We start from the raw sequence: 55286 nt of genomic DNA, 5'->3' as shown, positions 1-55286 counted from the left end.
AGAGACCCTGTCTTAAAAATTCAACAACAACCAACCCCAACTACACATCAGGGAAGGATTGCAAGCAGCTGGGGCAGGGGACAGGGCTCCATGAGACAATGTGGGTTGAGTTTACACAGAGCCCCAGGCTCAACCCCAGCAAGGCCATAAATAATATATTCATCAGCGTGGGAGGGGCAGGTGGATGGGGTCAAACTTAAGTCTCAAAGTTCATGGGGCTGGTACCTTAGGTCAACAGACCTGGCTGGGGATGGGCGAGCATTAGGGTGTCCAAGGCAAAAAGTAAAAGGCATTGGCTATAATCCAGGGGAGAGGTAATGGTGATTCAGGTTCAGTCCATGTGGGTAGGCACGTACGGGAGAGGGGGGAAGGCAAGGCTAGATGATTAACAAGTTCCGAAGGCTTTTCTTCTCTGCCTGCCTGTCTGTCTGTCTTTTCCCTCTTCTTATTATGCTGGAGATAAAACCCAAAGTCTTGTGCTCTCAAAGGTGCAGTATAACTACACTTACTGCCCAGCCATATCCCCAATCCCTTACTATGAGGTTCCACTACTGAGCCACGCCTCCAGCTCCTCACTGCGGGGAGGGGGGGGTCCACTACTGAGCCACACCTCCAGCTCCTCACTGCGGGGAGGGGGGGGTCCACTACTGAGCCACGCCTCCAGCTCCTCACTGCGGGGAGGGGGGAGTCCACTACTGAGCCATGCCTCTAGCTCCTCACTGGGGGGTTTTACCACAGGGGGTGATAGCTTCACTTCTAAGACATCACTTCAATTTCTATTATTATTATTATTATTATTATTAATTATTATTGGTTTTCTGAGACAGCCTGGACTGTCCTGGACTTGCTTTGTAGACCAGGCTGGCTTCAAACTCACAAGGTCTGCTGGGATTACAGGAGTAGGCCACTGTGCCTGCTTCCAAGTTATTTCTTCCCCCCAGCACCCCCCCCCCCCCGAGACTGGGTTTCTCTGTGTACCCTTGGCTGTCCTGGAGTCACTTTGTGGACTAGGCTGGCCTCAAACTCACAGTGATCCGCCTGTCTCTGCCTCCTAAGTGCTGGGATTAAAAGCATGTGCCACCATGCCCTGCTTTTTTTCTTTTTCTTTTTTTCTTTTTTTTGAGACAAGGTCTCAAGAACGTGCTACATAGAATCTCTCTCTCTCTCTCTCTCTCTCTCTCTCTCTCTCTCTCTCTCTCTCTTTTGGAGACATGGTTTCTCTGTGTAGCCTTGGCTGTCCTAGACTCGCTTTGTAGACCAGGCTGGCCTCGAACTCACAGCGATCCGCCTGCCTCTGCCTCCCAAATGCTGGGATTAAAGGTGTGCGCTACCATGACCACCATCTCATTGATGATTTTAAGGATGATGTGCCACTGGGGTCTACTCAGCAAAAGCTCATTCAATAAAAAGCAGCAAATTCAGGTATTGGTGGTCACTTGCCAATGCCACACTGTCTATGAAGCAAGTTTACAATCACATACTGGGGAGACACCAGCCATTAAGAGAGCACACTGCGGGTTAGAGAGATGGCTCAGTGGTTAAGAGTAGTGACTGTGCATTCAGAGGTCTTGAGTTCAATTCCCAGAAACCACATAGTGGCTCACAACCATCTATAATATGATCTGATGCTTTCTTCTGGCATGTAGGTGTACATGCCAGCAGAACACTGTATATATAATAATAAATTAATTAAAAAGGAGAGAGAGAGAGAGAGAGAGAGAGAGAGAGAGAGAGAACATTGCAGCCGGGCGTGGTGGTGCACACCTGTAATCCCAGCACTCCGGAGGCAGAGGCAGGCAGATCCCTGTGAGTTCGAGGCCAGCCTGGTCTACAAAGCGAGTCCAGGACAGCCAAGGCTACATAAAGAAACCCTGTCTCGAAAAACCAACAAAACAAAACCAAAAAAAAAAATCAATCAATCAATCAAAAATAATATATGCACACATATGTCTTTATGAATCACAACAAAAACGGGGTCAAAGAGATGGCTCAGTGGTAAAGGGGTTTGTCTCCAAGCCTCATGGCTTCAATTTAATGCATAGGGACCATAGAGTTAAAAGCAGGACTCCTGAAGGTTGTTCTCTGACCTCCACACACTGATGTGTTTCCTGACCTAATAAATGATAAAATATTATAAAATAATTAAGAGACTGGCTGGGGAGGCGGTTCAGCAGTTGGAAGCATGCGCTGCTCTTGAGGAGGACCTTAGCAGGGCTCCCAGCACCCCCAGCTTCAGGGGGAGTCACCAGGGGCACATGCGTCCATAGAGCTATAGACATACAAAGATTTAAAAACAAACTGCCGGGCATGGTGGTGGCACACACCTTTAATGCCAGCACTTGGGAGGCAGAGGCAGGTGGATTGATGTGAGTTCAAGGACAGCCTGGACTACAAATCGAGTCCAGGACAGCCAAGGCTACACAGAGAAACCCTGTCTCAAAAAAAAAAAAAAAAAAAGCAATCTCACCCACTTACACCCTTGGATACCCACCCCCCAACTAATCAACCAAAAAACAAATACATGGAACTGAATGGAACTGCTAGGTTTTCTAGTTGATTATTACAGCGTGTGGCCCTTTGGAGAACAGCTATTCTGTGTGTGGGAATCTCATCATTACATCAGGACAAGATCTTTTTAGGTCCTTCTGGTGTCACCAGGTGCCTTGGGACTCAGAACAGATCGCATGTCTTCAGGGTGGCATCTTTGCAAGTGTGCTTCCTGCTGGCATGACATACTTCAGGATCACAGCCCCCCCCACCCACCCCCCACCCACCCAAAATACCCCTAGAATGCAAAGACCGCGTTCTGCGCTGAGAACACCAGCACCAACACCAGCACAGTCTGGGGGTTGCTTACCAGCACCTATGTGGCAGCTCGCAAACGTTTGTAGCTCTAGTTCTTGGGGATCCATCGCTCTCTTCTGACCACCTCTGGTACTGTCTCGTGTATCCCAAGCTGGCCCCCAGCTCACTATGCATACAAGAGGGGGAGACTGAAACCCTAACCATCTGCTTCCCTTGCCAGAGTGCTGAGGGGACGTGACAGTTCCCCACAGTGCTGCAGACAGAGCTCAGGGCTTTGTGTCTGATAAGCGAGCACTCTGCCAATTGAACACTCCCCCTCTTAATTTTGTTTTTCGAGACAGGGTCTCTCTGTGTAGCCTTGGCTGTCCTGGACTCGCTTTGTACACCAGGCTGGCCTCAAACTCACAGCGATCCACCTGCCTCTGCCTCCTGAGGGCTGGGATTAAAGGGGTGTGCCACCACGCCTGGCTTTCCCCCTCAATTTTAAGGGGTGATCTGAGTCTTGTTTTTTCCTTCTAATTTAGGGGCAGGAAAAGGAGCTTTGGGCTTTCTTTTGTTCACGATGTCACCAAAAAGCTCCCTTCAATTGAAAGCTGTCAGAGAAAACAAGACAAATTAAAACAAAAACAAGCAAACACACACACACACACACACACACACACACACACACACACACACACACACACACACACACACACACACACACACACACACACACACACACACACACACACACACACACACACACACACACACACACACACACACACACACACACACACACACACACACACCCTTTAGTCCCAGCACTCAGGAGCCAGAGACAGGTGGATTCCTGAGGCCATCCTGGTCTACAGAGTGAGAACCCAGACAGCAGGGTGAAACCCTACCTGGGGTGCCGGGGGGGGGGGGGCGGCGGGAGTACATAGGGGATATTTTGAGGAGTGTGGGAAGGTGATATGGGGGAATCCTGAGAAAATGGGAACAAGACAGGATCTCCGATGTGGGAAGTAGAGAACAGTGTGAGGAGCTTTGGGGTGAGGTGACTGATTCTAGGGTTCTCTGAGGAAGGACATCGAAGCTCCTCTGAAGAGATGGTTTTCTGAAGAACCCCGTCAAGCTTTCCCTAAGGGAGCGGAAAGCACGGTGAGATCACCCGAGCTGGTCACAGTGTTAGGTGAACGGGGTGGGTGGTGGTGCGTGCCTCTCATCCCAGGAGGTGGAAGTGAGAGATCAGGAGTTTAAGGCCAGGCAAAACAATATGAGAGTTGGTGGCCAACCTGTGCTACATGAAACTCTCTGCCGGGGCGTGGTGGCGCACGCCTTTAATCCCAGCACTCGGGAGGCAGAAGCAGGTGGATCTGAGTTTGAGGCGAGCCTGGTCTACAAAGCGAGTCCAGGTCAGCCAGAACTACAAGAGAAACCCTGCCTCGAAAAACAAAAACAAAGAAAGAAAAAAAAAAAAAACCAAAAGGATAAACTAGGTGTTCTCTAAATTAGGACTGACGCCAGGGTACTCTCAAGGAAAACCACGCTAGGGTCCTGTTTAAGATCCAACTGAAAGCAAGCAAGGTCATTAGGAGGACTCCAGACCACAGAGCCCAGAAGTTGAGCGGCCAGAACTCTGAATGGTTATTTTCTCAACTGACAGCGACCTCAGCCAATAACAGCTCGGAACGGTCTCCCAAATCCTGGCTCTGCCTCTCAGATGGTCTGCACCTGCGCCACTTCCTGACCTTCGTGTGGTTTTGCAGGTACCCACTAGGGGGCGCGCGAGGGCCACTGCGCCCAGTTCGGGCTCCTTGTCTGTTCTGGGACCGGGAATAATACTGTTAATAACGTAAATAAATTAACTGGTTCAGATTCAAGCTTTGTTTAAGCCTGTGTGATGGCATAAGCATTTAGGAAGTGGAAACAGGCTCATGTGTTCGAGGGCATCCTTGGCTACATATAGAGTTCCAGGATGGCCTGGGCTGTGAGAGACCCTATGTATGCATGGTCATTTTAGTTTTTTGAGGCAGAGTCTACGGTGACAATGCTGACTTCGAACTCACAACGATCTGCCTGCCTTTGTCTTCCTAGTGCTGGGTGTAAGGGTATGCACCAGCATGCCTGGTGAGGCCTTCTTAATCAACCCCAAACAGGACACTCAATATGGCTTAACAGATGAAGGCCCTTGTCCACAACCTAATGACCTTAATTTTATCCCAGGAACCCACACATGGTGAAAGGAGAGAACTTACTCCTACAAGTTGTCTTTTGACACCCAAGCGCGTTCTCTCTCCTCTCTCTCTCTCTCTCTCTCTCTCTCTCTCTCTCTCTCTCTCTTTCTCTCTCTGTCTCTCTCTCTCTCTCTTACACACACACACACACACAGGCCAGAGCCATAGTGACACTGTTAAGAGCACTGGCTACTCTTACAGAGGATCCAGCACCCTCATGGTGACTTTAAATCATCTGTAACCCCAGTTTCAGAGTCTGAAGCTCCCTTCTGGGCTTGGTGGACACTGAAGTGCAATTCAGCTCAGCGACACAGGGAACTGTCATTTGGCTTGTGCTCTAACGTCCAATGTGTTAACAGCCCACCGACCCTTTTGCACTTGGGGAAACAGTCTGGGAGCAGGTTCACCCTCTAGGTCCCCCTACAGCCTAGAATTACTTGTGGCCTCTTGACCTCCAGCCTAGTGACTTTCCTCAGCCCTGCCAGATCCCCTGGGACAATGTCTGGTCTTCTCTTTGCTTCTGGCATAAAGTTCAAGATAGTCTGGAAACTTCTATATTTTTTTTTTTCAGTTTTGCTTTTCCACCTGGGTTCCAAGCTCATCCTCTGGGTTCTCTCATCCTCTGGGACAGCTGTCTCCTGTGAACTGCTCTTGGCACAATCAATCAGGTGGTCTGTCCTAACACCTGTCCTGAATGTGTCATTTGATTCCCGAACCATCCAGTGTAGTCCAGGAGTCAGTGGTCACAGAGTAACCTCACAGAAAGGAAATGTACAAAGAGGGGAGTAGGGTAGAATGCCCGCCACCCCATCGCTGAGGAGGCAGGAGGATCAAGAGTTCAAGTTCAAGGTCACCAGGTGTGTTGGCATGGACCTTTATCCCAGCACTGCAGAGGCAGAGACAGGTGGATTTCTGTGAGTTCGAGGCCAGCCTGGTCTACAAAGTGAGTCCGGGACAGCCAGGGCTACACAGAGAAACCCTGTCTCAACAAACATAAAAAGAGCCTAGCTGGGCCGTGGGGGTGAACTTCTGGAATCCCAGCACTCGGGAGTCAGAGTCAGCCTGGTCTATAAAGCGAGTCCAGGACAGCCAAGATAACATAGAGAAACCCTGTCTTGAAAAACCAAAGGGTGAGCCGGGCGTGGTGGCGCACGCCTTTAATCCCAGCACTCGGGAGGCAGAGGCAGGTGGATCGCTGTGAGTTCGAGGCCAGCCTGGTCTACAAAGTGAGTCCAGGATGGCCAAGGCTACACAGAGAAACCCTGTCTCGAAAAACAAAAACAAAAACAAACAAACAAACAAACAAAAAACAAAAAACAAAAAACAAAGGGAGAGAAGTCCCAGGCACGGCAAATAACATCTCAACCCAGCACTGGAGAGAGCGTCATTGGCTTTCTACAACTTTCAGGGCAACCTACTCTATGCTAAGCTCTAGGCTGGCCAGGGATTCACAGTTCCACTGAGGTGTGTGTGGGGGGCACAACAATTCTACAGGGTCCTAGGGCACCCCTAAATCTTGATGATGTCTTTATATATATTTGGTATGCTGTTAGGTCTCAATCCGGGAAAAGCATACTCTACCTCGCAGCTATGGTCTCACCTTCCTGTTTCATAGATGGGACAACTGAAAGTCAGAGACGTCACAGAGTGTCTCTGTGTAACCCTGGCTGTTCTGGAACTCACTCTGTAGCCCAGGCTGGCCTCAAACTCAGAGATCCGCCTGCCTGTGCCTCCTGAGTGTTGGGATTAAAGGAGTGTGCCATCAGCACCCAGCTGTATAACCCTTCCCTTAAGCCTAGGCCAGACACCTTCTTTTTTTTTTTTTTTTTTTTTTTTTTTTTTTTAATGGTTTTTTGAGACAGGGTTTCTCTGTGTAGCCTTGGCTGTCCTGGACTCACTTTGTAGACCAGGCTGGCCTCGAACTCACAGCGATCCGCCTGCCTCTGCCTCCCGAGTGCTGGGATTAAAGGCGTGCGCCACCACGCCCGGCCAGACACCTTCTTAAAGCCAGAAGTTTGCTGTGATTAATGTACTATGCAGCTTACAGTGGAGCTCTGTGGTTGACCACTTTCATGACTACTGGATGTCCAGTCAAGGAATTCTGTATATTCTTTTTTTTTTTTTAATTAGTGTTTATCTATTTTTTTTTTTTTTTGAGACAGGGTTTGTCTGTGTAGCCTTGGCTGTCCTAAACTCACTTTGTAAACCAGGCTGGCCTCAAACTCACAGAGCTCTGCCTGCCTCTGTCTCCCTGGGATTAAAGGTGTGCCACCATGCCTGGCTAGGGTTTCTTATTTTATGGACATTGGTATTTTGTCTGCATATATGTCTGTGGGTGTGTCAGATCCTAGGAACCAGAGTCATAAGACAGATGTGAGCTGCCATGAGGATGCTGGGAATTGAACCTAGGTCCCCTGGAAGAACAGCCAGTGCTCTCAATTGCTGAGCCAGCTCTTTAGTCTTTGTAATAACTATTTTTATTTATTTATTTATTGGGTTTTTTTTTGAGACAGGGTTTTCTCTGTGTAGCCTTGGCCATCCTGGACTCACTTTGTAGACCAGGCTGGCCTCGAACTCACAGCGATCTGCCTGCCTCTGCCTCCCGAGTGCTGGGATTAAAGGCGTGCGCCACCATGCCCGGCTTGTAATAACTATTTTTTAAAAAGATTTATTTTTATGTGTCATGTGAGTGTATATTTGTGCATCATGTGTGTGCAGCGCCCAGGGAAGACAGAAGAGGGAGTCTAATGCTCTGAAGTTCCAGGCTGGAGGACAATGTAACTGTTGTAATCTGGAGTTACATACACTTGGGAGCCACCGTGTGGGTGCTGGGAACCTGGGTCCTTGGCAAAAGCAACAAGTGTTCTTAACCCCTTCTGGAGACTTCTCTCCAGACTTAGACAATTTATACTATAAGCCTTTTCTTTTTTTGTTTTTTGTTTTGGTTTTTGAGACAGGGTTTCTATGTGTAGTGTTGGCTGTCCTGGATTCCCTTTGTAGACCAGGCTGGCCTCGAAGTCACAGAGCCTGCCTCTGTCTCCCAAGTGCTGGGATTAAAGGCATGTGCTACCATGCCCAGCAAGCCTTTTCTTTTTTATTTTAGGAAAAAAAAAAAAAAAAAAAAAAGCTAGGGGTGCAGTGGCAAATGCCAGTAATGCCAGCATTTGAGGAAACAGAGGCAGGTGGATCCATCTCTGAGTTCAAGGCCAGCCTGGTCTACAAATTGAGTTCAGGAAATCCAAGGCCACACAGAGAAATCCTGTTTCAAGAAAAAGAAAAAAAAATCCAGCCAGGCATGGTGGCCCACTTTAATCCCAGCACTGGAGATCTCTGTGAGCTCCAGACCAGCCAGGGATACATACTGAGACTGTCTCAAAAATAACAAAAAATACTCACTACAATTATTTACTTTGTTTGCATGTGGCACATTTGTGCCAGAAAACAAAAGTGGAGGTCAGCAGACAATGTGTGGGAGTCATCTCCCTCCTCCATAAGGCCTGGGCACGGAACTCAGACTGTCAGACTTGGCAGCAAGCCCCTCTATCCCCTTAGCCATCGCCAGGCCCCTCCAAGATGCCCTACATCTTTAGTCAGACTTGGAAATTTGCTTTAGAATGTAATATGTCGGTGGGGGAGGGGTCTCTGGACACCCACAGAACCTAATATCCAGGAGTCAGCAAAATGGCTCAGCAGGTTCTGAAGGCCTTTGCTGCCAAGTCTGATGGCCTGGATTCTATTCCAGGGTTCACATGGAGGAAGGAGAAAACCAAATCCTGAAAGGTGTTTTCTGACCTCTTTGTGTGCCATGGCATGTACACATCCTTAGTCACCTCACACCCCCACACTAAATAAATGTAATGTGAAAACCTTTGGGGTTTTGTTTGTTTTTCGAGACAGGATTTCTCTGTGCGTAGCCTTGGCTGTCTTGGACGCACTCTGTAGACCAGGCTGGCCTCAAACTCACAGAGATCCACCTGCCTCTGCCTTCCGAGTGCTGGGATTAAAGGCTTGAGCCACCACACCTGGTGTGGAAAAAAAGAACCAAAATCAAGGCAAGGGATCTCTGTGAGTTCAAAACCAGCCTGGTTTACAAAGAGAGTTCCAGGACAGCCAGGGCTATTACACAGAGAAACTCTGTCTTGAAAAGACAAACAAACAAACAGACAGAACCAAATCAAGCTAGGCGCAGTGGCACACACTTGTAATTCCAGCACTTAGGGAGGCAGACAGGTAGACCTCTGAGTTCAAGGCCAGCCTGGTTTACAAAGTGAGTCTAGGATAGCCAGGGCGTTTCCACAGAAAAACTCTGTCTTAAAAACCTAAAAAAAAGGTCGGGCAGTGGTAGTGCAAACCTTTAATCCCAGCACTCAGGAGACAGAGGCAGGTGGACAGCCAAGGCTACACAGAGAAACCCTGTATCGAAAAACCAAAAAAAAAAGCAAGTCCACGACAGCCAAGGCTGCTGTTACCCAGAGGAACCCTGTCTCGAAAAACCAACAATCAACAACTACAACAACAAAAATTTACAGTTACTGCAGAGGAACTGGGTTCAGTTCTCAGCACCCACATGTGGCTCAAACTGTTACTCTAATTCCAGAGGGCTCGACGCCCTCTTCTGGGCTTCCTTGGCACTGCATTGTCTTTTTTTTTTCTTTCTTTTTTCTTTTTTTAAGATATGTATTCAATGTCCTGCTTGCATGTGTGCCTGCCGCCAAAAGAGGGCACCAGATCTCATTATAGATGGTTATGAGCCACCATGTGGTTGCTGGGAATTGAACTCAGGACCTTTGGAAGAACAGCCAGGGCCTTTAACCTCTGAGCCATATCTCCAGCCTGGCACTGCATTCTCATGGTACACAGACATTCATGCAAGTAACCAGCCAAGCACATACAAATAAAAATAATAAACCTAGCAAGCACAGTGGTGCATGCCTTTAATCCCAGCACTCAGGAGGCAGAGGCAGGCCGACCTCTATCGGTTATGTCAAGGACAGCCTGGTCTACAAAGTGAGTACAGGATAGCCAGGGCTGTTACACAGAGAAGCCTGGTGTCAAAAAACCAAAAACAACCAAATAAACAAACAACAACAAAAGGAAATAAAATAACTAAATACACCTTTAGAAAACAATTACACACATAAAAATTATTTTTAAAAAGATTAAGGGCTGTGCTGTGCTGGTGCATGCCTGTAATCCCAGCACTCAGGAGGCAGAGGCAGGCAGATCTCTGTGAGTTTGAGGTCAGCCTGGTCTACAAAGTTGGTTCAGGACAGCCAAGGCTATACAGAGAAACCCTGTCTCAAACAACAAAAAACAAAAACAAACAAACAAACAAACAACCCCCCCCCCAAAAAAAAAAAACAAGAGAGAGAGAGATAAAGGATAAAGAGTTGTAGAGATTGGGCTGGAGAGATGGCTCAGAGGTTAAGAGCACTGGCTGCTCTTCCACAGAACCCGGGTTCAATTCCCAGCACCCACATAGCAGCTCATAACTGACTGTAACTCCAGTTCCAAGGGATCTAACATCTTCACACTAATGTAAATTATAAAATAAATAAATATATTTAAAAAGAGAGAGAGCGAGATTAAGCTGGGTCTTTTGAGTTTGAGGGGAGCCTGGTCTACAGTTTCCCAAGTGAGCCAGAGAGATGTAGAAAGATCCTATCTCAAAACAAGATTAAAAGAGATTAAAAACAAAACAAAACAAAAAACAACTTTCCCTGTGTTGGTGCGATGGGTATTCAGGTAAGGGGCTTGCCTCATAAGCCAACTTGTGTCCATTCCCAGAACCCATGAAAGGAGAGAACTCACTGCACAGTTGCCCTCTGGCTTCCAAACACTTGGCCTAGCATGACATGTGTCTTCCATTACTTACACAGTAGTCAATTAAAAAAAAAAAAAAAAGTCAAGTGTGATGGCGCACGCCTTTAATCCCAGCACTGGGGAGGCAGAGGCAGGAGGATCTCTGTGAGTTCAAGGCCAGCCTGGTCTACAAAGAGAGTTCCAGGACAGCCAGGGCTACACAGAGAAACCCTGTCTTGAAAAACAAAACAAAAAAACAAACACACCAAAGTGTGTCAGGATTACTTACGGCATATGGAAATTTAGGGCTGGGGTGAGCAGAGGCTTGCCAGGCATGTAGGAAGTCCTGGAGTCCATCCCAGCTCTGCATGAACTGACATGGGGACACAGGCCTATCATCCTAGTACTTGGGCAGGGTGCTGCTGCATTCACGACCGTTCTCAACAAAAGGCCTTGAATCAGGAGAGAAAAAGGCAGCTACATACCAGACCTCAAGTCTACAGAGTGAGGCCATGTATCAATGAGGCATGGTGGCACACTTCTGCAATCTCAGAGTTTCTGGGCCAGCCTCAGCTACGTAACGTAGCAAGCTTGAGGCCAGCATGGGCTACATGAGACCCAGGTTTTCAGAGAAAATGGACAGGTGACTCTGATTCACTGGATTCACGTGGTAAAAGACCTGAATCTCAAAAGTTGTCCTTGATATGTGCCCAACCCTCAAATAAAAAATTTTTTAACATAAAGAAATAAACCTAAGCTAGGAGTGGTGGCGCATGCCTGTAATCCCAGCACTTAGGAGGCAGAGGCAGGCGGATCACTGTGAGTTCGAGGCCAGCCTGGTCTACAAAGTGAGTCCAGGACAGCCAAGGCTACACAGAGAAACCCTGTGTCGACAAACAAAAAGAACAAAACAACCAAAATAACTTAAACAAACAAACCCCAAAACCAACCCAAGGAAACAAATGAATGAAGCCGTGTCAGCCATGCGCTGGAAGCATCGGTGAGAGCCTCACTTTAATTAGGAACAAGATTGAAGGACTGATTGTCAATCCACAGACCAATCGATCAACTGTCAATGTCGACAACAAATAGGCAGCTCACGGGGTCCTGCACCCACCCAGCGGGAAGGAGCCCTGACTGAATCCAGGGGTCTGGTCAATCCTCCTAACCCCGACCCTGGGCTTCTGGAGAAGGGAGCATGCCCAGCCCTCGTTTTCCCATGAACTGGCAGCATGTCCTCCCCTCCATCTAGGGAATATAGTACAGCTCCCTGGGGTCGAACAGGGAAAGGCAAGTTCATCCTCCCATTCTGTCTCAATAGAATAATTTATACGCCAACCTTATAGTATGTACAGAAAGCCCACACATGGGAAGGAAGGAGGCCTGCTCTCATCACCAGCTAGGACAGAAACTATTCTTGCTTAATAAACAAATAAACAAAAACCCTGTAAGCTCGTAGGTTGGGGGGAGTGGGTTAGTGGGGCCGACAGATGGATAGCCGGGGAGGAACTGGGGTGGGGCTACAGTACCGTGTACAGAGATGAACAGGGCAGGCAAGGAATGATAGCCCCCCTCCACCCCCACTGCCCTGCTGCAGATTGGTTCTGTGTGGCGGGGGGGGGGGGGGGATATGGGGTCATTCCTTTTTAAAAGTCCCCTCACCCCCATGGCTTGGAGAAAATGGCCTTGCTCTATCTGTATTGCTTAGGGACTGCCTGTGGCTGGTGGTGATGGGGTGTGTGGGTTTGGGGTGGGGGGACAGTTGGGCTCAAATGGTGGGGATGGGGAGGAAAGGGCTGCCCAGGATGGGAGGATGTGGCACACACCATTATTGCTTCCTCCCAGGGCAATGAGTTGGTGTAGTGTGGGGCAGTGACACTCTGAAAGGGTAGTTGGGTGGGTGCTGGGAAATGCTGGCAGAGGGGACTGTAGGCTGGGCTGCTGCCCGCCCAGGGAGCAGGCAGGAACCACGGAGACGTCACCTATGGCCACAGGAATCTTTAAGGCAGAAACAAGAGGAAGAAGCAGCTGGAAGGAGGATGTGTTTGTGCGCATGGAACAGAGCCCCCTTCCTCCAACGGAGAGAATGTAAAGTGACCCAAAGTGGACCAGGAAGATGGCATCCCGAGACCCCAGGCTGAGGCTGGTGGCGGGTGTGTGTGTGTGTGAAACCAAGAGTCCCTGGATCTTAAAGTAACAGCTCTTCTGACCACCCTTTCATCCATGTGGCCAGAATTGTACAAAAAAAAAAAAAAAAAAAAAAAAAGAGACGGAAGACTTTGTGGGAGGGGACAGTGAGCCAGGGAGAGGGGTCCCTGCTATGGACCAGCCCCCTCCTGTGGCTTTCTCTACGCTATTCCCAATCAGGTTCTAGCTTCCCTCTGAAGCCCAGAAGAACAGCCCGAAAGGCAGTGCCACACCTCCGCTTGAGTCTCAAGAGAGGCAGGAAGATGGCGCCTTGGCCTTGAGGTTGACATGAAGGGTGGGGTGAAGTGGAAAAGAGGGGGGACCCAGGAATGGGGAGGGGAAGTGCATCTACAGTTGCTGTGTTTCGTTCTTTTTTTTTTTCCTTTTTGTTCTTTTTCTAAAAAAAACGTTACAATTAAAATTCAAAAAATAAAATCCCTTTTTTTGGGGGACTTCAGTTCCTGGCTCCCCATACCCCACCTCAACAAAAAGATCCCATGGGTAAGGGCAGGGGGGAAAGAGTTAAAAAAAAAAGAAAAGAGAAAAAAAAACCCCACTTTTCTGTTTCCTTTTTTCTCAGGAGGGCCAGGAGTCGTTGAGGTGGTCTGTGGTGAGTGGAGAGCATGGGGGGACGGGAGGACCCAAGGGAGAAGGGAACGGGGATCAGGCAGGGTCTCCACCTAACCCCCACCTCTCTGGAGCAGAGATGATGGCAGAATTGTCCCCCGGTGTCCCAGAGCAGGCACAACAAGCCCTCGTGGCAGCCAGATGATCTCTGGGGGCCTCCACCTCTGCTGCCGTGGAGGGGAGGCCCAGGAGGCCCCGGGCCTCCTCTGAGGGGGACAGGGTCCTCAAGTCAGGCAGAATGGGGGTTCCATGGCTGAAGGAACAGCCCACAGCCTCCCTAGGAGCACCACAAGCTGAGACTGGCTCCTGTTTCACGGCCTCCTCGCCCTCCAGCACCGCAGTGTTCCCGCCTTTGACCACGGACTGTTCTGTAGCTTGACCTGTGGTGCCATCCGGAGCCAGGAGGGTTTCCTCGGCTGGAGGCAATCCTGGAACCTCCAGTGAATCCTCCTCCTCTTCCTCCTCCTCTAAGGTGAGCTCAAATTGGAATTTGTCAGGTGGGGCCGGATGCCCGAGCCCTCCCGGCTCCTCCTCCAGGGGTGGGGAAGGGCTCTGCCGGATGGCACTGTGATACCAATCCCGGTTGTCTTCCAATGTGTCCAGGATATCTTGGGCATCAGGGTGGACAAGATCTGCCCATGTCTCCCACAACGGGTGGACAATGTAGTCAATGAAGCCCACCTAGGGAAAAGAAATGGGGTCTCAACAAGTGCTTGATGGAGCTAGCAGGATCTACTCAATAAAACAAACAAACAAACAAACAAAAATTTCTTTGGCTTGGTTTTTCAAGACAGGGTCTCTCAGTGTTAGCCTTGGCTGTCCTGGACTCGCTTTGTAGACCAGGCTGGTCTCGAACTCATAGAGATCCATCCGCCTCTGCCTCTGTCTCCTTGAGTGCTGAGATTAAAGCCGTGTGCCACCATGCCTACACTAGTTCTTGTAGGGAATTGGGGTTCACCCACATGATGGCTCAAACCCATGTTACTCTGGATCCAAGAGATCTGATGCTCTCTTCTGGCCTCTGCAGGCCCTGCACACACATGGTGAGCATACACACATATAGGCAAAACACTCAAGCACGTTAAAAATAGTTCCATATGTATCAACTGGTGTGTAGCCCATGGCTAGCCCAGAACTCACTATCTATACCAGGCTGGCCATGCAATCCCAGGGATCTTGCCTGCTCTAGCCTTGGCTGTCCTGGACTGGCTTTGAAGATCTGGCCGGCCTGGAACTCACAGTGATTGACCTGCTTCTGTCTCCCTGAGATTAAAGATGTCTGCTACCAAGCCTGGCTGCCTGTTGCTGTCTCTTGTTTGTTGTTGAAACAGGGTTTCTCTGTGTAGCCTTGGCTGTCCTGGAACTTGCTCTGTTGACCAGACTGGACTCGAACTCAAGAGACCTGCCTGCTTTTGCCTTCCCAGTGCTGGGATTAAAGGTGTGTGCCACCCCTACCCAATGTATTTCATTTAAATTGTGTGTGTGTGTGTGTGTGTGTGTGTGTTCGTGTGTGTTCTGCCTGCCTGGGGTGCCTCATGCCTCCTTGGTGTCCAAGGAGGACAAATGAGTGACTTGGGCTTCTGGAACTAGAGCAACCATGTGGTTGCTGGCAGTCATACCCAAGTCCTCTGGAAGATCTGCTTCCCGAGTGCTGGGATCAAAGGCGTGCACCTGCACACTTGACCTTTAACCCCAGTACTGGGAACTGAGGCAGGCAGATCTCTGAGTTTCCAGGCCAGCCTGGTCTACATAATGAGCTCCAGGCTAGCCAGGGATATACAGTGAGCCATAGACTAAAACTTAAAAAACAAAAATTTCAGAAACATGTTTAATAATAAATTTAATTAATTGCCAGGCAGTGGTGGCGCATGACTTTAGTCCCAGCACTCGGGAGGCAGAGGAGGTGGACCTCTGAGTTCGAGGCCAGCCTGGTCTACAGAATGAGTCCAGGACAGCCAGGTCTACACAGAGAAAGCCTGTTTCAAAAATTTTTGAATTTATTTTGGGGGACACTGGCATGAATGTCAGAGGCCAATCTTGTGGAATAATTTCTCTCAAGCACCTTTATCTGCTAAGCCATCTCCTTGACCCACAGACAGGAATTTTCCCCCCTGAGACAGGGTTTCTCTTATAACCCTGGCTGGCTTGGACTCTTTGTAGACCAGGCTGGTCTTGAACTCACAAAGATCCTGCCTGCCTCTGCTCAGTGCTAGAATTAAAGGTGTGCGCCACCACACCCATCTTTTTTTATTTTTATTTATTTATTTATTTTGAGACAGGGTTTGTCTGTTTAACAGCACTGGCTGTCCTGGGACTCACTCTGTAGACCAGGCTGGCTTCGAACTCACAGAGACCAGGCCTGCCTCTGCCTCTGCCTCCTCCTGAATGCTAAGTGCCACCACTACCACCACCACCTGGCTTGTTTTTTTTTTTTTTTTTTTAATTGTATTGTCAATCCCACTTGCAAAAATAAGACTACTATCACAATTTGTGAATGAGATCTGAAGAAAGCATAATTAAATACTGTCTCAGGAAAACAAAACAAAACAAACAAAACAAAAGCCAAAACCACAAATACTTGTTTAGCCTGCATGAAGCCTTGGCCTTCATTCCCAGTACCACAAATCAATGGTGCTGATAAAGATCAGAGAATCAAATTTACCCTTGGCTACAGCAAGTCTAAGGCTCAAATGTAAAACAAAACAAATGAAAGCCACCCACCCAACACACAAAGGGTTACAATCAGGCTGGTGTTACTGTAGGTGCAAAAGAATCGGAGATGGGTGGTGATGAGCCTTAGAAAGGAGTGACGTGCCTCAGATGATCATTGCCATCCCCACAGACACGGAAACGACATACACGAGCTTGCCGTGCCACAGCGCTGGCTCGGACCTGAGGCCCTGCGCCTGTACCTGAGATTTCTCCACGGAGGCTGTGTGCTTGTCGCACATAGGGCTGATCTCCATCCCACGTTCCCGTTCCCGGTCGCCCTGCTGGAAGAACTCGGCCATGATGCGGTCGGTCCACTGTCGGTACAGCTCCAGGGGCTTGGTGGGGTTGCTGAGGTCTGCGCAGTGCACCATGTTCCTGAGGACCTAGCAAGCACAGGGAGGGACCGTCAGAGGCCAGCCTGAATCTGTCTGTGGGGCCTCTGGCTGTCTTCTCTCTCCCTCTGTTTGTTTTTTTAAATGAGACAGGGTCTCTTGTAGCCCAGGTTAGCCTTGAACTTACTATGTAGCTAAGGATGACCTTGAACTTTGATCCTGTCCCCATCTTCCAAGTGCTGGGATTACAGGTTATATCACGCTCAGGTTTAGTTTTTAGGTTTTTTGTTTTTTAAGATTTATTTATTATTATGTATACAGTATTCTGCCTGAATGTAGGCCAGAAGAGGGCATCAGGTCACATTACAGATGGTTGTGAACCACCATGTGGTTGCTGGGAATTGAACTCAGGACCTTTGGGAGAGCAGGTGGGTACTCTTAACCACTGAGCCATCTCTTCAGCACGTTTTTTAGGGTTTTTAAATTTTTGCCTTAAAAAAAAAAAAAGATTTATTTATTATGTATACAATGTTGTGTCTGCATGTATACCTTGCAGGCCAGAAGAGGGCACCAGATCTCATTCTAGATGGTTGTGAGCCACCATGTGGTTGCTGGGAATTGAACTCAGAACCTCTAGAAGAACAGTCAGTACTCAACCTCTGGGCCATCTCTCCAGCCCCTCCCTAATTTTGCATTTTAAAAATGGTCTCCAAACTGAGTCCCAGATGGTTTCAGACTTGTGGTTATCCTCCTGTCTCTGCTTTTGTTTTTTCAAGACAGGGTCTCTTTGTGTAGCACTGGCTGCTTTTTTTGTTTTTTCCAGACAGGGTTTCTCTGTGTAGCCTTGGCTGACCTGGACCCACTTTGTAGACCAGGCTGGCCTCGAACTCACATCAATCCGCCTGCCTCTGTGCATCACCATATTTGGCCGTCTCTGCTTTTGGAATGCTGGGATTACAGACAATCACTAGGGCTAAGGTTTTCTTAACTCCAATGTGTGTGTGTGTGTGTGTGTGTGTGTGTGTGTGTGTGTGTGTGTGTGCGCGCGCGCGCATGCATTTGCTGGGCATGTGAAATGGAATGAAGGTGGAAGTAGAGGCGAGACGTGTGTGTGAGGGAAATGGAGAGAGGTGGGAAAAAGATGGGGCAAGATGGAGTATGTGGTGAGAGAAGCTGGATGGTCAGACCAGGGGGGAGGAGAAATGGAAGGAGTTGAGAAAGATGGAAAAGGGAATATGACAAAGAGAGGAAAAGAGGGACATGGGTTGGAAAAGATGGGAGAGGCAGACAAATACAAAACAAAACAAAACAAAACAAAAAAACTAGGAAGAGCCGGTGTGGTGGCACACACCTTTAATCCCAGAATTTGAGAGGGCGAGGCAGGCGGAGACCAGCCTGGTCTACAAAGCAAGTCCACGACAGCCAAGGCTACACAGAGAAACCCTGTCTCAGAAAACAAAAAAACAAACAACAATAACAAAAAGCCACAAAACAAACAAACAAACAAGGAAGAGGGCAAGAGGAGCTATTCAGGAGGCAGGGTCTGTGGACAGCCAGGGTCTGGGGATCTGGGGCACCTGAATACGGTCGGCGTAGTTGTCCAGCAAGAGTACTCCAGAGCTGGTCACTTTTTTGGTCTCCACCATAGTCTTCAGATCAGCCAGGAGGGTCATGTGCTTGGACATGTCTGTGGCCAGCACCTGAAGACAAGGTATATCAACTCAGGTGGTGAAAGCCTGCCCGGCATCTGCAGAACTGGAGGGCTCTTAAGGCCCGCCCGGCCCCGCCCACAGCCCGGCCCCGCCCACCATGTCGATGACCATCTTGCGCAGGCTCTGTCGCTGCCGCTTGGTGAGGTTCTGGAAGATGTCGCAGTTCTCTTCTTGCAGCAGCTTGAAGCCCACAGCCAGGTGGTGGTTCTCAAGCACAGACTCATCGTTGTACATCAAGGCCAGTTCCGAATCTGCGGCGGGACTGAGGTCAGGGGAGGCGACCCTGGGTACCACGCCCCGCCCCCGTGCACACCCAGCCCCTGCCACACCGGTCCAGGAGCGCATCACCATAGGCCCCGCCCTCAGGCTGGTTTTGTCCAACCTAGACTGTTTCTGCATCTCCTCTGGTGGGCCTCACCCTTAGCCTAGCAGGCCAGTCCCATCCTCACAAGCCCCGCCCCCAGCTGGTTGTCTCCACCCCCTAGTTCTGTTGGTTCAATTTCATGCCCAGAAGGCAGGCCCTCAAGCAGGCTGGCTCCCATCAGTATATTAAGCTCCAAAGCTAGCCTGGCTAACCACTCCCCATGTGGTCCAGTCTGCACAGCACACTGGCTCCACCTTCATCCCCCACCGGCCCCAGCTCCAGGTAGACTAGGCTCCAGCCTCTCAGCCCAGTCTGATGGGCCAGCTCCACTTCCATTCAGCAAGGGGCTGCTCCTAGGCCAGATGGCCACATCCTGAGCCTGTCTTCCGCCCTGAAAAGCCACTCACTGGTATTGATTAGGAACTGGTTGGAGACGCCAGGGTGGTCCACGTCGTGGATGGCGGCAGCAAAGAGAGCAGCAAGAATCTCCAGGTCTGTGAACACGGCCTGGGGCAAGGAGAAGAGGTGAGGGGAGAGTCAGGGCAGAGCACAGACACGGGGGAGGAGGAAGATCATCTGGGCTGGTGGCTGAACCAGTACAGGGCTTGCTATGCAAGCATGAGGACCCGAGCCTCAAGCCTGGACCCCACATAAAAAAGCCAGGCCTGATGGGGTGCTCTTGCAATTCCAGCACTGGGGGACAGAGGTAGACCCCTGGCGTTCCCTGGCCAGCCAGTCTTTCCTACTCAGTGGTCCACACCACTGAAAGATCCTATTTTAAGAAGCAAAGTGACAGGGCCAGGCGGTGGTGGTGCACAGCTTTAATCCCAGCACTTGGGAGGCAGAGGCAGGCGATATCTATGGTCCACCAGCTTTAGTCACCAGTCTGGTCTCCATTGTGAGTTCCACAGCAGTTAGGGCCACACAGTGAGATCATCTCAAAACACAAAAGGGTACGCTGGAGAGGTGGCTCAGTGGCCAAAGCACTTGCCAGGTAAGTTTGAATCACAGAACCCATGTAAAAAAAAGTCTCAGTCTGCATCTGTAATCCCAATGTTCCCACAATGCAATGGGAGTCAGAGACAGGGCATGCCCCAGAAGCTCTTAGGTCAGCTACCCTGGCATATGCAGCAGCAACCACCGAGACCCTGTCTTCTAACAAGACGCAAGGGAAGAACTAACGCACAGGGGTGTCCTCTGCCCTCCACCCATGCCCTGTGGCTCACACTCACATGCCCCTTCTCCTTTACATGTACACACTAATAGAACAAGACAGACACTAGCAAGAAGGCTCACTGGGTAAAGCAATTCGCCACCAAGCCTGGCACCCAGAGTCAGATGCCTGGACTTACATGGTAAAAAGAAAAGTCACCCAAAAGTTGTTCTCTGACATCAACATTAACGCACCCCACCCCCCAACACACACACAAAAGATAAAACACAACAACAACAAAAAGACAGGATTAGAGACAAGATCAGAGGGACAAATGGGAAGGGAGGGGACAGTGACAGGGGAGGGGGCAGGCACTCACATCAAGGGCGGGCGTGGCCAGCAGCACATGCGTGGACTGCAGCACATCGGCCGCATGCAGGCTGTTGTGGTAGGCCACGTCGGCGTGGTAGTGGTCCTCCAGGGTCAGCATGTAAGTCATCATTGTGTCCACAGGGATGCGGAACTTCTTCAGCAGGTCTCGCTCCTGGGAGCCAACGGGGCAGGGCAGTGAGCCCTGCTGGTCCCCGGTACCCTGTCCCAGCCCCTGGGTCCCAGCCAGCTCCCAGCTTCCCCCATCACCTGGAATATTGTATACATGATGCAGCTGAGTGAGCGGCCTCCGGCGTACTCTGACACACAAAAGATGTTCAGGCCCCATTTGCTCAAGTTCTCCAGTTCCTGGTAGTGATGGAGGTGAGAGGTCAGGGAGCCGTGCAAGGGACATGGACGCCACTTCCTAGGACTTTGGGCCTTGTTACTGCTCACAAAATGTGAACAAATGCATCAACTCCTATTTATTTATGTATTTCATGTATATGAGTGCTCTATTTGCATGTATGCCTGCAGGACAGAAGACAGCATCAGATGCCATTGTAGATTCCCTGAGCCACCATGTGGTTGCTGGGAACTGACTTCAGGACCTTTGAAACAACAGCCAGTGCTCTTAAACTCTGAGCCATCTCTCCAGCCCCACATGAAACAATGTTCCGTGTAGCTCTGTGTGGGTCATTTGTGTTAAGGTGCCTGAGGAAGGCAGAAGGCCTGAAAGAGCAGCAAGCACTCCTAATGGGTGAGGCATCTCTCAAGCTCCTCACATGTGTGTCCATGTAGGTATGTGTGATTCAATTGCTTCTCTCTTCCTAGTATGTGGGTCCTGAGGATTGAACTCAGGTCATCAGGCTTGGTGGGTGAGTGCTCGCTGGCCACAGGCACCTCATTTTTTGAGACTTTTTTTGTTTTTGTTTTTTTCTGAGACAGAGTTTCTCTGTGTTGCCTTGGCTGTCTGGGACTCACTTTGTAGACCAGGCTGGCCTTGAACTCATGGAGATCCGCCTGCCTCTGCCTCCCAAGTGCTGGGATTAAAGGTGTACGCCACCACTGCCCCACGAGACAGCATTTTTAATGGACTGGGAGCTCAGGTTTGGCTATACCAGCTGCGCCGTGAGCCTAGGGATTCATCCTGCCCTGTCTTCACTTACCCAACACTGGGGTGACACGTGTACACAGAACACCTGTGTTTTTGTGTGGGCAATGGGGATCTGGGTTCAGACTGTACTTTAATAAACGTTGAGCAATCAATCGCCCAGTCCCACCCTATCTTTGAGAAAGAGTCTCGGGCTGGAGAGATGGCTCAGAGGTTAAGAACACTGACTGCTCCCCTGGAGGTCCTGAGTTCAATTCCCAGCAACCACATGGTGGCTCACAACCATCTATAATGTGATCTGATGCCCTCTTCTGGCATGAAGGTGTACATGCAGGCAAAGCACTGTATACATGAGAGAGAGGGAGAGAGAGAGAGAGAGTGAGAGAGTCTTCTGTAGTACATGCTGGCCTTGAACTCACTGTGTTGCGGAGGATGACCCTGAATCCTCCTGCTTCTACCCCCCAGTGCTAGGCTCCCAGGCATGTGCCACCACACGTAGTTTATGCTAGTGACTTCTCTAGCACCCTTCGGCTCACGAGCTGGGAACCAAGCCAGGCTGCGTCCCAGACCTAGGTCAGGCTTCTTTAAGCTGACCTGCTCATGAGGCCTCAGCTGTGTTGGGGTTGGGGCAGGAATACTGGCCTCCTGGAAAGACACTACACACCGGGGACTCGGTTACTAACACCGACTGAGGCTGCTCAAAGTGTGTTAGATGAATGGCTGTGTAAAGGCAGGCACCTACTTGTGCTAAGAGGTCCTCTTGCTCTGTCTTGACTCCAAATCGTGGGATACTGGTGTTCAGGCTTCCGGTGTGCACCAGCTTTTTCAGGCCTGTGATCTGAGACATGGGCTGGGACTGTCGCACCACCGGTGGCGTGGGCTGCTGGAAGGCCCTCTGTCTCGGTGTGGGTGAGGGGATTTCCACGTCATTCTGCTTGTCTGTAAGAGGCATGAGACGTGCTCTCAAGGAGGTTCCCCCACATCCCTCAGTCCCCGGTGGTGTCCTGAGATGCCTCACTTGATATGAGGCCATCCTTCTGAGGAAAATGCTAGTCTCTTTTCTGAGGCTGGAACCCAGGACCCAGGTAAGAAACTTTCTGGGAGGTGATGGGCAGGTGTGTGTGTGTGGGGTCCTAGAGATGGCCCTGGACTATGGAGAACCCTTAGACTGGTGCCCAGTTTGGGCCACAACATTGTATGAGACATGAGGAGGTAGGACGGAGCCAAGAGTGAGCTGCTGCCCACCCTGGATAGCCAGGGGAATCTTCTTTTGGATTTGGAGACAGGGACACTCTGTGTAGCCTTGGCTGTCCTGGACTTGCTTTGTAGACCAGGCTGGCCTCGAACTCACAGAGATTGGCCTGCCTCTGATGGGATTAAAGGTGTGCACCACCACACCCAGCTGCCAGGGGATCTTCTTGGCCATTGAAGACACTCCTATGATGGCCAAGGTTAGTGGTGGGAGGGGGGATTGCTGGTAGGGGTCTCTGGGTCCATGATCCCCTTCCCCTTGGCACCAGTCAGCCTGGGGACCAGCCCCAAGACTCTTCTTGAGCTTTCAAAGGCTTCTGAGAGCCAGCAGGGGTGGGACCTAATTTGCATGCAACCTTCCCACTGGTTGCGCCCTCAGAACTCTGAAACTACCACACCTTCGCTATTGGAGGGAGACTCAAAACTCTGAATCTCACAATCTCCAAACAGTTTTTGACCCAGAATCTCATGTAGTCTAGGCTGGCCTGGAACTTGATTTGTCCTGCCTCAACCTGAGTCCTGAGAATTTATAGGTGTGTTCTACCACCCCAGCTCTCCTCCTCCTCCTCTTCCTTCTCCTCTTCTTCCTCTCCTTCCCCTAAGACAGGGTTTCTTTGTGTAAAAGCCCTAGACTGGCCTCCAGAATGCTGAGATTAAAGGCATGTGCCACCAGCACCATGCCTGGCTGGAATAGGCAGCAGCTGTTTCTTCTTCTTTTTCTCCTTCTTCTTCTTGTTTTTTTGTTTTTTGAGACAGGGTTTCTCTGTGTAGCCTTGACTGTCCTAGACTCACTTTCTAGACCAGGCTGGCCTCGAACTTACATCGATCCGCCTGCCTCTACCTCCCAAGTGCTGGGATTAAAGATGTGTGCCACCACCGCCTGGCGAGACAGGGTGTCTTTATGCAGCCTTGGCTGTCCTTGAACTCACTCTGTGACCACCAGGCTGGCCTCGAACTCAGAGCTGATCTGGTCTGTTGTTCTAGATTGTTTTGTTTTGAAGACAGGGAACCTCTGTGGCTGTGGAACTCTGAGATCTACCTGCCTTAGTCTCCTGAGTGTCACGATGAATGGCACTCACCACCACACTGCCTCTCTTTTATTAATTTTTAAATGTATTTATTTGTGTGTATGTATGTTCATGAGATAGCACGTGGGTGCCACAGCACTGATCTAGAGGTCAGAGGGTGATCTTGGGCATCAGTCTTCAACTTCCATTTGTTTTTGTTTGTTTTGAGACAGGCTCTGCCTGTCTACCCATGGCTGGCCTGGAACTTGCTTTATGGGCCATGTTGGCTTTGAACATAAAAATCTTCCTGTCTCTGCTCCTGATTAAAGTGAGTGTGAGTGGTGTTATTATATTTTGTATTTTGGTTTCTTGAGATAGCATCTCACTATGTAGCCCAGGTTGTCCTTAAATTTACAGTTCTTAACATCTTGAGCACTAGGATGATAGGTGTGTGTGTGTGTGTGTGTGTGTGCATGCCATCACACCCTGCTCTTTGCTTTACTGTATGAGTGTTATGTGTTTGGTTTAGTTGAGACAGGGTCTTTTTTGGCCCAGATGACTTTCTATCAGCTGCACAGCAAACTCTGACCTTGAACTTCTTCCTCTGCTTCCCCAGAGTGCTGGGATGACAGGTCTGCACCACCAGGGTGGGTTTATTTTTTAGCTTTTCGAGACAGGGTTTTTCTGTGTTATGTTGGCTGTCCTGGACTCACATTGTAGACCAGGCTGGCCTCGAACTCACAGTGATCTGCCTGCCTCTGCTTCCCGAGTGTTGGGATTACAGATGTACACCACCACGCCCAGCTCAGGGTGGGTTTATAATATGCTGGCTTTGTGCATTCAAGTCAGAGCTCTTCCCACTGGCCATCTTCCTAGGCACTGCTTAGAGGCTTTTCAAAGCTTAAGAATTCTATCTGAGGGGACTGGAGAGATGGCTCAGAGGTTAAGAGCACCGACTGCTCTTCCAGAGGTCCTGAGTTCAATTCCCAGCAACCAATGGTGGCTCACAACCATTATAATGTGATCTGACACCTCTTCTGATCTGCAGGTGTTACATGCAGGCAGAGCACTGTATACATAATAATAAATAAATAAATCTTAAAAAAAAAAAAAAAAAAAGAATTCTATCTGAGCTGGATGCAGTGGCACACATCTGTAATCCCAGCACTCGGGAGGCAGAGGCAGGTGGAGCTCTGTGACTTTGAGCCTAGCCTGGTCTACAAATCAAGTCCAGGACAGCCAGGGCTATTACACAGAGAAACCCTATCTAGAAACAAAACAAAAAAACCACCACTTGCTGCCCCCCCCACCCCGCAAAAAATTCTATTTGAACCTCGTCTACATATCCAGTTCCAGGCCAGCCAGAACTACACACCAAAACCTGGTTCAATAAGTAAATGAATAATGAAAAATAAATGAGAATTCTGTTTTAATTTCTAAGGAGATTTTGGCCTTATATTAGTTTCTGTTTGTTTGTTTGTTTGTTTTGTTTTTTCCAAGACAGGGTCTCTCTGTGTAGCCTTGGCTGTCCTGGACTCGCTTTGTATACCAGGCTGGCCTTGAACTCACAGCGATCCACCTGCCTCTGCCTCCCGAGTGCTGGGATTAAAGGCATGTGACACCATGCCCGGCTCTTATATTAGTATTTTATTTTATGTATGTGCTCATGTACACGGAGGCCAGGGGTCAGCCTCCAGTGTGGTTGTCCAACATTGTCCACCTTGGTTTCTTTTATTCTTTTGTCCTGGAACCTGCTTTGTAGACCAAGCTGGCCTTAAATTTACAGGCAGATCCTCCTGCCCCTGCCTCCCAGTGCTGGGATCAAAGGCGTGCACCCCCACTGCTACTCTACCTTGCTTAGGGCAGTGTTTCTCATTGAACCTGGGGCTCATAGATTTGGCTACATCATCTGGGCCTGGCCAGTGTCTTCTACTCAGAGCTTGGATTATAGGTGTATATGTGGCACCTGGCGGTTTCCATGGGTTCAAGATCCGAACTCAAGTCCTCACACTTTAATGACATAGCCATCTTCCCAGTCTGGGATATTTTAAAATATAGGCTCAACAGAACTTGGGTGGATCACTAAGTTTGAGAGGGAACTCATGAATGAGGAGTTCTGGGACCCCATGACCCTTGACCCAATGCCCACCCCCACTCCCATCCCACTTGCTGCCTTGCACTCACCCAGGAATGTTGTGGAAATGTACTCTGAGACCTGGTTTCCTGACCTGCTCATTTCCGACAGGTGTGTGAGTTCACGGTTCAGCATCCTTTTGAACTGAGGAGAAGGAGCCAAGAAAAAATGGGTGATGGGAGACCATTGTGGGGTGCATGTGGACACGCTCATGTGGGAGCCCTTCCCAGCTAATTCCTGAAGGCACCACAATTTCTCCACTCAGAGCCCCCAATTAGGCTGCTTGAGGGGTACAATGGCTTTTCCTGTCCTGTTGGCTCTGGAGTCGGGGGACGGACTCCCCTAACTTGGGAGGGGATTCCCAGTTGAAGAACACGACCCCCCCTCCCAAGAGCCGTTAGAGGAGCACCTGTGGAAGGGAGGGGCTCCTGCTGACCACGGAGCCAATAGCACACCAGGAGACTTCCGTCGCCATGGTGATGGGAGTCTCCTTAGCAACTCCCCCTCCAACCAGCTGCTGAGTCCAGGAAAGGGGGGCAAGGCCGAGGCCCCTTAACCCTTGCCTTCCCAGAGCCAGCCCCACCGGCCTAGGTGTTGCCAAACATGACCTCAATTCAGGGATGGAGGTTGGAGGGAAAGGATTGGGGTCTGCGCAGCAGGCCCAGCCCAGTCTGGAAGGTTTCATGTTTCCGGGCACCCAAGCTCTGGGAGAAGAGTGGGCTCGTCTAGACAAGGGGACCGAGCCAGCCTAAGAAATTCCAGTCCTATCTCCTAGGGGAGGGGGCTCCCATCAAAGCCCCCCTCTCCTCCATCCTCAAGGAGGTAGCTAATGTACAAATGGGAGCAGTACGTCCCCAAATGGGTTTGGGGGTCTCCTCCTGGTCCCTCATGTCCCTTCTCACAGGCGTCTTCTGTGACATTGGGCTTGGAGCAGAAAGGGCATATGTTCCCCACCCCCAGCACTCCATAGCAGGGACAAGGCAGGAGGGCAGAAAACAGGAGGGGGTGACCCACACTAAAGATCGGGTGGTCACCTTTCTCAGTACTACGGAGAGACCCCAGACACACACACACACACACACACACACACACACACCTGCACATAATCCCAAATTGTCCTCAGCCTATCTAGCGTCACACAGCTCAGATGCACCGACCAAAAGGTTCACACCCCAATAAGTCAGTCATTGACATTTGGGGGTCACACACCCCCAAAACATCAAGTAGCATTGCATTTAACAAGTATACCATGACACACAACATCTGGTTCATTCCAGGACCAGGCAGGACACCCAGCCATCGCAGACACATGCATGTCCAGGTCCAGGTTAGTCACACCCAGCCAGAAAGACACCTTCCCCAGTAAGACTCCCAAGCACACACTCACACTTAGCATACAGACACAGTCATACACGCCCAGCCCTGGGTCACACAGAGGCCACAAAGCATGTTATATGATCCAGCTATACATGAGCACAGCTGCAGCCAAGTGCCCATCCCATGAGGTCAGAGGTCCCTGATGCATGATGCCCCTCCCCCCTGACCCTGCACAGCCCTACCTGGTCCCACCAGCCCACTAGCCAGGGCTTGGAGCAGGTCTCGCAGAAGAAGTCGACCAGAGGCATGGTGGAAGCTTAGCTCTGGGCTGGCGCACAGATAAGGTAGGTTTGGCCGAGTCCTTGGGTCAATGGTTCCTGGGGACTGGGGGCAACAGAGGGAGGGGGGGAGCTGGGCAGACGGGGACAATGTCCAAAGGGAGCCGCGGAGGGGTCTGGGCCAGCCCAGCGGGACTGGGGGCCCCCTTCCCCTCCGCGCTCCCAGCGGCAGCCCTGGTTACATCGTCTGCCAGCCCCTGGTCCTGATGGGTCCCTCTGCAGCAGAGGCAGGAGGCAGTGGGGGACCTGTGCCCATGGGGACAGGCAGGGTAAGTGCCCAGGAAGGAAACCGAGCTGAGGAGGCTTGGGGCTCTGTGTGCACTGTTGTGTGTGCGCGCTCACTGCGGTACTGGAGGCTGCACTTGAAGTCAGGTGGTGCTGGGGGTGGGGGGGCGTTAAAGGGGCATCAGAGCCCACGGGCCTCAGCCAGGACTCAGAGAAGGCTGCTGCAGGAAGGCAAGGAGGCCCTGAACTCTGAGGACACACCTCATCCAGGGACATGGCCAGACAGAGAAACACTCCACACCACACACGTGCCTTGAGACACACTGTCCTCAAAACCAGAAACTGAATGTGGTCAGACACCCGAATGTTTACACACACACACACACACACACACACTCTCTCTCTCTCTCTCTCTCTCTCTCTCTCTCTCTCTCTCTCTCTCTCTCTCTCTCCAGCTTCAAGGCTACAATACAGCCCCGGTTGTGCATTTAAACACAGCACACTAAGGTCTGCCTTTCAAGAGACCACAAGCAGACACAGACTGAGGAACAAGTAGTGCTCAGGTTCTGACGCACTTAGAAGTGCAAATCAACTCACATTATCACAGAAACACTCACGTGTGCAAGCAACTGTGTATATGGGCGTACACACACACACACACACACACACACACACACACACACACACACACACACTTCAAGAGACAGTTAACCCATCCTCAGGGACACAACTGTCCTTGAACTCCTTTCCCCAGACAAGCCTCCACCCACATGGATGTATGCATTCCTGAAGGAAGACCGCCCCCACCTGCACACTCATTTCCTGATAGACACCCGCCCACAAGCCCTGCACACTCCCCGAAGCATCATTCCCGTGGCCTTGCTTATTGAGTGGCGCCCCCTGGAGGTGGGCAGTTTACACAGCTGGACAGGGAAGCCCTCCCTTTACAAGGCCTAGAACTTGCACAAAATCAGAGTTACTCAGATTCAAATCCAGACCAAAATCACAGCCTCAGACGCATCCCTGCAGCACACCACAGGACTACATGTGCACAACCACACACGGTTCTGAAGGCACACACCTGCACACAACCCCTCTGAATGACTCCAAATATACTTGCAAATGAGCAAAGAGCCGCCAACAGCCATGCAGGTTGGAAGCTGGCGATATACACTCAGAGATCACACACGCACACAACCTCCATGAGCAAGTCACCTGTAAAAATTATGTACGACTAAGCTAGCCCTGTGTCCCCACACTTTCCTCTAACACCAGGGTTCCTCGGTCCTGGGAAAAGCCTGAGTTACAAGCTGCTACTTTTTTGTTTCTTTGTTTTGTTTTGTTTTTCAAGACAGGGCTTCTCTGCGTAGCCTTGGCTGTCCTGACCTCCCTTTGTAGAGCAGGCTGGCCTCAAACTCTCAGTGATCGGCCTGCCCCGAGTGCTGGGATTAAAGGCGTCCACCACCATGCCTGGTTTACTTCAGTCTTTCTAAAGACACAGTCAAATGCCAGGCCCAGTGTTCTAAATCAGAGCTCAGCCCTGCCTGCCACCTGAATTTGGCAATTAGCTTTGCACACATCCCGTGTCCCTGGACTGGCGGTCAGTCCACTTCCCTAGGGAGTAATTGGTTCTGCCACACTGGATCTGGCTAAGCCTCTGGCGCCATTCACGGGGCCATGCCCTAGGATAAACATATAGGTCCTATCCTGGAAGTGGGTTCACCCATGAATTCCTAACACCCTAGTTGACCTGCCTAGAGGTCTGCCCACCCACACCAGAGGATTGACCCCCACATACCATCCCACACATTCAGAAGTATTCCGGCCACCCCTCATTGATCCACTCCACAAGATTCACCCTGCCCACAGCCCCTACCCACCTGTTGCCCCGCCTACTGGCCCACTTTATCAAGGATGTATACTGTCTCCTAGCCCTGTCCACTGAAGGGTTCGCCCAGCCCTCTGTGGAGAAGTAGCCGCCCCTCAGGCCTGCCCACCTTGTGCGAGGCCATCTCGCTGACCGAGCGGTAGGTCTGCATGGTCTCCAACTGCTCCAGGCACCAGTCCAGTTCCTCCAGGGTCTCCCGGGCCAGCTGCTGGCATGTCTCCTCTGAGGAAAGGGGGGCCCAGGGATGTGACCTACAGCAGGGTCGTCCTCTGACAGTCCCCGACCCCAACAAGGAGGGTCTACCCAAGATGAGTGGGCCCTTCCCCAACCTCTAGGTTTAGTTACCTGACAGCATGGCCTTGCAGACAGAGGGTGGGCCACCCAGTGGAGACCGCCTGAAAACAGAAACAAAACAAAACAACAAAGGTACTCCAGTACCAGCCTGTGTTCTCCCAGAACCAGCCTCCCCTCGCCATAGAATGTCAGAGCCTGAGTTTGTCATTTGTGAGACAGTCTCAGCTGAGGCTGGCTTCAAACTCACCACGTAGCCAAAAACCAAACGACCTTGATGCTCACAACCCCACCTTCCAAGCAATGGGTTACAGGTGTGTAACACTCTTCCCCATGTACAGGGAGCTGCGGCAGAACCCAGGGCACCATGCACGTTAGGCAAAATGAACCCCAGCCCCAAGTATTTATTGTTTATTTTTGTGGTGTCTGAGATCACATTCTTTTTGTTTTGTTTTTGTTTTGTTTTTGTTTTTTGGGACAAAGTTTCTCTTGTAGTCCTGACTGTCCTGGACTCACTTTGTAGACCAGGCTGGCCTCGAACTCACAGCGATCCGCCTGCCTGTGCCTCCCGAGTGCTGGGATTAAAGGCATGTGCCACCACGCCCGGTTGTCTGAGATTACGTTCTAAAGCCGAGGGGTGGGGCACGCCTTTAGTCCCAGCACTCGGGAGGCAGAGGCAGGCGGATCTCTGTGAGTTCGAGGCCAACCTGGTCTACAAAGTGAGTCCAGGTCAGCCAAGGCTACACAGAGAAACTCTGTTTCAAAAAACAAACAAACAAACAAAAAAGAGATTACATTCTGGACTGTGAATGCAGGGCAAACTTCCTATCACTGAATGACACTCCCAGCTCAAGAGGCCACACAGAGAGCAGGAGGCTCATTAGGCTCTTTTGTAGGTGGCAGTGTTTGAAACAGGGTTTCACTGACACCCAGGCTGGACTGGAACTAGAGATATTGCCTCCGCCTCTTCCTGAATTCTGGGATGGCAGATGAGAGGTGCTACATCTGGCTGGAATCTGGTCCACACTAGTGATCTGTGGTAGGGCTAGATCCTGTGTTTTCTTCCTTCCTTCCTCTTCCTTTTTGTTTGTTTGTTTGTTTGTGTTTTGAGACAGGTTTTCTCTGTGTAGCCTTGGCTGTCCAGGACTCACTTTGTAGACCAGGCTGGCCTCGAACTCACAGCGATCCACCTGTCTCTGCCTCCCTAGTGCTGGGATTAAAGGCGTGTGCCACCATGGCCATATCCTGTGTTTTCAAACTTCCTTTTCTCTCCAACTTCTCAAGCTTTTGAGAATGGCTGTTACTACCCTCAAGGATTGGTAATTTGCAGCCACACCCTTGACCCTAAAAATAAGACCCCCCTTTTTTAAAGAGAGAGTCTGACTGTGTTGCCCTGGCTGGCCTGGAACCCACTATGTAGACCAGGCTGATCATCAGTTCACAGAGATCTGCCTGCTTCTGCCTCCAGAGTGCTCCGATTAAAGATGTACACAACCAGCACAATTTTAAACGATTTGTGTGTGTGTGTGTACGCGCACATGTAAACATGTGCCCTCATGTCCGTAAAAGGGCATTGGCTCCCCAGGGCTGGGATTACAGGTGGCTGTGAGCTGCCCCATGTGGTGCCAAGAACTGAACTCAAGTCCTCTGCAGAAGCACTGCTCACCCTGAGCCATCCCATCGTCCATCTCTCCAGCCCCCGTATTTATTTTTTAAAAATCTTTTTTCACATTTATCATGTGTATGGGTGGAGGGCCATGCAGGCCACAGTGCACATGTGGAGGTCAGAGCACAACCTGTGGGAGTCGGTTCTCTCCGTCCGCTGTGTGGGTTCTGGGGACTGAACTCAGGTTATCAAGTTTGACAGCAAGCAGCTTGCCTGACTTGAACTATCCTTATTTATTGAGCATATACTATGTACCAGACAATGTTCTAGCACTTTCTACATGTCGTCATCTGGGTTTCTCACAGAGGCTTTCTAATTAAAGCCTTTCTGCAGCTTTCATCTTACAGACGGGAAACACGAGTGCCTCCCGTTGCCATCTGTCTAGCAAGTTGGCATAACAACTGGGAACCCAGAGCCTCACCACCACCATACAGGCCTCTAGGCCTTTATTCCCTGAAGCTTTGGTTCTGTGACTCAGAAAGGGTTACTTCAACACAGGGGTCAAGAGCTGTCTGTCCTGAGGTCACAAAGCAGGCCAAAACTTAATCTAGCTGTTTTTTTGCTCCGCTTTGAGACAAGGTATCATGTAGACCAGGCTGTCCTGAAACTCCCTATGTAGCCAAGGATGGACCTGAACTCCTGATTCTTCTGCCTCTATTCCCTGAGTACCAGGATTATACCTGGTTTATGGCTGCTGAGGGCGGAACCCTGGGGCTTCCTGCATCCTATACACAAGGACTTCACTCAGAAGCCACACCCTCAGATCACCACATCCAAGTCACATGAGAGTAGGTGATGGGGGGGGCAAAGGGGGGGCGACAACAGATGGACGGACGGACGAGGGGCAAGGACGGGACTCAGATCCACTTACTTGTTGCTGGGGATGGGCACATTGGTTAAGAGTGAGAAGTTGCTTCGAACGCTGCGGAGACTGGCCAGCACCTGGGGTGGGGGACAGCTGTAAGGAGAGGCCCACCAGGCTGGGCCCGGTTCCCATGAGAGAAGGAGGTCTCACCTGGGCAAACGGTGTCACAATGAGGTCTTCAGCATGCCTGAAAGTAAGAACAGGGGCGGGTAAGGGATCCAGGTCTACGGGGGGGGGGGGCCACTGTGGGCTCAGGACTGGTAGGAGGGAGGAGGAGACTCATGCAAGGTGACAGTAGCAAGAACACACTGTAGGGGCTACCGAGGGGCAAGGGTATGTGCAGGAAGTGGGACTCAGAGACAGGAAGCAGGCAGGCAGGCAGCTTCCACCTTAATAAGGGCTTATTAGCAAGGGAGGGCTACAGGGGGCCCAGGACTAGGGTTCCTTTTGCTGGAGAGACAACTGAAGTAGGGCTGCAGCTACAGCTTAGTGGTATGGCCTCGCCCACCACGTGCAAGTCCCTGGATCCTATTCCCAGAACCAAACAAAACAGAAAAGAAGGAAAACTAAAAAAGAGCCTGAGAGCTGAGGCAGGAAGATCACCTGTTTGAGGATAGCTTCCCTGCTGGTGGAGATGTAGCTCAGTTGCAGGAAGCCTTGGGTTCAAGCCCCAGTACCCCATAATCAGGGCATGGTGGGTGGTATACATCTGCAATGCCTAGCACTGAGCAGTGGAGGCAGGAGGACCGGGAATTTGAGGACAGCCTCAGCTACATAGGAAGTCTGAGGCGGCCAGTCTGGGCTGCAGACCGTGTCTAGGGTTGGAGGAGGAGGAGGAGCCAGACTTGAAGGCAATGACTGGGCATGGGCAGAGCTGGGGGCACAGTCAAACCTTATAAGCCTGTAAGTCCCGTGTAAGAGGGAAAGGGACTGCTTACCCTTCAGTGGGGAGGACAATGTGTGTGGGTTGACCAAACAGGGGGTTCGGTGCCCCACTCTCTGCTGGGAAGGGCAGCTTGTGGCAGGGCCAGGCCTAGGGGATCTGGTGAGGAGGGCAGGGTGTGCTCACGCTTCGCTGGTGACCGATGAGTTCCTGGACATAGTCTTGGGTGACATGTCATAGTCGCTGTCTGAGCGATAGAGGAAGGACTCTCGGCGCTGGCTGGTGGCTGCCCCAGCATGCAGCACAAGCCCTGGGCTCGCCTGCGAGTCCAGGGGGCTGCGGCCAGGGGATGGCGTCGGCCCATTTTCTGCCTCCAAGCTGCAGGGGACAGAGAGAAGAGGAATCAGGGGACTGAGGTGATGCTGGCCAAGTCAGGAGGTGCGAAGGTGACAGAGGAGGTTTGTGGTAGAGATACCCCAGTCCGTATGCCTGCCATGCAAACAGGACCTGCATTCAGTTCTTGAGGGACTCGACTTTCTTTCTTTCTTTTTTCTTTTTTTGCTTTTTGAAACAGGATTTCTCTGTGTAGACTTGACTGTCCTAGAACTCAGTCTGTAGATCAGATTGGCCTTGAACTCATAGAGATCTGCCTCTCTCTGCCTCCCGAGTGCTGGAATTAAAAGCTTGTGCCACCACCGCCTGGCCAACCCCACTTTACTTTTCTGTGTACACACTGCCTGAGTCTGAGGGTGTAGCAGAGCGAGTAGAAGGATTTCCTCGCTCTGGGTCCCATGGCCAGGGCTCCATAACACCAGGAATGGTGGTGCATGCCTGTAATTCCCTCAGGAAGGTGAACGCAGAGAGATCCGAGTTCAAGACTAGCCTGGGTTTCATGGAACCCTGTCTTAAAACAAAACAAAATGAGTGTGTGTGTGTGTGTGTGTGTGTGTGTGTGTGTGTGTGTGTAGGGATGGCTCAGCAGGTAGAGATGCTTGCCACACAAGCTTGCTGATCTGAGTCTCAACTGAGACACACTTGGTAGGAGGAAAATGACTCCCACAGCTGTCCTCTGACCTAAACACACACACACACACACACACACTCACAGGCACACACAGTTGGTGTGCTAGTTTGCATCTGTAATCAGCACTTGGAAATTGGAAGCAGCAAGATCACTGCCATGAAGTTGCAGCAAGTCCAGGTATATATAACCAAACCCTATCTAAAGCCAATTAATTAATTTAAAATGTAAGAGCCACTAAGACGGCTCCATCCTCTGACCTCGAGTCCAAGACCTGTGCACATACATCCACACAGGTCCACACAAAATAAGGGTGTTTAATTATAATAAACAGGGGGGCGAGGGGGAGGCAGGTTCTGCGGTTGTCACAATAGCTTACAGTCCAAGTGCCCATTACAGAGAATCCCAAGAAAAACATTGTGGCCTGGCAGGACACTTTGGCCAAATGTCAGCTTTTAGGAATGGTTTCCTGAAGATAAACCTTGGCTCCAGCTTGAGCAAACCAAGGTGACCTTGAGCTCATGGAAAGGACCTCACCCTTCTGTAAAGTCATTGCTTAGCAATTAAGTCCCAGCCCTTGGGAGGCAGAGGCAGGCAGATCTCTGAGTTCCAGGCCAGCCAGGACTACACAGAGAAACTCTGTCTTAAAAAAAAAAAAAAGGGGGGGGTGCTGGAGAGATGGCTCAGAGGTTAAGAGCACTGACTGCTCCTCTAAAGGTCCTGAGTTCAATTCCCAGAAACCACATGATAGCTCACAACCATTTATAATGTGATCTGATGCCCTCGTCTGGTGTGCAAGTGTACCTACAGGCAGAGCACTGTATACATAGTAATAAAAAAAATTAAAATTAAAAAAAAAAAAAGAATTCTAAGCCGGGCGTGGTGGTGCACACCTTTAATCCCAGCACTCGAGAGGCAGAGGCAGAGCACTTGGGAGGCAGAATTGCACGTTTAAGGTCAGCCTGGAGGAAGTATATAATGAGACCCAAATTCAAAGCATCTGAAAGTGGTAAGGCACTTACTTGCCTTGTGAGGCCCTGAGTTCTACCTCCAGCACTGAAAGATGAACAAATAAATAAAGACCGAGGCCTGCAAGGTAGGTTGGTGGTGGTAAGAGCATTTGTCCCTAGGATTGATTCCTAGGACCCACGCAGTGCAGATAGAGAACTGACTCCTAAGAAATGTCCTCCGACCTCCACATACTCCTCGGCATATGCCTGTGAGAGCGCGAGCACACGCACACACATACTGTATTTAAAAATAAAAGTGGTAGTTGGGCGGTGGTGGCACACACTTTTAATCCCAGCACTCAGGAGGCAGGGGCAGGTGGATCTCTGTGAGTTCGAGGCCAGCCTGGTCTACAAAGCGAGTCCAGGACAGCCAAAGCTACACAGAGAAATCTTGTCTTGAAAAAAAACAAAAAACAAAAAACAAAAAGAAAAAACAAAAAATGTGGTAAATGCCTTTAATCCCAGCAGCATAGCCAAGGAGAAATACACAGAGACCTGTCTGGAAAACAAAAACAAAAACAAAAACAAAAACAAACAAAAAGCTGGGCATAGCAGCACATGCCTTTAATCTCAGCACTCAGGAGGCTCTCTGTTGTCAAGGCCAGCCTGGTCTGTAGAGTTCTTGGACAGCCAAGGCAACATAGAGAAACCTTGTCTCAAAACAACAACAACAAAAAAACCCCAAATAAGTAGAAGTAAAAAATAAAATAATAGCCGGGGCGGTGGTGGCGCACGCCTTTAATCCCAGCACTCGGGAAGCAGAGGCAGGTGGACGCTGTGAGTTCGAGGCCAGTCTGGTCTACAAAGTGAGTCCAGGATAGTCAAGACTACACAGAGAAACCCTGTCTTGAAAAACAAAAAAATAGAAACTAAAATAAATAAATAAATAAATAAAATAACCTTTAAGCCAAATGACACAGATGAACTTTAGCCTTTGATGACAATGCCCATTTAGTGACCACCCGCTATGCCAAGTGCACTGTGTAAGATGAACACCTCTTTCGGCCACATTTCTGCAGCCACTGGTTCTGATTTCAGACTATTTTATAGATTTGGCGCGTTGGTCTTCATATCTTGGGCACAGGATTCTAGCCTGAACAAGGAACTGACGTCTGTACAAAGAGAGTCCAAGACAGTCAAGGCTACACAGAGAAACCCTATCTCCAAAGAGAAAAAAAAAAAAAAAAGTTACATTGTACTTATTCATTGTGTTGAGAGTTGTAGTCTAGGGGTTAGGTGACCCCTTGTTTCTCCCCAGGCTTAAAAAAAAAACAACCCACAAAAACCTTTAAAATTCAACTGAAGGAAGCTGGGTGTAGTGGCGCATGCTGTAATCCCAGCACTCTGGGAGGCAGAGGCAGGCAGATCTCTGAGTTCAAGGCCAGCTTGGTCTACAAACCCCGTCTTGGAAAAACAAACAAAAAACAAAGGCAGAAAAAGAATCAGCTGAGTGAGTGGAGCCATGGCCCAGCTGTGAAGCACCCCGCCTGCTCCCAGGGAGGACACGGGTTTGATTCCCAGCTTCCACACAGTGGCTCACAGCCACCTGTAACTTCCAGGGATACGATACCCTCTTTTGGCCTCTGCAGGCACCAGGCACACACGTGGTACATGGACATACATGCAGGCAAAGTATTCATACGTTAAAAATACCAGTGTCCGTGCCGTGGCAGCGTGGAGATCTGCAGACTCACCAGGATCATTCTTCTTCCCTGAGAGTCCCTGGGCTGGAGCTCCCATAGTTAGGCTCAGTGGCACATGTGTTTACCCACTGAGCCATCTGGTCTACCCTACTTCTCATATCCTCGCTGTCTGTCTGCTTCTGTTAAAATGCTTTGTACATACTGACCCATTTATTTCTGTCACCCTTTCTTGAGGTGGGTCCTGTTAAAATCCCAGAGAACATGAAAACTGCAGCACAGAGGGTCACCTACTACTTGGTGGCCTAGCTGTCTGATGACCACATCCTGTCTGTCCAGGACCAGCCCAGCTTGAGGCTCCTGCTGAGAACTGCCCTCCTCCCACCTCCCCCCCCACCCTCCCCTCTACCTTCCCCCCACTCCCCCCCACCCTCCCCCCTACCCTCCCCCCACTCCCCACCCCCCGACCTCCGGCCCTCCACACAGGAACTTAGGGAGAATGAGACGCACACGGACCCGGAGCAGGGCTCTCAGCTGGCATCACGGTGGCAAATCTGCCCGGCCCCTGGGAAGCCACGCACGTCAGAGGGAGCGCAGGGGCCTGCGTGGTAAAGGAGATGGTCCCTTGAGTGTTGTTGTTTGTGCTTCAGGCCTGAATGTCCCCTGAGCTGAGTGCAGGCACAGGGGACAGGCCTGGGCTGTTGGACTGTGGAGCAATGAGGGGTCAGCTAACCAAGCACAGGGACCTCTCAGTTTGGTCCCTGGGGACTCACATTGTGGAAAAAGAGAAGTAACTGCCACAAGCTACTCTCTAACCTCCACGCGTGTACTGTCATACACACACACACACACACACACACACCTACTTACATGCACACAAAATAAATACAAATATAAGGAAAAAAGACCCCTGCTTTCCCCCGACCCCGACCCCCGCCAGCCCCCAAATGTCACTGGCTGCTTGGTGGTGGCCCATAGTCAGTCAGAGAAATCTCAACAGGAGGCAAAGTCATAGACTACACTGAGGGAGGACAGGAGGCTGGCACTACAGCCACCTCGCAGACTGCATGGCTACAATGCCTGCTCCAGACTCTCGCTGTGACCTGGGGAGACAATGTCATCAGTAAATACTGGCCCCATAAGCAGGAAGACCTGAGTCTGGACTCCAAGCAGCAGCGCTTGGGGAGAAGACAGGATTCCTGCGTTTCCCTGGACACACAACTTTGCCCAATCAGCGAAGCTCCACGTTAAGTAATTGACGTTGTCTTCAAAAAAGTAAGGCGAAGAGCCGGTGACAGGGCTCAGCAGGCGAAGGTTCAGTTCTGAAGACTTGCACAGTGGTGACAGAATTTACATCTGAAAGCTGTCCTACCACCTCTGCCTGTACCACCCCGGGAAATTAAAAACAATTAATGTAATAATAATTAAAAAAAAAAAGGAGCCCAACGCAAACAAATGCTATTGAGTGCCCCATGCTAGGCACTAAATATGCCCACATATGCACTATTACCCTATTTCCAGGCAAGGAAACTGACACTGAGGTGCTGAGAGAGGGTCAGTGGGGCTGGGCTGGGCTCAGTTGGTAAGGCATGGCCAGGCACTCACAAAGCCCGGGTCCCCTCCCAACACCAAGTCAGCAGGCAGTGCGTCCCTGCCTTCCTGTCACTCCAGGAGGTGGAGGCAGGAGCACCAGCTGGCTGTTCAAGGCCATCCTCAGCTATACAGCAAATTAGAGAGAGGACAGCTTGGCTTAAAAGACAAAGAGACCAAATAGTTTGGCTAGGGGTGGCTTTGAACCCAGGGCCGCTAGGCTTTGCATTCTGGAAGCAGAGACAAGCCTGCTGCCTCCCAGGCTCCTTTCCTTTCTCCAACTGACTGCCTCGGAGGAGGTGCCAGCCAGCCACTATGGAAAGGACTGGTTTGCTCTGTGAAGGTCACAGAGAGGTTGAGTGCTGGCTCTGGCATGTGTCTGCCAGGCAGGCTCATGGTGCCAGGTGACACTGGTGTTTGTGGGCCTGGATGTCAAGTCTTGGCACACGTATAGGTCGAGGGCAGGGGACCCATGTGTCCATATGGGTCACACAGAAGTACACCTGATGGGGAGGAGGGTCAGGTGTCCCAACTGTCCAGGTGTCTGTTTTCATGTTCCTGTGGCCTCATGAGAATGTCCCACAGGCAGTCCCTGACCCGAGTGGTTATGAAGTGTGTGTGTGTGTGTGTGTGTGTGTGTGTGTGTGTGTGTGTGTGTGTGTGTTGACAGTGTCTTTCTGGGAAAAGCAAGGTGTAGACAAGGCTGTTTAGGGTGTTCTACAGTCGTTACATCTGTGATCGCCTCTTATGGCCGTGGGTCACTTGCAGGCTCTCCCAGTGCCTTGACTGGCCTGGAGACCCCAGTCAAGTCTAGAATAGCAAACGGCAAGTGACCCAGCTTACTGAAAATGTGGGTGTGGCCCTGCGTGTTTTTGCTGGATTCCGAGCGTCTGTGTCCATCAAGGTATCTGACCAGACTGTGCAGTGAGGCACGGAAGAGCCGTAATTCCAGAAAACTTAAAGGTCACTTCCTGGCAGAGCTCTACCCACCCAACTCAAAATGCCCTCTGGGCACTCTCGGGCACCTTCCCCCACACTGCAGGGCTTGGCTTTCAGTCTGACAACCCCAGCTGGGGGGTGGGGGTGGGGTAGGGGCTGGAGAAGCCATGTAAGGCTGTAGGGACCTGGCTCTTGGCCAGTGGCTTGGGAATGGAGCCCAGGTGACAGGCTGGGCACCCATATTTGCTGCCGGGGAGAGCATTATATACTCAGGTTGAGGGGACATGGCAAACAGAAAGAGCCAAGGAACCCCAACTTTAAACAGATAAGTTGAAGTGGAAATTAGCAGCCAGTTTTTGGACCCCCTATCATCATCAGCACCCACATTTTTTTAGGTTAGGGCAGGGGCAGGGTCTCTTGCGAGATGTGGAAAGCTACTCAGGGGATTCCCCAGAGGCTGGCTACTCTGGAAAGGATCCTCTTTCCCCAAACAGGCAAGAGCACCTTCAGGTCACAAAGAAAAGCAACTGGTTGCAGGCCACCCACCTGACACATCTGCCGGGAGGGTGTCCAAGAGTGTCCTCCTCGCTGAAGGAGAAGTGGGTCAGTGACTCCAGTCCCAGGGGCAATGCCAAGGCTGGGGGTCGGGGCCGGGCCCGGGGTGCTGCACTGGAGCGCATGGGAGCCAAGTGCCGTCGGGGCCGGCATTGGGGACCGGCGGCTGCACGGGAGGGTGTGTGGCGCTGCACGCCAGGCCTGAGGTGCCAGCAATCTACAGCACCGCCTCCACACTTGTCCTGTCCTAGCCCCTGGCAACACCCCCGTGACACCCCCCCCCCCAAGAGACAGGATCCCGGGTGCTCGCGTCCTCCTCACGCCTGTGTCCGTAGCCTGCCTCCCTGTTGCAGAAGGGCCCGGTGAAACTGAGAACCCACTTCCCGCCGGTCCCACCCAGGGCCTTGGGGACTGACGCCCGGGGCTCCGGTTTCCCCGGCTCCCAGCCCGCAGCCCTTCCCTCTGCCCCGGCCCCGCCTTCCACCCCTCCCCAGCCTGACGTCGAGCTGTGCCACCTCCAGGTCTCAGATCGCCACCGTGTGCCCGCGGGGGAACCAGACGCACCACAGAGGGCTGAGTGCAAGGCTGGGTGATCAAAACCTTAGGGAGAGCCTGGGTGACAGATGATGGGGGGGAGGGGAAGGGCGGAGCTGGGGAGCGGAGGGACGAAAAAAAAAAAAAAAAAAGGAGGCACAGAATCAAATCCCAAGGGACACTTGTGTTCCCCACACCTTGGCCCATCCTAAAAGCCAAACCTCTACTCTCCTCCCCCCACCCTCACGTCTTATTGCCCAGTGCCCAGCGTGACTCCCTACTGCCTGTCCCAAACAAGTACGTGTGTAGAGAGAACAGAGGCAGCAAGCAGACCCAGCAAACAACCTGGGCCCACCTCCAGACTACCACAGCTCAGTCTTCAGGAGAAAGGGATGTTTGGAAGGCACACCGGATGTGGTTTGTAGGCTAGGCTCCTTCAGGCTTCCTGTCCCCACAGCCCATCTGAAGTCTGGCTAGGCAACCATCCATCCCTCTGTGCCACAAGATGGTATTAACAGCAAATAAAACCCTGGAAGAGGAGGCAGAGCAGGGGAGCGGAGGGACACTGAGTCAAACCTACGCCCATAAGGCAGGATTGACGTCACTTCACACGCTGGTAGACCTCAACATAAACTTGTAGCTCACACCTGAAACCCAAGCACTCTTGATGCAGGTTGGGTTAGCCTGTGCTACAGAGTGGGACCTTACCTCAAAGCCACAGGGCTCGGTATACAGCTATACAGTGAGCGGGAGGCTAGCCTGCATCACATGAGACTGCGTCTCAAAAGAAAATAAAAAACCACAAAACTTAAACAACAAACAACTTGGCGGTGAACACCTTTAATCCCAGCATTCAGGAGGTAGAGGCAGGCAGATCTGAGTTCTGGGCCAGCGTGGTCTACAGAATGAGTTCCAGGACAGCCAAGGCTATACAGAGAAACCCTGTCTGAAACAAAACAAAACAAAACAAAACCAAAAAAAAGAACTTGTATTTATGCTCATGTATGTGCAACTAGTGAATGAGCCACTGAGTACAGAGCTCTGGTCCTCTGTAACTGGAGGTACTGGTGGTTGAGCCCCCATGTATGATGTGGTAGTGGGAACTGAACCACAGTAAGCACTCTTAACCTCTGAGCCATCTCTCCAGCCCTTAAAAAAAGAAAAGAACACGGGTCCCGGGGGTCACACTGGATGCCAAGCTGGCCTCAAGTCCCCCAGGGCATAACCACAGCTTCAGGTAGGTACAGAACGGGAGAAAGAAGCGACCCTGAGTTTATTGAGCACCTACTACATGCCCTGTCAGATTTCTCCACAGCAACTTTGGAGGGCAGTACGATTTTTATCTCTACCTCAAACGGAAGAGGAAAAGGGAGGCTGCAGCAAGCAAGCCGCAGCCCCCTCCCCGAGCCCCGCAGACAGCCACGCTGGAGGGCGCAGAAGAGCCTCGAACCCACGGCCAAAAAGGCGCGCACTCACCCGGCCCATGCCTGGCGGCCCCAGTCCTGCAGACTGCTTCGGAAGAGCCGCAGGCGTCTGTGGGGCGTCGGGGATGTGATGCTGAAGAACGCGGGAACCGCGGGGGGCCCGGGAAGGAACGCGTCGTCCTCCGCCGCCGCCTCCGGGAAGGCCGCCGCGCGCCGCTCGGGGATGCGGCTCCAGCCCCGCCGCGCCATGCGCCTCCCGCCGCCTCGGCCCTTCCGGCTGCGCTCGGGCCGCCCTCGGGGCGGAGCCCGGCCGGGCGCCTCAGACCTCAGGAAGCCCAACTGCCTTCCTCCAAGGCAAGCCGCTTGGGGTAGCCACGGACCCCTAGTTGCCCCCTTCCCTCACCCCCTCACCCCCTCACCCCAGCACGGGCAATTGCTTTCTGAGTCATCCCACTTCCCAAGACCAGGGTACAGCAGGAATCTCAGCGTGCACCCACAAATCTGGGTGGTGTTCTGGGACCCCAAGAGGGTCCTTTAACTTCTCGGGTTGATTTTTGTTTCTTCGCGGGGAGGTGGGGTAACCCCCTATGAGACCAGAGTGGTCTGTCACTCAAGAGATCTACCTGCCTCTGCCTTGCAAATCCTGGGGTTAAAGGTGTGTGCCACCATGAACAGCTTGCTCAGATTTTCCAAAATGCTCCTAAAGCATGCACAGACACCCCCAGCACCCCAGGACCCACCCCACCCCCCAACAACAGGCAAAGGCAATGTCCACAAGCCAATGGAGATCCCCAAAATCCTATAGCCCTTCGCATAAGGAGGGAAATGTCTCCAGATTCCTTCATGCGTGAGCAAACTATGGTGACCGCTACCAAATCGTGGACTGGCCCTAACGACAACACACTTGTAAGTAGGTTAATCCATGGCCTTGGGCCAGTCCTAGACTTTTAATTCTTGAGTTCTGTCATATATTACTGTGACAGGCATGGCATAGTGAACATGTGGAGGTCAAAACAGAAGTGAAGTGTCTCCTTCCAACATGTGGCTCCCAAGGCTTGGACTCGGGGCATCAGACTTGGGCAGCCATTGTCTTTACCCATTGGGCCATCTCGCTGGCCCCAGTCCCAGAGTGTAGGTCATAATCTGATACATTTACAGTCTCGGGGATGCCTCAGAGGGCCACCTATCGCTCTCGAGGCAGCCCTTAAGACTCCTGTTGTCTGCTTGTCTTAGCAGCCTGATGCAGCGCGTAGCCTGACCCTTAGACTTGCTATGCCCACCTCCGCCTCCTCCAGTGCTGGGATTACTGGCATGAGACACCATGCCCAACCATTTAGTTCTGGGGATAGAACCCAGGCCTCATACACACTAAGCATGTATTCTATCAGCTGAGCCAGAGAGGCGGGGAGGGGAGGGGTTTGGGGAGGAGGGAAGAGAGTCCAGAGCCTCTACACTAGTCTAAGGCACCATCAAGTCCTGCCCCTCCCACATCATGTCTGAGCCCCCCCCCCCACATAGTTCACGAGGTAACCCAAGAACCCACCCTACTGAGAGGCAGGCCCAGGGGAACACAGAGGGTGGCCAACTAGGATCCAAGAGGTAACCACTGTGACCCTGTGGGGCCCACACACAGCCCTTCTGGTGATGAGGAAAACAGTGGAAGACTTGAATTACAGCCAGCCCTCTGCTTTAACCACCCCAGCCTCCCCAAGTCCACCAGCAGCAGCACCCGCTGGCTTCAAAGGCAAAATGTACCTGCCTGGGCCTCTTGGGGGCTCACATGACAGGCATGTATACTTCACCATGCAAGAAGCTTGCTCTAGATCAGAAAGGGGCATTGACTCAGAGGACAGCACTTGGTCAAACACGTTTCTGTCCACAGTTATTGGCACTGTTGCCTTGGGGCCCAGAGACATATGTGCTAAACTTGAGCCTAGCTCTACCATCAATTTATCCACTGGACTTGGCGAATCACTTTCCAGAACCTCAGTTTGCCCAACTGCAAAGTAGGTACAATAAATATACCCGACTCGGGGCTGTGGCTGGGCCACACAAAGCCCTCCCTGGGTTCCATCCCAGCACAACCCAGTGCTGTTCCAGAGGTGGAGGCAGAAGGATTAGGATCTTAGACTACTTAGTGAGTTCAAGGCCAGCCTGGACTACATGGTCCAAAAGACCAGCAAGGTCCAGATGTAGTGTGGACTAAACAGCTACAGATGTTATCGGAGAAAATACTTTGTTTCATAGTGTGCAAGCTGAGGGTGAGGGCAGTGACTGGTGGTGATGGTCATAGGGCACCTGGCCCCTTTCAATACTCCCTGTGCACCCAGCTCTTCCTGGAGTGTCCCAACCACACAAAAGAGCTTGCCGCCAAGCCTGGCGAAGGCGAGGATGGACTGAAGGACTCCAAGAAATTATTCTCTGATTTCCACAAAGTGCTGTCAGATGTGCACACCTCCACAGTAACCAGCGCGCGCGCGCGCGCGCACGCACACACACACACACACACACACACACACACACAGCATTCACAAAGCCAGGCATGGTGGTGCACACCTTTGATTCCAGCACTGGGGAGGGAGAGGCAGATGGAGCCACAGATCTGAGGCCAGCCTGGTCTACAAAGCAAGTTCAGCTACAATCAGAGCTACATAAGCTTAAAAAAAAAGAAAAGAAAAAAAAAAACCTGGTGTGGTGGTGCATGCCTTTAATCCCAGCACTCGGAAGGCAGAGGCAGGTGGATTGAGGCCAGCCTGGTCTACAAAGCGAGTCCAGGACAGCCAAGGCTACACAGAGAAACTGTCTCGAAAAAAACCAAAAACCAAAACAAAACAAAACAAAAAAAGGAGGGGGAGGGAAGAGCTTTGAGGGAAGACAGGAAGACAGCCTGCCTAAGGTTATCTCAAGGTCACATGACCTGTGAATGGCTGAGTCAGAATCTAAGCAGTGTGGGTTTCTTTTGTTTTGTGTTTTTAGTTTTTCCAGAGAGGGTTTCTCTGTGTAGCCCTGGCTGTCCTGGACTCACTTTGTAGACTAGGCTGGCCTTGAACTGGCAGAGACTGCCCCCGCCCCCCCCCCCCCCCCACCTCCCCGAGTGCTGGGATCACAGGTGTGTGCCACCATGCCCCCCCTGCTGAGATGGCAGGCGTGCGCCACCACAACCCCCGACTACCCCATTAAGTGGTGACCACTGCAGAGTGCGTTCAGCTGTCCCTGTAGCTGACCATTCCGAATTCTAAGATCCATGCAAGCAGAGCCTGAAAACACTCTCAACGCTGGTATACAGTTCGGAGGCCAGCACTGGCCAGAGCAGGGTATTCAAGGTGTTGTTGCTATGTTTCGAGTTTTAGCCCAGTGGGGCTACATAAGACCTTGTTTCAAAGAGCCAACAGCCAAGATTATTTCTTTATTTTTTAAATATTTTATTTAACTTTAATCTATGTATATTGGTGTGAGGGTGTCAGATCTTGGAGTTACAGACAGTTGTGAGTTGCCATGTGGGTACTGGGAATTGAACCCGGGTCCTTTGGAAGAGCAGGCAGTGCTCTTAACCACTGAGCCACTTCTCCAGCCCCCTTTTTAAAAATTATTTATTTATTGATTTATTTTACTGTTTTTAAAAGATTTTACTATTTGGGGGCTTGGAGAGATGGTTCAGCTGTTAAAAGCATATACTGCTTCTGAGGACCTGAATCTGGGTCCCAAGGTTTTTTTTTTTTTGGCCTCGCAGAGGATTGTGATGGATCCTATAGAAACCATGCTGGCCCACAGAAGGAACCAGAATGTTATACAGGGCAGTGGTGGGTGGGTGTCCTGGAGTGCATGCCCAGTGATTCTAACCTTGGAATGTGTCTCGGTGGCAAAGCACATGCGTCTGGCATGTGTAAGGTCCTGGGTTTCATCCAAGAGCAGAAAAATAAATAAAAGTGAACTTAAAGCTGGGTGTGGTGGCAGGTGGATCTCTGTGAGTTCGAGGCCAGCCTAGTCTACAAAGCAAGTCCAGGACAGCCAGGACTACAAGAGAAACCCTGTCTCAAAAAAAAAAAAAAAAAAAAAAAAAGTAAAAGAAAAAAAAGAACTTAAATCCCTAGAAAGAGGCAGTTTCCCCCGCCCTCCACAACAGATGTGGTGTGATATTACTGCAAACTTGGGGTTTTCCACCACTGGCCCTATTGACGCTAGGGGTTAAGTGATCTTTATTCTGAGAGGCTGTCCTCGTAAGTAGTATATTTTGTTATGACAGCTAAAATGGCTACAGCGTTGGATACAGTCCCCCTGAAAATCAAGATAGACCTCAGGTGTGAGAATTCCTTCCCAAGACACTCTAAGATCCAGGTTGAACTGCCAGGACCAAGGAAAGATGGAGGACAAAGGGATAACAGGGCATCCACCACTAATTGACTAAAGGCCCTCTGCAGCCAGGTGTAGTTGCATTGTGTTCTTTTTTTTTTTTTTTCCTCTCTTTTTTTTTTTTTTTTTTTTTTTTTTTTGAGACAGGGTTTCTCTATGTAGCCTTGGCTGTCCTGGACTCGCTTTGTAGACCAGGCTGGCCTCGAACTCACAGCAATCCGCCTGCCTCTGCCTCCTGAGTGCTGGGATCAAAGGCGCGCGTCACCACGCCCGGCGCATTGTGTTCTTTAGCATGCTCTTGGGAGGCTGGAGGGATGGCTCAGAGGTTAAGAGCGTTGGCTGCTCTTCCCAAAGGTCCTGAGTTCAATTCCCAATGACCACATGGTATCTCACAACTATCTATAATGAGATCTGGTGCCCTCTTCTGGGCAGAATGCTATTTAAATAATAAAATTAATTAATTAAAAAGATAGAATGTCCATCCTTGGTAGTAGGTTTTTGTTTAGTTTTTCATCTGTTTGTTTTTCAAGACAGGGTTTCTTTGTGTAGCATAGGCCATCCAGGAACTCACTCTGTAGACCAGGCTGACCTTGAACTCAGAGATCCACCTACCTCTGCCTCCTGAGTGCTGGGATTAAAGATGTGCACCACCATGTCCCGCTATTTTAATTTTTAAAAAATCTTCTTATTGCTGGGTGTAGAGGTGCACACTTTCAATTCCAGCAGAGGCAGAGATAGGCCGATCTCTGAGTTTGAGGGCAGTGAGGTATACAGGGTTCGAAGACAGCCAGGGCTACACAGAGAAACTGTCCTTCCACGTAAGGGCAAAATTAATGCCATATTCTATATATAATATATATTCTGCAATTAATGTCCCCTAGGTAACCCATCTCCCTGCATTCTGGGAATGACACCTGCCAGCTGTCCCCAGAAACTCCACCGGAGGGATTACATGCAATTAGCTCCCAAGGTTCCTCTGAGATGAAAAGACTTCCCCTCCAGACCCAGCCTCCACCCAACCTGCCTGAAGGTCAACATTCCTGGGACCTACAACTTCCCTGAAGATCCAGCCTCCACCCAACCTGCCTCAGGGTCAACATTCCCGGGACCCACAACCCCAGCTTCCCTTTACAAGCCCATTGTCCTTGAACCTTGCATCGGTATCGAGTCCTGGTGGTCTTTTTTGGGGGTCTCGCAATCTGGGTGACCTCGGTATTACACTGAGCGATCTCAGTATAACAAACAAAAGAACAAAATTTTACTTTAGCCAGGCACGGTAGCAGATGCCTTTAATCCCAACATTATCGAGGCAGAGGCAGGTGGATCTCTCTGAGTTCAAGGCCAGCCTGGTCTACAAATCGAATCCGGGACAGCCAAGGCTACACAGAGAAACCCACTCAAAAAAAAAAAAAAAAAAAATCACACACAAAGCCAGTTCCAGGAGATCCAGTGTCCTCTTCTGCCGCCAGGAATAAACTCTGTACACAGACACACATGCAGACAAAATACCCATACATATAAAGTAAAATTTGAAATATTGCAGCATTCCTCCAGCCTCATCTTCCGGAGTGTTAGGATTATAGGTGTGGCTGTCACTCAACTTTCTTCTATTCCTAGAAAGCCTCTGCAAAAGAAAGTCTCAGGCCACTCCTGACCAGGACCTAGAGCTGCCTCCTCACTTCCCTTCCTTACTCCGCCCCAGGACCTCTGCACTGGCCTTTCTCCTAACTAGTGTGTTCTGCCACCAGACACACCCATACTGCTAAAATACCACCTCCAGAGAGAGGCCCCTACCTCAGGATCCTTCTGTGCTTCCTGTACCACACGTCACTATGTAGAGTGACACCATGACATTCTGACCTTCCTCACCTACCTCTAGAGTGCTGGGATGGGAGGTGGGGATGAACCTGGGGCTTCTTGGATGCTGGGCAAGTGCTCCACTAGCCAAGGCCAGACAGCCCTAGTGGATGAGGAGGCTGAGGCCACAAAGCAAGTGGGGGAAGGGTGGTTTGTTTTTTTTTTTCCAAGAGGCTCAGCAGGCAAAGGCACTTGGTGAATTCAATCCCCGGGACAACACATCTTGGAAGGAGAGAATCAGCTCCTGTAAGCGTGACCTCTGACCTCTAATGTCCACCTGCTTGCCATGATGGCCCCTGCACCTCCTGCAATACAAAACAAAGGTAAAGATATGCAATGAAAAGCCAGGCCTTTAATCCCAGCACTCGGGAGGCAGAGGCAGGTGGATCCCTGTGAGTTCGAGGCTAGCCTGGTCTACAAAGCGAGTTCCAGGACAGCCAGGGCTATATAGAAAGACTCTGTCTCAAAAAACCAAATGCGACCAACCAGACAAAAGCCAACGACAGTAGGGGATGAGGAGATGGTTCCAGGAGTAGAACACTCTGTACAAACGTGAGGACCTCAGTTTAAACCCCTTACACGTCTGCAGAAACAACATGTGCATGATCACGTGTGCCTGTGACCCTAGTGCGGGGCTGATGAGAGGCGGACCTGGAAGTCCGCTAGCCAGCCAGTCTAGCAACAACTGGAGGCTCCACTTCATTGATTCATCCTGCCTCAAGGGAAGAAACCAGAGGGACGGCGCAGGTGACCAGTGTCCTCCTCTGGCCTCTACAGCACCATGCACATAAAAAGCACAAACACCAAGGCTGGGGAGCCTGTACACATTTGAGGCCAGCCTGGTCTACACACAGAGATGCAAACAAACAAACAAACAAACAAACAAACAAAAAGGAGTAGATGGCTTTTGAAGAACCAAAGCTGAAGTTGTCCTATGACTGCCATTTGCACAGATACACAAGTCTGTAGGCATCCCTGCGCAGGAGCTGGCCAGCAGCGGAGACATCAAAGGAGGTTCAGGAAAGAGTTCCATCCCAAAGGTAAGGTGTTGGGCAGCAGGACACAGGGCTTGGTGGCTAAGAACACTTGCTGGTTTTGCAGAGGACTTGGTCCCTAACACCCACACTGGGCAGATCACAACTCCCCCTCTCTTGAGGGAGGATCTGACACCCTCTTCTGATTTTTGAAGGTACTTGCACATGCCTGGCACACATACATACACTCATCCCACATACATAATAAAGTAAAATGAAATAAATCTTTGTCTGGCAAGATGCCTCAGTGGGTAAAACCACTTGCTTGCGGGCTTAGGGACCTAGTGTCACCCACAGACATCAGGGTGGAAGGAAGAACCAACTGTTTCACACTGTTCTTCAAGCTCCACATTTGTACTGTGCCAGGTTCACACCCAGACCACACACAATAATAATAAAAATAATAAACATAATAAGAATGAATGGATTTGGGGGGGTTGTGTTTGTTTTTCGAGACAGGGTTTCTCTGTGAAGCCTTGGCTGTCCTACACTCACTTTGTAGACCAGGCTGGCCTCGAACTCACAGCCTGCCTCTGTCTCCTGAGTGCTGGGATTAAAGGTGTGTGCCACCACATCTGGTCTGGATTTTTTTTTTTTTTTTTTTTTTTGAGACATGGTCTTACTATGTAGTCCTGGAACTCACTGTGAAGACCAAGCTGGCCTCAAACTCACAGATCCACTTGCCTCTGCCTCCTGTGCTGGGATTAAAGGTATATGCCATCATGCCCGGCCAATTTTTTGTTTGTTTGTTTTTATTTTTGTTTTTGAAGACAGGATTTCTCTGTGTGTATCCCTGGCTGTCCTGGACTCACTCTGTAGACCAGGCTGGCTTTGAACTCACAGTGATCCTCCTGCCTCTGCCTCCCGAGTGTTGGGATTAAAGGTGTGCATTTTTTTAAAGTACACATCTAAGTACATTGCAGGCTGTACCCCAGAGGTTAGTGTCAAGGAGGTTTGCTAGGACCCAAGCCTCAGAGTCAGGGCTGAGCTAGGAACCATTCCTGAACCAACCTTTCTTTCAAGTTCCTCCGCGAATATCCAACAAGTGGCTGTTCGCGCTGCAGTGGCCTAAGGCACGTGGAATTAGGGGAAACAGCTCTCTCCCAGCCTGTGGTTGGCCGGCCTGGCACCCAGCTCCCCCCAGGTATTCAATAAACATGAAATAATAATGAGTCAAGGCCGCACGTTTCTCTTTGTCCAGCAGAGGGCGCTCCGAGAGCCTAGCTCCCAGGGCACGGACAGACCTGTGGGCGCGCAGCAGGGACCACAAGGGCAGAGGACCACAGTGGAAACAGACATCACCCAGGAGAGAGACACAAGCCTGCTTGTTTGTATATACGTCCCTTGTGAGGAGCCAGAAAGTGCTCTTCTGGAGGGAGTGAAAGACGGTCCAATGAGTGGTAAGAGGCCAACTCAGTGCCCCCTCTCTCCCCTCGCCTCTGCCTTTCCTTGCCTTCCATCTGTCTTTTGACAGATCGCAGCGAGGCTGTGACTCAGCCCCCATAGGCCGCGCCAGGAACGCCGTCTCGCGCACCCCACTCCCCCTCCAGATCTGAGGACCGAGTGCAGAGGCCACTTCAAATAGGAAAAGCGCCTCCCCCTCTGGGGGTTATCAGCCTAGCGGGGTGCCTGCACCCCTCTTTACGCCAGCTGCCTGCTCCACAGTGGAGAATGCCCGGGATCCCCTGTGTGGAGCAACTGCACTGCGTGTGTTCTTGGTTCCCTTCCTCTTTCTGTGCACCAATTCCCGTCTCTCAGTCCACAAGCTACTCAACTGCCCCAGCTGCAGCCTCCGCTGGCCACAAACTCCCGCAGGGAAACCGAAACCCAAGCTGGTGTAGGGATGGGCCCTTGAGATTCCTGTTTTTGATTTCTCACTGCAGGACAGGCCGATTTCACTGCGGCCTCCTTTGTTTTCCTCTAAGTGCAGGGGACCACGGGCAACAATCTCTGTAAAAATCCTTCACACACCAGGGAGCTCAGAACTCTCAAACTGATTGCCTCCGGGGTAGTGCCTAACTGGTTCGGAGACCTGAACCAAAAACTTGGAGCTGCTTGTCTTGAGTTTGAGGGAGGAGCAAGGGATTTTTGACATCTTTGATCGGCAGTGCAGTAGGAATCCCTCACAGGCTACTGGCAAGGGGAGTGGGGGAGTAAGGAGGTAGAGGGGAAGGGTAAATAAAGATAAGCAGAATATGTCCCAGGCCTGAAGCTCCAGAGTGAGCCATTAAAGCAAAGGGTACAAGAATTATAATTATTACCACTCAGCCACTGTTCATCAGACAACAGGGGGCCAGGAAGTCCCTAGGGCCTTAAAAGGGAAACAGGGCCTGATTTCTGGCGCTCCACCCCCCTGTGCCATCACAGAGGCTCCCCAGTCCCCGGCTTGGCGTTTCCTGTTGATGTGAGCATTGGTTTTTTTGTTTTGTTTTGTTTTGTTTTGTTTTACAGCTTCCTTCTCCTAGTTCCCTCTGAAAAATCTCAGGAGCCTGGCACTTGCAGCTGGGTTTGAGATTATTAAAGGGAGTCCTTGGAGGGGTCCCAGAGAGATCTAGGAAGACTGTAGTCATAGTCTAAAAGGGCCTTGTTTGGGGACTCTAGGCATGAGAAGCCCAGACGTAACATCTTACAGATGCTCCAAAGGACTCGGCAATTGTGGGCGAGTGTGAGCTGTCAGTCACCCAGGGACCTGGTGAACTCACAGCCAGAGCCTGGGGCACCATTTATAATGGCTGCAATCACTGGGACTGTCTATGTCAAGGAGACACTTGTAATTAGGGTACCTGGGGGCAGATGCTGCATGGCTTATCAGCCAACATCCTGTTAGAACTGTCACCGGACACAGTGACAGCATAACTGTGCCAGGTGGAGTGGCCACACCTGTCGTCCCAGCACCCAGGAAGCCAAAGCAAGGCTGCTGCAAGTTCAAAAACAAGGTGGTCATATTGTCTCATAAGGTCTCAGGGAAAGTAGGTATACATCACATATTTGCTGTCCCGGAAGTAAATAGTCACTAAGCCACATTAACCAAGTGTCACGGGGACACAGTCAATCTGTCACCACCACAGACACTTCGCCAGAGATGGCCATGACAGTCACCACGTCACAACCACTTTCTGGTGAGTGCAGTACATCCATGCCGTTTCAGCTCTCCGTGACAGACACGGACACAGTCACCCTGGACAGTGACAGCAGCCCAGAAGCACAGTGCCACTCTGTCACAATCACTGTCTTTCGTAGCCGAGTCCAGGCAGTCCAAGCCAGTCACAAACAGCTGAAGATCCTTCCCTGAGACCACCACGCCAGTGACCCCAACTACTCTGTATACCTCCATCTGTCACCTCATAAAGGTGGTGGAAATCCTCTTTGATGGGACCTCATAAGCCCTTGGCACAGTTCTATGGGGCACCTCGGGGTGCCATAGAGCTTTAACTGTCTGGATGCGGGCTCGTTATAAGTCACAATACAGGCCTGGACAGTGTGCCCCAGAAGATCCCCTGGATTCCTAACACCAGCTACTGTAGGGCTTCCCTGATCCAATTCTCCACCGCCTAGAAGAACCTTGAGTGCTACCCCACCGGAAGCATCTTGGTTCTTCAGGCACCACTTACCGAATGCCCCCTAAGGTACTCCACAATGACCCCAGCCCTCAATAAGTCTCCTCAAGTGGGACCCCCCCTCTCCAGCAGCTGCTCCGTACCATTACTGGCTAAGTCCTAAAGCACCAGAAATCCCACCACCAGAACCCCCCAACTTCACCCCGAAATCAGAATAAGTAAAAGAGCTTCTGGTGCAGTGGCGCCCCCTCTCTCCACCCACGCGGGTCACGCTGACCCCCCACTCGCTCCACAGCGCCCCCTTTGGTCAGCTTTGCTTGTGGCGCCCCTCGCGCGCTTGTGCGCTCCAAGAGCCGGGGGAGTCTCACCGCCTACTGCTGCCTCCGCCGGTACTGGTGCCGTGAAAGGACGAGGGCCAGGACATGCGGGTAGTCCGCAGGCCTGGCCGGTCGCCAGTGTCCACGGCGTCGGCGCGCTCCATGGGCCGGTGCGGCGAGCGCTCCGGCTCTGAGCGTTCGGCACTGTCCGAGTAGCCGCGCTGCTGGATCCGGATCGGGGTCCTTGGCTGCCGCCACAGGTGCTGGGGGGGCGGCTTCAGAGTGGCCTGGCCCTCCCGGGGCCCGGGCAGAGAGAGAGACAGGCTCCTCTCCGAGGGGGCGGCCGGTGGCTCCATGGCTCACGCTCTTCCTCGCGGGGCGCCCGGGGCAAAGCGTCCCCTGGCCTGTCCGAGCTCAGAGGCGCCACGGCCGAGACGCTTGGAGACCCACGGGAGCTCTTGGCCTCAGAGGGGCCATGGCGCCCAAGGGCGGAGAGAGCGGACGGCGGCAGCGCCGGAATCTTCCCGGCGCTTGGAGCCCGCTGCGCTCTCAGAACCCGGCGCCAGGCGCGACTCCCCGCCCCGACCCGCCCCTGCCTGCCCCCCGCCCGCCCGGCGGCTGTCACAGCGCCACCCCCTCCTCCTCCAAGGAGAGGAGGGTGGCGGCCCTCCACACCCACGCACAGCCCAATCCCGCTGGGGAGGGGATGCCGTGGAGCGCCTATCTCCAAGAGCCCTTTGGAGCATCAGGCACGCACAGGGACCGAAGAGTTAAAGGGTTAATGGCATCAGGACGGAGACATCCGACTGGTTGGCGGGGTGTCACTCAGCTGCATCCATCAAGGTTGGGGCGGAGTCAGGGGCTGTCGTTTCCTCGCCTTTAGAACCCCAGTCACCCTTTCTCCCAGACCCCTTTTCGAGGAGTGGTCCTCGTGCTACCAAGACGCGGTGTCTACAAGCTAGCAGTATTGCACGCGGGGCCATGACTGCGTGTGGCTCCCCCACCGCCTGGCGGGACCTGAGCGCACATGGCCCCCTTCCAAGGGTTGTCTGTGTTTTCGATGTCTCCTGGAAGTGTGTGCGCGCACGTGGTGGTTGCTCCTGCTGCTGCTGTCGGGGGTGTAAGGACGCGCGTGCACGTGTGCAACCCGTCGGGAGGGCGGAGCGCCCCGTGGGGTCTGTTCCAGTGCCTCTGGACTGCGCACACCTTCCCACGCGCTCGGCGCTATATTGTGCTTATGATGGGAGGATGCTGGTGCGAGTTGTGCACGCGATTCTTCCCTCTGTTGTTTGACTGTTGTTACTCGCGAGGGCGTGTGCTGGTGTTTGTGTGGTCTGCCTGGACACCTTTTGAGGTGTGTGTGTGTGTTGTATCCTTTGGATCCCCCTGTAGCTGATGTATAGGTATGGCTCCCTCTTGTTTTTCTTTTTAGTTTTTCAAGACAGGGTTTCTCTATGTAGCCCTGGCTGTCCTGGACTCGTTTTGTAGACCAGGATGACCTCGAACTCATTATGATCCGCCTGCCTTTGCCTCCCGAGTGCTGGAATTAAAGGCGTGTGTGCCACACTCCCGGCTCTTATTTTTCAAAAAAAAAAAAAAAATTACTATTTTCGTGTGTATGTGTATGGGCACGCGTGTCCCGCTACCTTATCACCCAAGTGCTACATACTCCCGCAGCAAGGTTTAGTCCAGCTGTGCACCCTCAGTCTTTGCCAATACCACTTAGATGCCTTGGAGAGGAGAGGTCAGAGGACAATCCGCAGAAGTCAATCCTCTCCAAACATCTGGTGAGCACCGGGAGTCGAACTCAAATAGTCGAGCTTGGCGGCGAACGCCTGTATCCACTGAGCATATCGTCGCCCCCTCTTCTTTTAATTATTAAAGACTTAACGGTCTTCCTCGAAAGGTAAACTGAGGCAGATGGGAGGAGTAGCTGTGACAGGAGAGTCTTGGAGGACGCACTCCACCCCTGTCATTTTCAGGCGAGTAAACAAGCGGAGCCTCTTCCTCGCGTCCCCCGCCATCAGAACCCCCCTTCCGGCACCTAAATCCGGAGTCGCCGTGACTCACGCTCCCGCCTCCCTAAGCGCCGTGCAGAGCGAACGAGCAAAGAGCGAGCGGGGATCCGAGAGCGTCCCCATCCCTCCTCCGGGCCCTGGCTGAGTGAGCTCTGGTTGCTGCTGGGCTGGGGCGT

The 55286-nt window shown here is 51.4% G+C and overlaps 1 protein-coding gene across 6 annotated transcripts; it reads right to left on the bottom strand.

Annotated features, from left to right (window-relative positions):
• Positions 1–13551: 13551 nt before the first annotated feature.
• On the bottom strand, positions 13552–53658 carry Pde4a (phosphodiesterase 4A). Of its 6 annotated transcripts, XM_051155985.1 has the most exons (16): positions 42030–42226; positions 40011–40052; positions 33451–33642; positions 32532–32568; positions 32388–32458; positions 29905–29954; positions 29669–29781; positions 25842–25935; positions 22142–22338; positions 20556–20654; positions 20296–20460; positions 19171–19270; positions 18496–18650; positions 18265–18387; positions 16556–16738; positions 13552–14324 (listed from the first exon to the last, which is right to left on the bottom strand). In XM_051155985.1, exons 1-16 carry the CDS (start codon positions 42224–42226, stop codon positions 13680–13682), a joined length of 2463 nt encoding a protein of 820 aa, XP_051011942.1. In that variant the 3' UTR covers positions 13552–13679. The 6 variants fall into 6 exon arrangements, with proteins under 6 accessions (XP_051011942.1, XP_051011937.1, XP_051011938.1 ...); XM_051155980.1 differs by lacking the exons at positions 40011–40052; positions 42030–42226 and adding an exon at positions 53144–53658; XM_051155981.1 differs by lacking the exon at positions 40011–40052.
• Between the last annotated feature and the right edge of the window lie 1628 nt (positions 53659–55286).

The sequence above is a fragment of the Acomys russatus genome, chromosome 14, assembly GCF_903995435.1.
Source record: "Acomys russatus chromosome 14, mAcoRus1.1, whole genome shotgun sequence".
Classification (NCBI taxonomy): domain Eukaryota; kingdom Metazoa; phylum Chordata; class Mammalia; order Rodentia; family Muridae; genus Acomys; species Acomys russatus.
This window is presented reverse-complemented; position numbering and strand designations above follow the sequence as displayed.

Excerpts from the sequence above, each read along its gene's own strand:
- Pde4a (XM_051155980.1), bottom strand. The coding sequence starts at position 53,448 with ATGGAGCCACCGGCCGCCCCCTCGGAGAGGAGCCTGTCTCTCTCTCTG. Across the intron at positions 32,459-32,531 it reads TTGTGACACCGTTTGCCCAG|GTGCTGGCCAGTCTCCGCAG; the intron begins GTGAGACCTCCT and ends CCCCCACCCCAG. Across the intron at positions 18,651-19,170 it reads CCAGTTCCTAATCAATACCA|ATTCGGAACTGGCCTTGATG; the intron begins GTGAGTGGCTTT and ends GTCCCGCCGCAG.